This window comes from Malus sylvestris, chromosome 10 (assembly GCF_916048215.2).
Source record: "Malus sylvestris chromosome 10, drMalSylv7.2, whole genome shotgun sequence".
Classification (NCBI taxonomy): Eukaryota; Viridiplantae; Streptophyta; class Magnoliopsida; order Rosales; family Rosaceae; genus Malus; species Malus sylvestris.
In genome coordinates, this window is record NC_062269.1 from 8,745,374 (window position 1) to 8,816,309 (window position 70,936).

The 70,936-nt window shown below is 36.5% G+C and overlaps 6 protein-coding genes, 1 non-coding gene and 1 pseudogene across 9 annotated transcripts; 3 read left to right on the plus strand and 5 right to left on the minus strand.

The window, feature by feature from the left end:
* The first annotated feature begins 734 nt into the window (after positions 1 to 734).
* Positions 735 to 3,559, plus strand: LOC126584156 (purple acid phosphatase 2-like). Its single transcript, XM_050248623.1, has 8 exons — positions 735 to 941; positions 1,262 to 1,459; positions 1,627 to 1,738; positions 1,963 to 2,192; positions 2,377 to 2,515; positions 2,693 to 2,913; positions 3,073 to 3,194; positions 3,361 to 3,559. The coding sequence occupies exons 1-8, from the start codon at positions 735 to 737 to the stop codon at positions 3,557 to 3,559; spliced, it is 1,428 nt and encodes a 475-aa protein (XP_050104580.1).
* Positions 3,560 to 8,415: 4,856 nt separating this feature from the next.
* LOC126584195 (50S ribosomal protein L34, chloroplastic-like) lies at positions 8,416 to 8,871 on the minus strand. Its single transcript, XM_050248656.1, has one exon. It carries the CDS (start codon positions 8,869 to 8,871, stop codon positions 8,416 to 8,418), a length of 456 nt encoding a protein of 151 aa, XP_050104613.1.
* A 9,633-nt stretch (positions 8,872 to 18,504) lies between these two features.
* Positions 18,505 to 18,814, minus strand: LOC126584126 (60S ribosomal protein L12-like; annotated as a pseudogene).
* A 10,341-nt stretch (positions 18,815 to 29,155) lies between these two features.
* On the plus strand, positions 29,156 to 33,163 carry LOC126586671 (uncharacterized). Of its 3 annotated transcripts, none has more exons than XM_050251596.1 (12): positions 29,156 to 29,522; positions 29,631 to 29,740; positions 29,865 to 30,000; positions 30,208 to 30,343; positions 30,464 to 30,601; positions 30,974 to 31,113; positions 31,593 to 31,640; positions 31,919 to 32,029; positions 32,119 to 32,300; positions 32,383 to 32,504; positions 32,593 to 32,669; positions 32,753 to 33,163. In XM_050251596.1, exons 1-12 carry the CDS (start codon positions 29,265 to 29,267, stop codon positions 32,861 to 32,863), a joined length of 1,569 nt encoding a protein of 522 aa, XP_050107553.1. In that variant the 5' UTR covers positions 29,156 to 29,264; the 3' UTR covers positions 32,864 to 33,163. The 3 variants fall into 3 exon arrangements, with proteins under 3 accessions (XP_050107553.1, XP_050107555.1, XP_050107554.1); XM_050251598.1 differs by having other exon boundaries at positions 29,158 to 29,522; positions 29,890 to 29,959; XM_050251597.1 differs by having other exon boundaries at positions 29,159 to 29,522; positions 29,890 to 29,959; positions 30,199 to 30,343.
* Positions 33,164 to 33,277: 114 nt separating this feature from the next.
* Positions 33,278 to 33,350, plus strand: TRNAE-CUC (transfer RNA glutamic acid (anticodon CUC)). Its single transcript has one exon. It is a non-coding gene; the product is annotated as a tRNA-Glu (tRNA).
* A 1,163-nt stretch (positions 33,351 to 34,513) lies between these two features.
* LOC126586673 (chromatin remodeling protein SHL-like) lies at positions 34,514 to 38,370 on the minus strand. The gene is made up of 5 exons (XM_050251599.1): positions 38,163 to 38,370; positions 37,710 to 38,055; positions 36,626 to 36,694; positions 35,474 to 35,609; positions 34,514 to 34,864 (listed from the first exon to the last, which is right to left on the minus strand). Exons 1-5 carry the CDS (start codon positions 38,233 to 38,235, stop codon positions 34,838 to 34,840), a joined length of 651 nt encoding a protein of 216 aa, XP_050107556.1. The 5' UTR covers positions 38,236 to 38,370; the 3' UTR covers positions 34,514 to 34,837.
* Positions 38,371 to 39,148: 778 nt separating this feature from the next.
* LOC126586668 (beta-galactosidase 5-like) lies at positions 39,149 to 45,152 on the minus strand. The gene is made up of 19 exons (XM_050251593.1): positions 44,881 to 45,152; positions 44,639 to 44,734; positions 44,420 to 44,532; positions 44,279 to 44,345; positions 44,075 to 44,167; positions 43,764 to 43,907; positions 43,419 to 43,507; positions 43,235 to 43,340; positions 42,964 to 43,051; positions 42,694 to 42,812; positions 42,171 to 42,335; positions 41,875 to 42,053; positions 41,675 to 41,784; positions 41,458 to 41,567; positions 40,745 to 40,855; positions 40,545 to 40,658; positions 40,171 to 40,373; positions 39,736 to 40,072; positions 39,149 to 39,615 (listed from the first exon to the last, which is right to left on the minus strand). Exons 1-19 carry the CDS (start codon positions 45,058 to 45,060, stop codon positions 39,493 to 39,495), a joined length of 2,547 nt encoding a protein of 848 aa, XP_050107550.1. The 5' UTR covers positions 45,061 to 45,152; the 3' UTR covers positions 39,149 to 39,492.
* Positions 45,153 to 49,791: 4,639 nt separating this feature from the next.
* On the minus strand, positions 49,792 to 60,194 carry LOC126586666 (uncharacterized). Its single transcript, XM_050251591.1, has 18 exons — positions 60,021 to 60,194; positions 59,758 to 59,818; positions 58,313 to 58,349; positions 57,701 to 57,831; positions 57,245 to 57,337; positions 57,043 to 57,145; positions 56,821 to 56,954; positions 54,330 to 54,469; positions 53,783 to 53,833; positions 53,621 to 53,703; positions 53,479 to 53,533; positions 53,269 to 53,380; positions 52,177 to 52,918; positions 51,882 to 52,095; positions 51,685 to 51,755; positions 51,062 to 51,230; positions 50,832 to 50,961; positions 49,792 to 50,667 (listed from the first exon to the last, which is right to left on the minus strand). The coding sequence occupies exons 1-18, from the start codon at positions 60,132 to 60,134 to the stop codon at positions 49,940 to 49,942; spliced, it is 3,168 nt and encodes a 1,055-aa protein (XP_050107548.1). The 5' UTR covers positions 60,135 to 60,194; the 3' UTR covers positions 49,792 to 49,939.
* Between the last annotated feature and the right edge of the window lie 10,742 nt (positions 60,195 to 70,936).

A 70,936-nucleotide genomic window follows, 5' to 3' on the forward strand; every position in this document is an offset into this window, starting at 1 on the left:
GTAATGTCCAACATCGAGAAGAGATCCTCTCCTGATCTTTCCCACCAAATCCCACCAATCAATTAATTCGGACCCTTGAAATTTGATCCAACGGCTAAAATTATTTTAACTTTTTAAAGGACTCCCTATTTGTAATCGTTAGATCAAATTTCAAGAGCCTGAATTAATTGATTGGTGGGCTTTAGTAGGAGAGATCCGGAGAGGATCTCTTCCCCCAACATCCTCTCCTCAATATTACCCATTTATTTTAACCGGTGTTACACGACACGACCTGTTAAAGTATCGGGTATGACACGAAAACGACATGAACACAGGAAACACGACACGAATGCCAGGTCTACCCAGCATCCTCTCCTCAATATTATAATACGACACGTGGGAAAACAAAACTGCACCAACACAAAACAGTATTTATCGCTCATCGGCAAAACAAAGGCAACGGGGAAACCAAAGTTCATAGCATAGACTCATCGAGTTTACGACTAAAGCCTAAACAGACAAAGCTAAAGAAAAATGGAAGACAAACATAAGAATCTGCTCAAGAACTAAAACATCACAACATCACCAACAAAGAACTCACCTAAGACAAAATCCAGGCCAACCCAACTCTCATTTCATTCAAATACCTCACAGTATGACAAATTACAGAATTTTTTTTGTTTAATTTTATTAAACGGTTTCATGTATATTTAAGGAGGATGAGGGTTCAGAGCAAATGGAGTGCTGTGGATAATATGACCGAGATGGGTGTGGGGAGCTTAGATTCTTCTACTTGTTCAAGGGTAGCCATTTTTGTAGTCTTGGGTTTGGTTTTGAACTTGGCAGTGGTTTGTAATGGAGGTCAAACAAGCGCTTTCGTGCGGAAAATTGATTTCAGCGCGGACATGCCGCTTGACAGTGACGTCTTTCGAGTCCCTCTTGGGTACAATGCACCTCAACAAGTATAATCTCTCTATCTCTCTCTCTCTCTCTCTCTCTCTCTCTCTCTCTCTCTCTCTCTCTCTCTCTCTCTTTCTCTCTCTCTAGAATTACGATACATTGTTAATGCAGTTCTGTCTTTTGTTTTGATCGTTTACATTCTTTTGAATTGTATGGAACCATATTTACAAGACCCGTTACTGTTTTTTTATAGTTTTGATTTCAGAAACTTATTGCTTACTACATAGTCTTGCTTCTTTTCTTGATGGGATTGACTAATTTGTGTAGTTTCGAGCGTTTTTTTTTTTATATTTAGTTTACTTGATGTTTGTGCTGGGTAAAGGTTCATATAACACAAGGAGACCATACGGGAAGCGCGGTGATTGTGTCATGGATCACTGCCGACGAACCAGGTTACAGTAAGGTGGTTTACTGGAGTGCAAATAGCGAGAACCAGACGGCTGAGGGCATAATTACAACTTATACTTTTTACAATTACACTTCTGGTTACATTCACCATTGTATCATCGGAAACTTGACGGTACGTTTCCTCTGCTTTATGTTTTGCCTCATTTTTTATTCATTTCAATTGCATAGTTTCTGGAATTGATCCGAGAGTTTTGGAATTTGCTGACTGAAATTACGCATGTAGCCTAAGTACAAGTTTATAGATAATAGTATGTTCCAATCATCTAAATTGTTATGCAGTTCAACACCAGATATTACTATGTGGTTGGAATTGGCGAAACTGAGACGCAGTTCTGGTTTACAACTCCTCCTGAAGTTGGGCCCGACGTACCTTACACATTTGGTCTCATAGGTGAGGATGTCATACCAGAAATGGATGCATCGTAACGTGATGCAACTAATTAGACTTGCTTTAACTTTTGGCTTTCTGATTCAAAGATAAGTTAATCCTGTTCAGTGGGTTGGAAAGTTTTACTAGTTTAAATCTTTTGAAACTCGTTCCTTGGTGCACAAGTTTCTAATTGAAACAGTATGCATTTTTGTTTTTGGCCTTATTCATTGGGGTTTTATTTGCAGGGGATCTGGGTCAGACCTTTGATTCAAACAAGACTCTTACTCATTACGAATCAAACCTGCTGAAAGGACAAACAATATTGTATCTTGGGGACCTCTCCTATGCAGATGACTACCCGAATCATAATAATGTTAGGTGGGATACGTGGGGAAGATTCGTCGAGAGAAGTGCTGCTTATCAACCTTGGATATGGACTGCAGGGAATCATGAAATTGATTTTGCCCCAGAAATTGTAAGCTAAAAATTTAACCACCCTGTATGATATAGTTAATGGACTAGGAATATAGAATCTTCCTCGACTATGATCCCATTGTGTTTACAAAATTATACTGGAATTGCTGCTTATTTCGCAAATGTATATTTTTCCAAATGGGATCAAGTATTTTGCTAAAAGTAGCTTGGTACTTTTGTTGCAGGGTGAACCAATACCTTTTAAGCCTTACACTCACCGGTATTATGTCCCGTATAATGCATCGGGGAGTACTGCCCCATTTTGGTACTCAATCAAAAGAGCTTCGGCATACGTTATAGTCTTGGGTTCTTATTCTGCATACGGTAAGGGAAAAAAATATAGGTGTCTCTGTGTGTGTGTGTGTGTGTGTATTTCGTTTTCTAGACAGAATACATACTATTTCTGAATTGGTGGTCAGGTCATCCTGCACAATGTTTTCGTTTAATTGAATGGTTCTACTGCTTAATGTGACATATTATCATTTCCTTTTTTTTCTTAAGGTACATACACTCCGCAGTACAAATGGCTCCAGGAGGAGCTACCGAAAGTTAACAGGAGTGAGACCCCTTGGTTGATTGTTATAATGCATTGTCCATGGTATAATAGCTACCAGTCGCACTATATGGAAGGGGAAGCCATGAGGGTGATGTTTGAGGCCTGGTTTGTGGAGTACAAAGTCGATGTGGTATTTAGCGGTCATGTCCATGCCTACGAGCGATCTGTAAGTGCCCAGTGTATGTACAACATATATATATATATATATATGTGTGTGTGTGTGTGTGTGTGTGTGTGTGTGTGTGTATTAATAAGATTCTCTCTGCAGGACATCCTTCATCAATTTTTTATGTCTTTATTTGACTAGTGATCGGTTATATCGCAGGAACGCATCTCCAATGTTGCATATGACATTGTGAATGCTAATTGCACTCCTGTAAAAGATCAATCTGCACCCGTCTACATTACTGTTGGTGATGGAGGAAATCTTGAAGGCTTATCGACCGTGTAAGAACATCAACATACACGAATAGATTCAGTATTTTCTTATTAGAATTGCATACTAACGTATGAATATTTTTTACTAATCAATTACTATCAAGGGCTTGACAACTTTTCAAAATACTCAGAAAGACTTAGCATATGTGTTTTCTTGCTTTCTTTCGCGGTGCAGTATGACGGAGCCACAACCAGATTACTCAGTCTTCCGGGAAGCCAGTTTTGGTCACGGCATCTTTGACATCAAGAACAGAACCCATGCTCACTTTAGCTGGCACCGCAACGAAGATGGATATGCCGTAGAAGCTGATTCCCATTGGCTTTTCAACAGATACTATTATCCCGCTGATGATTCAAAATCCACAAGTGCCTAATTAGTAACGTATAATACAAATGTATGAATCATTACGAGGTTCAATATTCCAAGAAAGAATATTGAAGAACATGAAGTAACCTTCACTTCAGGGAATTTCAGGTGTTCGGATTCATCTTCTCATAAGGGAATTTCAGGTGCTATGAAAAGATTAATTAAGGCACGAAAAAAAAATTGGATACAGCAATTGTCTATCTTTTCATCACTTGACTACTTATCTAAATGATCACGATGAGAAAGCTACATAGAATATAAAACCGGTTACACGTAATATTTTCTCAAAATCTTTTTGAGAGATGAATGCAACCATTCCTCAACAAGTGACTTGGCTCATTTCTTACGGTAATATTCTCAATATTATGGGTAAGAAAAATGTTTATACATTTTTGTGTTTGTAACGGGTTATTTCTACTTATGCATGTCTAAAAGAGTGGCATTCAAATATAAGGCCACTTTTGATAAAAATAAAAATAAAAGGTTAAATTACAAAAAACTACCTCAACTATGGATCGAATGACAATCTCATACCTCATGTTTGAAAAATGACAATGTCATACCTCATCTTACGAATTCATTTCAATGTCATACCTCCGTTAGTTTTTCTATTAAGTTTGACCGTTAAATTGTGAGTTGGCAGGCGTGGAACCCACATCCTTATCCAACTAAATTAAAATTTTAATTAAATACTAATAAATATATTACAACAAAAAAAAATATATAGAAAATCATTTAAAAATTATTAAGAAATTGTGGGACCCACCCTTATCACCCACCTTTTTCCTACCCCATATGTCCCCTACCTTTTCCCTACCCCTCTCTTTTTTACCTCTGCAATTCTCCCCCGCAGCCCCCGACAACAAAACCTAACCCTAATTCCCCAATTTCAAACAAAAAATTCCAATTCCCCCCAAACCCTAACCCTAAATTTCAAATCTCCATGCCAATTTCAAACAGAAAACCCCAATTCCCCCAAACCCTAACCCTAAGTTTCAAATTGTTAGCCCCAATCACCCCCACAACAATGTCTACACCACCATTACCGTCGCCCACAGCCTCCGATAAGAAGCTCCAGCCACTGTCATGGACCCAAGAGGAGACGGTGTAACTAAGGAGGGTCCAGCAGAACTCAAGTCAGTGGGAAGATTGGATGGTGACCGTGGCGACCAGATGTAGCTACAACCTCGCTTCCCACATCACATTTGTCACCGTCGACTGGTACATTCTCTGCTAGAGGCTAATAGGCATTCGAGTAGAACTGTTGGGCCCATCTTGTGCTGAAGGCGGGTTTTCATAAAGGGAAGAAAGAGTGGCGACAACGGGAATGGCAATGGGTGAATTGGGAGTTCCGTGGACCAGGAGAGGAAGAGAGTGAGTGAGTGAGTGAGTGAGGAAGAGAGTTTTCCTGAGGACCAGGAAGAGACACTGGCGGTGGGTTTTGTTGTTGGGGGCTGCGAGGGAGAATTACAAAGGAAAAAAATGAGGGGTAGGGAAAAGGTAGGGGACGGATGGAGTAGGGAAAAAGGTTGGGGATGGGGGTAGGTCCCACAATTTCTTAATAAATTTTTTAAATGATTTTCTATATTTTTTTTTTTTTGTTGAAATATATTTATTAGTATTTAATTAATTTTTTAATTTAGTTGGGTAAGGATGTGGGTCTCACGCCTGTTAACTCATAATTTAACGGTCAAACTTAACAGAAAAATTGACGGAGGTATGACATTGAAACGAATTCGTAAGATGAGGTATGACATTGTCATTTTTCAAACATGAGGTATGAGATTGTCATTTGATCCATAGTTTAGGTAGTTTTTTGTAATTTACCCAAAAAAAAAAAAATATATATATATATATACAAGGCCACGTACTAAAGTTAAAAGCTTAAAGTATGGTAGGGTACGTGTTATCGTAGTAGTGGAAAGTAATTTGTCTATGCACTCTGGTGCGGATGTAATTCACATCAATCCTCCTTCTTTTAATAACTAACAATTTAATCCACTACCACTATTTGTCAAAAAATAAAAAATAAATAAATAAAATAAAATAAACTTTATGTATTCAAGCTTCTACATAAAACCCAAAAGTTGGGTACTCATCGGTCAGCATATTTATCTCACTAACCGCCTATGCGGCCCACTAAAATTGCTACACGTGTCAAGTAAAATATTCTCTAACCCTGGCCATCTTCACAACCAAACATTCATCTTCTTCCACCCTTTCTTGCTTATGAACAAATCTCGTCAACCATCAATTTGTAATTATTATCCTCATTCAGTTTTGTTGATGCACAAAACCGGAAGGGTCTTGGAACAACATAAATCCAACCGTGAATCTGCAAGAAAGTAATAAATACAAGATGTATCGTGGTTCACCCTAATGTTTGGGCTATGTCCACACTGATATTGTATTTCTCTGTTTGTGAGAGGATGAGAAGGTGGGAGCTTCTGAGGGTGAGAGAGCTCTTTCCCATGGCCTAAGAATTGGCCTCCCTTAATAAGGAGAGTGAGGGATCCTTTTATAGAATAAGGGCTCCTCACTTATTACATATTTGTCCCTTCATTTATTACATAATTACATTTGAGTCCCCCAGGTATTTATACGAGATCTAAATACGGAGGCCCTAAGTATGGTACAAACAGTAGTCCCCCAAGTCTTCAGTCAAGCGAGTCTTTTGGCTGGAAACTTGAAATTCAGTCCATGTGTGGGCCGAAGTAACTAGATGTCGTCTTGAACTGATACTCGATATGAGGCGGTGCTCAATCTGAAATGATGCTCAACTAGAAGTAGCATATGTTACGAGGCTGATCGATTTGTGGCTTATGTTGCCTTGGTTGGCTCGACTTGTGGCGTTAAAGGTGAGGAAGTCCCTTTTATAGAATAAGGGCTCGTTCCTCAATAGATAAATGATGGGCTAGAGTTGATGCTCTCTAATGATGGTGAGGGCGTCTCTTTTATAGAATAAGGGCTCACTCTTCAGTACATAAAGAATGGGTGCTCTCTAATGAAAATGAGGGAGTCCCTTTTATAGAATAAGGGCTCGCTCCTCAATACATAAGTGATGGGTTAAGAGTGATGTTCGCGGGAAGGCGATTGCTTAGCTGGCGGCGATGCTCTCTAATGATGGTGAGGGAGTCCCTTTTATAAAACAAGGGCTCGATCCTCAGTACATGAAGAATGGGTGTTCTCTAATGAAAGTGAGAGAGTCCCTTTTATAGAATAAGGGCTCACTCCTCAATACATAAGTGATGGGTTAAGAGTGATGCTCACGGCGAGGTGGTTGCTCAACTGACGGCGATGCTCTCTAATGATGGTGAGGGAGTCATTTTTATAAAATAAGGGCTCGCTTCTTAGTACATGAAGAATAGGTGCTCTCTAATGAAAGTGAGGAAGCCCCTTTTATAGAATAAGGGCTCGCTCCTCAATACATAAATAATGAGCTAAGTCCCCCAAGTATTTTTCATGAGGCCCAATATATGGTACATAATGTAGTCCCCCAAGTCTTCAGTCAATAGGGTCTGTTGACTGGAGACTTCAAATTGAATCCATGTATGGGTCGAAGTGGAGGTTATTCGGAGGCGATATTTGTATACCCTGCACTGAAGCTTTGCAAGTAAAGCTTTGAAGCTGGAGCTTTGTAAATGAAGCTTTTGAAGCTGGAGCTCTCGAAGCTGGAGCTCTGTAAATGAAGCTTTTGAAGCTAATTGACATGAGTGATGTTCATGAATGTTTATGTTGATTGACATGAGTGATGCTCATGGATGTTGACATGAGTGATGCTCATGAATGTTGACATGAATGATGGTCATGAATGTTTATGTATGATTGACATGAGTGATGTTCATGAATGTTTATGTATGATTGACATAAGTGATGCTCATGTATAATTTTGGAGTACTAGACGTACTTTTGATCACCTGGTTGGTGATAATAGCGGCAGGCTGCCAAATAATTTTGGAGTACTGGGCGTACTTTTGATCACCTGGTTGGTGATAATAGCGGCAGGGTGCCGAATAAATTTGGAGTACTGGACATACTTTTGATCACCTGGTTGGTGATAATAGCGGCAGGTTGCCGAATAATTTTTTGTAGTACTGAACGTACTTTTGATCACCTGGTTGGTGATAATAGAGGGCCTAGCTCTTTTTTGGCATATGGGTCTTTGCCCTCCACACAACATTCCAGCCCTTTTTTTTTTTGGCATGCTGCATTCTTTCTTTCTTTATGATTACCTTCTGGTGGGTTTATACAGATGTCTGCAAAAGATAAAAAAATAAATAAATAAATAAATCACATCACATCACTAAAAAATCTGCTGCAGAAATGGGTATGGCAGATGGTTGGATAGTGGGATAGCATGTGCTTGCGGGGGGCAGGGCCTGCTCAATGGGTTACGCCCATAATTATGCCATCACATCGTCTGCTTTTTCTTTATCTTCTTCCTTTTTTCTTTTCTCTGCTGCACTTAATGGGCAGCCATGCTTTCTGTTTTTTCTCCTTTTTTCTGCTTTCTGCAATTATCTCAGTGGGTAGCCATGTTTTCTGCTTTTTTCTCTTTTTTTTGTTTTTTTTTTCTTTTTTTCTTTTTCTTTTCACTTTCCACTGCACCTCTCTCTCTCTCTGAGCTATTCGAAAGCAGTCGCAATCTATATCGCCTTGCTCTTAGGTATGATCCCGCCAAAGCTTGGAGACTGCTCCGAGCTGCGTTTCTACACTGTTCGAGGGGGCTAGGCAGAGAGATTTTCGGAGCTTGGAGAGATGATCTAGGTCGGGGTTTTGAAGGGTGTTTGAGATGCAAGATTGGCAGAGGGTCTTTCATTCCGGTGATAATGCGGCCGGATGAGCTGCTGGCATCTGAGGTGGCTATTGGATCGGCGGTGCTGGCTGTTTTCCACTGCTGGGATTGCTCTTCGTGTAGAGGACCTTCAGCCCCTTAGCATATCGGTGCTTCATCATTGCTTTCCCTCCAGTTGTTCTCATGCGCCTATAGAATCCATGAGTTCGAGCCAAGGATTTCCTGGACTTACTTCTCTTGGTTAGACATAGGGCAACCTTCCCGGCCCTCACCACTAAGCCAGAGCCTCTTCTTCTTCCAATCCTAACACTAGAGCTCAAATCTAAACCTAAAGATAAACATGAGAAGGCGGAAGTGGAAGCGATAGAGGAGGAAGAGATGAATGAGCAATGAAGAAACGGGGAACGCGCGGCGGCGCCACCGCTGAGAGACACGAAGCTCTTCCTTGTTGTAGAGCCGATGAGGAATGTGAAAGAAGCACAGGGTGTGGAGGCTCGAGTGGAAAGGTACGGCGACCACGCCATTGCTAAAACTAAAGCCATTATTCCTTTTGCCTTCTTCTGCAGTTGTTGTAGTTCTGCTTTCTTCTTTCTTTCTGTAGTTTCTCTTTCTTCCCCACTGACTTTCTTCGCAGTGTGGTGTCAGACTTGAAAATGGTTTTGTTTAATTGAGATTGACTTGAGGGAGGGAGAGTTGAGCGTCTCTTGGTTTTGCAGATCCACGGTGGACAGTGGTGAGGTTTCACTGTGGTGAGATGAAAAAATGAAAGAAAATTGACATAGCTTTTTGTGTCGTTTCCCACAGACGGCGCCAAATGTTGATGCACAAAACCGGAAGGGTCTTGGAACAACGTAAATCCGACTGTGAATCTGCAAGAAAGTAATAAACACAAGATGTATCGTGGTTCACCCCAATGTTTGGGCTACGTCCACACTGATATTGTATTTCTCTGTTTGTGAGAGGATGAGATGATGAGAGGGTGAGAGCTTCTAAGGGTGAGAGAGCTCTTTCCCATGGCCTAAGAATTGGCCTCCCTTAATGAGGAGAGTAAGGGGTCCTTTTATAGAATAAGAGCTCCTCACTTATTACATATTTGCCCCTTCATTTATTACATAATTACATTTGAGTCCCCCAGGTATTTATACGAGATCTAAATACGGAGGCCCTAAGTATGGTACAAACAAGTTTAAACTTATTGCTCGTCGAATCGTGTATTGTCTCTGCAAATTTTCCCCATGGCCTTATTCTTACATCACTGCATTTTTCACACATCATTCGCCTCTCTATCTTGACTTGCAGACTTGCAGTGTAAACTCTGATGAGTCCATATTATATCATATATTTTACCTTAAACTTAGTATTAATTTATTGGTTATTTTGGTAAAATTTTGATATTTTGTTATATATTTTCAATATAGGACATTCGACTTCCTCTGGAGCAAAAAGTGATCAAACGGATGAATTTTATAGTGATTCCAATTGGAGAATGTTCGTGTGCCTTTCAAGATGATAGTGTCAAAATCCAGATTTTTCTACCAAGCCGTTTGACCGTGGTGAAGAAATAAAGGCCCAGCGCGCAGCTTTCCCAGATTGACATTTTTTGACGTTTTGTGTATTTTTTAGGTCAAGATAGCATATTTTGAGGAAGATTTCTTTTGAGGATTTGTAGGGGATGTCTTCAGCTTTCAAAAGAGGTGTTTGGGACCAAATCGGAGTTGATTTAGTCGGTCAAAAGTCTAATTTTCTGAGAACTCCGAATTCTAGTTCAAATAGGAAACCTTTTATTTTTTATTTTATTATTTTATTATGTTTCCTAGTTTTATTCTAAGACTTCTAGAAAGAATTTTATTTTGTAGTAGTTTAAATAAGGCTTTTTAACCATTAGGTTAAGGAGGGGAGAGGAGAACGCAATATTTTGGCTTTAGAGTGCTTTTGACGATTCAAGTTTATTTTCAAGGTGTTTTCTATCCATGTTTTTAATAATATTTTGTTTTATGATTATTCGTAACTATTTTCGTATGCTAGGGCGAGGCCACAAGTCTTAGCAAGAGTATGTAGTTTCTTTTCAATTTGCTTAATATTATGCATGCAAGTTTTGAATTATTAATCATTGTGCTTTAGACAATCTAATTGTCTTGATGATTGGCCACCATTAAGATATTTAGAAAAGTAATTTGATGCAATTTTGGCAGAGGGTTGTCCCTGGAATTGGTAATGGCTTCTTGTGGTTAATATGTGTAACTTCTTAGGATGGACGACACGTCTTAAGGGTTATATGGTTTTTCAAAAGGGTTTCACAAAACTTAATGAGTCTTGCATGTTCACATTCGATGTGGATGCCACAAACGGGTTGCATGATAGATATACGTTCTATGTTGGAGGTTCCAAGTAGGGCATACTTTAGGAAAACCTAACCTTCAAAATATGCATGTGTAATTCATAAGTAATTGGAAGAACTACGTAGGATTATTAAGGTGACGGCGGAATTCTAGTGCTCAAAATTATTTTCAAAACTATTTTCTTTTGTTTTCTTTACTTTCTCAATTTATTTAATTGTTTTTAATTAAATTCGTTTTTAATATTTTACGTCATTAAATCATCTTTTCCCAAACTTAGTTTTCAAATAATTAATTAAGATTTTGTTTTAACATAAATTATTCATTCAATCCATGTGGAACGACCTTACTTGAGCTGCTATACTACGATAACCTTGTACTTTTGCAAGTATTTTTAAGTGTTTTTATCCCTACTTTTGCAGGTGATAAAATACCTATCAAACTCCATATGCACTTTTTAGTTTGATGAACACACCCAATTTAATAATTAATTAGAAGCATGATTACAAACATAGTATGAGATGAATCCCACACTAGTGAGAGAGAACTCACATGAGCTTATAAGTAAGTTGGTTACTCATAATATTGCTAATTGGTTTATAGTGGACCTCAACTTCTTTTATGGTATCAAAGCAGGTTGTCCCGTGTGTGAAGCCACACGTGCTCCACGTAACCCTGGTTGTGTTGTCCATGTGTTTGGCTTGAAAATTTGTCACACGTGACGGGGGCGTGTTGAGATGAATCACACATTGATAAGCGAAAGGACCTTGCATTAGCATATAAGTAAGTTAGGTTACTTCTAATATTGCCAATTAATTTTACAATAAACCTCAACTTCCTTCGCATAGCAACAAGCTGCTACTATTTAATCCTCACATTCTATTCCAAATTATAAGTACAACAACAACAACAACAACAAAGCCTTTTCCCACTAAGTGGGGTCGGCTATATGAATCCTAGAACGCCATTGCGCTCGGTTTTGTGTCATGTCCTCCGTTAGATCCAAGTACTCAAGTCTTTTCCTAGGGTCTATTCCAAAGTTTTCCTAGGTCTTCCTCTACCCCTTCGGCCCTGAACCTCTGTCCCGTAGTCACATTTTCGAACCGGAGCGTCAGTAGGCCTTCTTTGCACATGTCCAAACCACCGGAACCGATTTTCTCTCATATTTCCTTCAATTTTGGCTACTCCTACTTTACCTCGGATATCCTCATTCTCAATCTTATCCTTTCTCGTGTGCCCATACCTCCCACGAAGCATCCTCATCTCCGCTACACCCATTTTGTGTACGTGTTGATGCTTCACCGCCCAACATTCTGTGCCATACAACATCGCGGCCTTATTGCCGTCCTATAAAATTTTCCCTTGAGCTTCAGTGGCCTACGACGGTCACACAAACACGCCGGATGCACTCTTACACTTCATCCATCCAGCTTGTATTCTATGGTTGAGATCTCCATCTAAGTCTCCGTTCTCTTGCAAGATAGATCCTAGGTAGCGAAAACGGTCACTTTTTGTGATCTTCGCTAGATTGCTCCGGTCATTAGTGTGGATAAGTATATAAATGGATAGAGATAGGAAAGCAAACACAAGATGTACGTGGTTCACCCAGATTGGCTACGTCCACGGAATAGATGAGTTCTCATTAATTGTGAAGAGTTTACACAAGTACATAGGTTCAAGCTCTCCTTTAGTGAGTACAAGTGAATGATTTAGTACAAATGACATTAGGAAATATTGTGGGAGAATGATCTCGTAACCACGAAACTTCTAAGTACCGGAGTGTGGTATCGTCTTGACTTGCCTTATCTGTCTCATAGGTAGATGTGGCATCTTCTCTGGAAGTACTCTTCCTCCATCCAGGGGTGGTATCTGTAACTGGTGGAGATGCACAAGGTAATGTATCAATTTCACTTGAAGCTTACTTGTAGTTTCAGGCTTGGTCAAGCGCGATACAAACCATGTAGTAGGAGTCCTCCAAGTCGCCGAGCTAGGGGATCTGCTGAAAGAGGTGACAGACAATGTAAGCAATCAGAACTCCGGCTGATTGTTCACATTCTCCCTATCTTGCAGGCAGCATGAAGGATAAAGAGAAGAAAAATGAGAAGAGATGATATGGGATACTTTTGCTTTTGAAGAAGTAACTTTCCACAGGCTTATTCTTGAACTGGGCTGGAGGGTTTTCTGGTTTCCTCCAGAGTATAAGGCCGACTGAAGAATTTGAGGGTCAAAACAAGTCCATCAAATCCAAATTATAAGTACACAAGCAAAAATAATTAAACAGCAAAAGAAACAAGGCCGGTCCTGAGGGTGAGCAAGTGGTGCCACCGCACAGGACCCCCAAAATGGAAGGGCCCCCGATTTTTCAATTTTGCATACATATGCGTATATATAGCTGCATGTGTAGATTATTATAAACTTGAGTCTTAGCACAAGTGTTATTATTGGTTCTTTACATTAGCCTAGGGGATGGGTTCGAAACTCATCTTCATCATTTTTTTCAATTTATTTTTATTAAATGCATATGCTTCCACAAAATAATATAAAAATTCCACACAATAATATAAAAATTTGAACCCTAACCCTCTAAATAGTTAAGAAAAAGCAATACGCTACCTTTCCACTTGTTGATTTGTTAAATTTGTTTGTACTATTAGAATTTATAGAAGCTCAATTAAAAACTAAAATTATTTTTTTGAACAAAAAAAATTAAATTCTTAATACTTTTTAGGGTCTCCAATTCACTTTCGCACAGGGCCCTGAAATCTCAAGGCCGGATCTGAAAGGAAACATCCAGTAAAGCTACTCACCCACTCACATATATATAGATATTAGATACAGAATGTATGAAACCGATTACATAAATCTTTATTCATTACTATAAGCTTCTCTCAGCAAACGATTACAGAAAAGATAAAAGTAGCATCTATCCATGGAAGGATACCTAGTAATTATTTAAAATGCAAAACAAAACAAGTTAAGACTCCTAATCTCTGCATTAATCTTTACTACTTTGTTCTCTTAGCAGTTGTTGAAAGTTTTCTCCAAACCAACTATCGGAGGAAAACCAATTCTATTAATATATGCTGCTTTAGAAGGTCGGGACTTTTTTGGGGCAGGCGGGCATCGCACACTCTCTAGTCACATTAGTCTAGCCTCTTTAGCTGTGGGTGTAGTTGAACTTGCTTCTTCCGATTTTTCTTCGCTTTTGGTATTGATCGGCTTCACCGAGGATAAATCCATCTTGATGACTAAAATCGGCTAAAACGTACACTGCTACACAACAAACAAACGCACGGAGGCAATTGAAGACGTCCAACGCAAAGTACGTAGCCAAGGAAATTAAAGGTGGTTTTGTTGAGATCAATATTAAAGCTTATATATATACTAGTGTGTTCATCGGCTAGTTTTTCCTTTCCGACAACCAAAAAAGGAATATAGCTTAACCATATAACGGGTATATAGCCAATTCCGAGAGAAAGGGGGAGAACATAGAAAAAAAGTTAGGTATGGAAAAGGTTAAGTCTATGAAATGTATAAATAATATAATTATAAGTTACCCATAAATCCAATTTAACCTTAAAAAATGGAAAATCGAGTAGGAAAGCAACTTTTTGGATTGGGGGGATTTCCTGGAAAATTAGTACCTAACTCGACATCTATGATATTCGAAATTAAGACTTTTTATTTACAAATTAAGAGTAATATCACTAAACCGTAGTACACTAAGTAAAATACTTTTCATTATATGTATTAGTTGTTAGCTTCTTGTTCTTTTATCTTTACTTTCTCAAACCCGTTTCAACCTAATCCGACTTTTAACCTGACCGGACAATTAGGTATTAAGTACATATCCACATAAACCCTAATCGGACCTCGTCATTGTCATCTTATTCTGTTGGATTGACGTCTTGCCTGCCTAGATCCAACATAAACTCAAGCCTGATTTCGAGCTCGAATTCTAAACATGTCTAGAAATTGATCTTGGGATATTAGTACACAAAATAATTAACTGCAATTGAGTGATAAATATAATATAGATCGTATATAAGAAAATAATTTATTGAAATGTTAAGTAAATTGTCATTCAATATCTCGGTGAGTTGTTGACATAAATATTTCTCTACCATCTTGAGTTTCCTCTGTTCGAATTGGATGAACCAAGCTTTAACTTTGTTGATATATGAGTCAAATCAGGATTCGAATTGATGATCAATTTAACTCTAATGATTCGTAAATACTGTGTTGACCTTAAAAACTAATCGGGTACAAACACACTGAGAAAGACACACCCTATATAAACCATTGTCAAATTTGCAACAATTGTAACTCAAGTGCTTAAAGATGTTTATTTGTGTGCTTGGTTAAAAAATGTAAAGCAAACTTAATGTTATATATTATTTTGTAATTACAAATAAAAAGTATTCAGCTTTTATACAAACAAACGCTTTTAAAGTCTTACCATTTGAATTATAATTTACAGTTTAGTATTGTGTTTCGAGTTTCAAGTTGGACAAAATTTGTAGTGCAACCGAAATTTTATCTTCTTGTGCTTATCTCACTCTCCATGTGACTAAATGTCATATATACAACCGATTGCATTTGAATTTCTTTCCTCAAGCTAAAACACCTCCTCACACAATAGCAGGTGATGTTTGAGCCTTTTTTTTTTTTTTTTTTTTGGCGAACGAGATAATATATTATCTAAGCAAAGATGCCAAATATACAAAGAAGCCTACCCCGAGGCAAAAGCAAATAACAGCAAGTAGAGAGTAGTAGTACAAGGAGGCTTTTATTTCCTTCAATTATCCCAAAACTTTATCATGGTCAATTTCCTTTCACAACTGGCCATTTACTGCAGTGGTGAAAATATGTTAAGTCCTTGCATGATGGCGTAAGTACGAATCCCGTCAATGACTAATCTAATATCTAACCTAACAAAATCTATCGTTTGAAAAAAAAATAAAAAATTACCTCTCCAACATTAGATTACTCAGTATACTTCCAAATTAATAGAGTACTTCACGTGGATCCTATTTTCCCCTCAATTCTCTCTCATGCAAATTTTAATGCATCGACTTTCCGTATAAAGAGGCTCATCTCAACAAAATGACATTTTTATTATTTAAGTGTCTCGAATGTTTTCCATCTTAGAAATATGGACACAATATTTGATAAGAATTTAGAAATTTTGGTGGAGATATAATTTGCTATTAATAAAAGTTGAGTAAGTATTTGTTAAACATAACCAAGATGATTAAACCAAGAACAACCACACAAATATGAACAATGGAAGTTTTCTTTATTAACTAATAAACTTACAAAAGAACTCACAAACTCTCACACATTAGTTCTTCTGCCTTACAAGTCTCTCTCACAATTCACACACCCTAACGTTAAGGCTCACACATATTTATACTAGATAATCTAGCCACAAACCTAATCCTAAACTAAGTTAGAATCCAAAAGCCACCTGGAAACTTGCGTCCAAGTCTCCTACACCTATTACAACTAGATTCCCACTTTAGTTAGGAATACAAACCTGATTTCATACCAATTCCAACAATCTCCACCTCGGTAAGAAATCCACATCAGAGACCTTTATCTGCTTCCATTGCTCCACCATTGTCAAGTTTTCAACTCGTCTAACGTGCACCAAATCCAAACAATGCTTGAACTTTGATACACCAACTATCTTCGTTAACATATTAACAGGATTATCAACCGTAGCAATCTTCTTGACTAGAATTTCACCTTCAGCTATAACCTCTCGAACAATATGATATCTCACATCTATATGCTTGGTCCTTGCATGATGTACCTAATACTTTGCCAAGTAAATGGCTCTTTGACTATCACAATACACATCCAACTTGTGTTGAATTACACCCAAATCTTCTATCAATCCAAGTGTCCAAATGACTTCCTTAATAGCGCCAGCCATCGACATATATTCAACTTCTGTAGTTGATAAAGCAACGGTAGGTTGTAATATTGATCTCCAACATACAGAACCTTTCGCCATAGTAAATACATACCCTGTTGTAGACCTTCTTTTGTCTAAATCACTAGCAAAATCAGAATCCACATAACCAACTGAGAACTTATCAATTTCTCCATCATTCCTTTCAAAACAAATTCATGTATTTCTTGTTCCATAAAGATATCTCAATATCCGTTTAGCAGCATCCCAATGCATTTTTCCAGGATTATGCATAAACCTACTAACTATTCCAACTGCATGAGCAATATCGGGCCGAGTACATACCATAGTGTACATCAACCCTCCAACCAAACTAGAGTAAGGAACATATTTCATCTTAGTTCTTTCTTCATCATGTTTAGGGCATAGTTGAGTGCTTAACTTAAAATGAGAAGCAAGAGGGGTATTCACAGGTTTGGTTTCCTCATTAATGCCAAACTTGTGTAGCACTTTTCCTTTAAACCATATAGTGACTTGTGTTGAGCTTGCAAACTAGACCCTCTTTTCCTTTTTCTTCATACCCTTCAGGTTGCCTTAAGTAAATCTCTTCAGACAAATTTCCATGTAGAAAAACAGTTTTTACGTCCAACTGAACTAACTCGAGATCAAATTGTGCCACTAGTGCAAGTAAAATACAAATGGATGAGTGTTTCACTACAAGAGAAAAGATTTCGTTATAATATATTCCTTCCTTCTGAGCATAACCTTTAGCCACTAGTCTGGCTTTGAACCTCACTGGACTTGCATCATCTATTACATCCTTCTTTGCATATACCCACTTGCATCCAATAGCCTTTCTTCCCTTAGGCAACTCCACCAATTCCCAGTTTTTATTCTTCTTGAGTGACAACATCTTGTCATCCATAGCTTCATGCCAATGCTTTGCTTCTCCACTACTCGTTGCTGCAGTAAAAACAACTTGGATTACTAGTAACGCGTATGCCATACATGCAACACAATCTTTGAATCTGGCAGGAAGCACAACCTCTCTTTTTCCTTTCCTCTTGGCAATGCACTCTTCTTAAGTTTGAACATCATCATTCATAGCTTCACTATTACAAAATTATCTATAATTGGCGGTTCAAAAACCGATAATAAACGTATATTACTGTCGGATTTTAAGCAAAATCCGACAGAAAATGGATGCAGTGACGGATATAATAAGCGACAGAATTGTCTACGTCAGGAAATGAATTTTCCGACAGAAGGTACTCTAAAACCGACAGAAATCATGTCGGTTATTTCCGACAGGATATATATTTATAATAAATAAATAAAAGAATTTATGTTGAATAAAACCAACAGAAAATACTAAAACTGTCAAGAACTCTGTCGGATATAACTGACAGAGAATTTATTATAAAAATAAATAAAATCATTCTTGTCGGCTAAAACCGACAGAAAAATATATTAATAATAAAAAATATATATTTCTGCATTTTCTATATCCCCTGCATTCACCATTCGAAACCTCGCCCGAGCTCGATCTCGAAAACCTGTTGTGGGATTTTGAAGAGAGCGAGAGAGAGAGAGAGAGAGAGAGAGAGAGAAAATATCAGAACATATGAAGCAAGAAGGGGGAACCAAAAGAGGGAAGAAGAAAAAGAAGCAACAGCAAAAACGAAGTAGAGATTAAACCCACTAGCTTCGAACTTAACTACATTTGCCGGAATTCGTCGCTATGATGACATGCATGCACAGATTCAAAACAGAGATTAAACCCCAGAGATTTTCAACACAACTCATCTAAATTAATCCCAAATTATCCGAAATGGCATACACTTCAAAACAAAATTTTAATTCAGCTAAAGGAAAAGTGAGAGCCTCACTGAAGCAGCAGCTTATTTGAGAGGGATCTCGACGTCACCGTCAATGATCTCCTTAGGGTTCCTTCTTGTCGACCGTGCAACCCACGTAGACGCAGGTTCCAAGAATCTCCTTCACCGTGCCGGCCAGCTTCATGGCCATGGATCTGTTCCTCATAACCTTGGCAATCTCAATGACGTCATCAATGGAGATGTTTCCGATGTGCTTGATGTTCTTGGTCTTCTTACGATCACACTCGGGCTCTTTCAAGGCCTTGATGACCAGTGCGGCCGCCGACGGCACCACCGAAACCTTAGCATGCCTGTTCTGGATGGTGAGCTTGATAGTTATGCATCGATGTTACATGCAACACTGCAGGTTGATTCCCCATGTCCCAAGGGTTCGAGGTTCAGATTTTTTTAGGGTTGATTTGGCCATAATTGAGAGGAATGGTGAGGGTTCCTTTTCGGAGCTTAGAGAGAGGGAGAGTGTCGAGAGTTAGGTTTCAAAAAAAATAAGGAGAAGAGTGGAGGCCGGATGTGGGTATAAGAAATTTTTCATTAGTGTCGATTAAAACTGACAAAAACATTTTTTAAAATATAAACCGACAGAAAGAAAATGGCCGAAAAATTCCCCCCAAAATTCCCTCCCAAAATTTTAAATTCCCCCCCAAAATTTTGTTACTATTTTAAAAAATAAAATAATAATTGTTTGGCTTAATAAATAAATAAATAAAATGTATTTAAGTAGAATAAGTTTTTAAAAATTAAATAAATAATTGTTTTTTTTTTTTGTCGAAAATAAATAATTGTTTCGTTTAATAGATAATAACCCATGTAAAATATGCATTAAAGAAACAAAAAGATAATTGTACAATGAAAATGTCATCACACAAACTAAATATTGTCTAATCAATACTTGAAAAACATAAATAAAAATTTAGCACAAATTACTTTTCACACTTCAAAATTTAGGCAAATTTAACGGAGATATACATTCTACGAAACTATAAGAATGCAATGAACGAATTAACGCTGAGAGATTAGATAACAGAACAAAAGTTTTAATCGGTTATAAACAAAAAATCACAATTTAACGGTTATTTTAGCTCCGATTTTGATGATTTTTTTACAGCTACACTCCTCGACTATATAAGAATGCAATGAACGAATTCGATCTTCAATTTAAAATATTTACACTAGTGGATACCACAAAATCTTATTTTATACTTAATGGAAATATAATATTAACTCTAAGTGTTTGTTTAATCTACCGTTTTGACACGATATGCATTCTACGAAACTTTTTTCAACGATCCAACCGTCAAACTTATTTGTACACACTCCGAGATTGCATACGTAAAAAATCGTAAAAAAAAACATTTAGAGACTATATAACGAAACAAAAGTTTTCGACGGTTATAAACGAAAAATCACAATTTAACGGTTATTTTAGCTCTGATTTTAATGATATTTCACAGCTACACTCGTCGACCCTATAAGAATGCAATGAATAAATTTGATCTTCAATTTAAAATATTTACAACAGTGGATACCACGTAATCTTATTTTATAATTAATGGAAGTATAACATTAATTCTAAGTGTTTATTAAATCTACTACTTTGATGCGATACGCATTCTATGATACGTTTTTCAACGATTCAACCATCAAACTTGTTTGCACATAATCCGAGATCGCATACGTAAAAAATCACAAAAAAAAAATATTTAGAGATTACATAACGGAACAAAAGTTTTCAACGGTTATAAACGAAAAATCACAATTTAACGGTTATTTTAACTCTGATTTTAATGATTTTTTACAGCTACACTCCTCGACCCTATAAGAATGCAATGAATAAATTTGATCTTCAATTTAAAATATTTACAATAGTGGATACCACATAATCTTATTCAATACTTAATGAAAGTATAACATTAATTCTAAGTGTTTATTAAATCTACTATTTTGATGCGATACGCATTCTACGAAGCGTTTTTCAACGATCCAACCGTCAAACTTGTTTGTACACATTCCGAGATCGCATAGTAAAAAATAAAAAAATAAAAAATATTTAGAGATTACGTAACGGAACAAAAGTTTTCGACGGTTATAAACGAAAAATTACAATTTAACGGTTATTTTAACTCTGATTTAAATGATTTTTTTACAATTACACTCGTCAACCCTATAAGAATGTAATGAATAAATTTGATCTTCAATTTAAAATATTTACACTGATGTATACCACAAAATCTTATTTTATACTTAATGGAAGTATAACATTAATTCCAAGTGTTTATTAAATCTACTATTTTGATGCGATACACATTCTACGAAGCGTTTTTCAACAATCCAACCGTCAAAATTGTTTGTACACACTTCGAGATCGCATACGTAAAAAATCAGAAAAAACAAACATTCAGAGATTACATCACAGAACAAACGTTTTCGACGGTTATAAACGAAAAATCACAATTTAACGGTTATTTTAACTCCGATTTTAATGATTTTTTACAGCTACACTCCTCGACCCTATAAGAATGCAATTAATAAATTTGATCTTCAATTTAAAATATTTACAATAGTGGATACCACATAATCTTATTTGATACTTAATAGAAGTATAACATTAATTCTAAGTGTTTATTAAATCTACTATTTTGATGCGATACGCATTCTACGAAGCGTTTTTCAACGATCCAACCGTCAAACTTGTTTGTACACATTCCGAGATCGCATAGTAAAAAATTAAAAAAAAAATATTTAGAGATTACGTAACGGAACAAAAGTTTTCGACGGTTATAAACGAAAAATTACAATTTAACAGTTATTTTAACTCTGATTTAAATGATTTTTTTTACAATTACACTCGTCAACCCTATAAGAATGTAATGAATAAATTTAATCTTCAATTTAAAATATTTACACTGATGGATACCACAAAATCTTATTTTATACTTAATGGAAGTATAACATTAATTCCAAGTGTTTATTAAATCTACTATTTTGATGCGATACGCATTCTACGAAGCGTTTTTCAACGATCCAACCATCAAAATTGTTTGTACACACTTCGAGATCGCATACGTAAAAAATCAGAAAAAACAAACATTCAGAGATTACATAACAGAACAAAAGTTTTCGACGGTTATAAACGAAAAATCACAATTTAACGGTTATTTTAGCTCTGATTTTAATGATTTTTTACAGCTACACTCCTCGACCCTATAAGAATGTAATGAATAAATTTGATCTTCAATTTAAAATATTTACACAAGTGGATACCACAAAATCTTATTTTATACTTAATGGCAGTATAACATTAATTCTAAGTGTTTATTAAATCTACTATTTTGATGCGATACGCATTCTACGAAGCGTTTTTCAACGATCCAACCGTCAAACTTGTTTGTACACATTCCGAGATCGCATAGTAAAAAATACAAAAAAAAAATATTTAGAGATTACGTAACGGAACAAAAGTTTTCGACGGTTATAAACGAAAAATTACAATTTAACAGTTATTTTAACTCTGATTTAAATGATTTTTTTTACAATTACACTCGTCAACCCTATAAGAATGTAATGAATAAATTTAATCTTCAATTTAAAATATTTACACTGATGGATACCACAAAATCTTATTTTATACTTAATGGAAGTATAACATTAATTCCAAGTGTTTATTAAATCTACTATTTTGATGCGATACGCATTCTACGAAGCGTTTTTCAACGATCCAACCATCAAAATTGTTTGTACACACTTCGAGATCGCATATGTAAAAAATCAGAAAAAACAAACATTCAGAGATTACATAACAGAACAAAAGTTTTCGACGGTTATAAACGAAAAATCACAATTTAACAGTTATTTTAGCTCTGATTTTAATGATTTTTTACAGCTACACTCCTCGACCCTATAAGAATGTAATGAATAAATTTGATCTTCAATTTAAAATATTTACACAAGTGGATACCACAAAATCTTATTTTATACTTAATGGCAGTATAACATTAATTCTAAGTGTTTATTAAATCTACTATTTTGATGCGATACGCATTCTACGAAGCGTTTTTCAACGATCCAACCGTCAAACTTGTTTTTACACATTCCGAGATCACATATGTAAAAAATCACATAAAACAAACATTAAGAGATTACGTAACGGAACAAAAGTTTTCGACGGTTATAAACAAAAAATCACAATTTAACGGTTATTTTAGTTCTGATTTTAATGATTTTTTTTCAGCTACACTCCTCGACCCTATAAGAATGTAATGAATAAATTTGATCTTCAATTTAAAATATTTACACTAGTGGATACCACAAAATCTTATTTTATAATTAATGGAAGTATAACATTAGCTCTAAGTGTTTGTTAAATCTATCAATTTTATAGGATATGCATTCTACGAAACTAGTTTTAACGATCAAACCGTCAAATATGTTTGTATATACTCCAAGATAGCATGTGGAAAAAATCGCAAAAAATAAAAAAATTAAAACATGTGTTTATTTATTTATTTTTAATCAATATAACATTTTAAACTAATAAAACTAGACATGATAAAATACACCAGATGTTCATGTGTGTTTATGTGCCAAACAATGTGCTTTGTGACGCATTGAAAAAAATTGTTTGAATTTTTTTGTATCTTGTTGCTTGTTTGTGAAGGAGCATAATTCTTATTACAAAAATGATAGAGCTTCAGATTGTAGTCTGTTGTTATTATTCTCTTAGAAAATTTATGGCTCGTGGGAATTGGGTTCATTAGACTTTAGGGTCATGAGTGAAAAAAAAAGTATTTAAAATGTGTGTTTATTTATTTATTTTTAATCAATATAACATTTAAAAATAATAAAATTTTCATTTCTATCGGTTATAATCGCCCGAATACTAAAATAATAATCGCCAGAAAGTAAAATAATAAAATAATCAATTTCTGTCAGTTATAACCACCACCATTAACTCAAAAATCGCCAGGATATATAAAAAATATTTTTTTTTAAAAAGATTAAAAAAATAATGTCGATTATATCCGACAGTATTTTTTTCATATCCACCAGTAAATATCCGACAGGAATTTCTGTCGGATATAATCAACAAGATTGTTCTAATATCCGCCATTAATTAAATGATGTGTCGGATACAATTTATCCGACAAGATTTTTCTAAAACCGCCACCATCATCCACCACTTAAAGCTAATATTATAGTAGTGCTTCTTCATCTTGTCTTTCTTCTTGGTTGACACAATCTTCTTCTTCAATGTGAACATCATCTTCGGTACTTGTTTTTTCAGAATTATTGGATGATAGCTCCACCTCATGGACAACATTCCTTTCTTCGCTAAGTTTCATATAAGTTTCATTGAACGTCACGTCTCTGCTCACTACTTCCTTCTTGAATTCAATGCTCCACAATCTGAATCCCTTGACACCATTATTGAACCCTAAAAAAATAGCTTTTCTTGCTCTCAGATCCACTTTGTTTTCTTTCACGTGGTAGTAAGCATCACACCCAAAAACCCTTAATCTTTCATAGTCTTGAGCTATTTTTCCTGACCATAACTCCATTGGAGTCTTACCATTTAAAGCTGCAGAAGGTAGACAATTCAAAATATGACATGCATAGTTTAATGCCTCTGCCCAAAATCTTTTATGCATTTTCGCTTGTGAAAGCATACATCTCACCTTTTCCAACAATGTCTGATTCAACCGTTCTGCAATACCATTTTGTTGTAGGGTTTCTCTAACACTAAAGTGACGAGTAATTTTGCATATATCAAAGAAGGGATCAGAAGTATATTCCCCACCATTATCACTTCTTAAGACTTTCAACTTCTTGCCAATCTTCTTTTCAACCATATTTTTCCATTCCAAGAAAATATTCAACACCTCATGTTTGTGCTTCATCATATAAACCCATGATCTTCGTGAGTAATCATCAATGAATGACATAAACCATCTTTTCCCTCCTAGAGATTCATTATTTGCAAGTCCCCAGACATATGTGTGTACATAATCCAATATCCCCTTAGTTTGATGTATTGCAATACCAAATTTTACCTTTGTTTGCTTGCCAAGAATGCAGTGCTCACAGAACTCTATTTTTCCACTTTTAGCTCCCTTTAGAACCCTTGTTTAATCAACCCTTGCAGCGCTTCGTTTCCCACATGCCCCAACCTCATATTTCATAGAGAATATGTATCAGCTTGATCACCTTCTGCCACCATAGCCACCTGTTTTTCCACGGTTTTGCCCTCCAACAAGTAAAGCAAACCTCTTCTGGGAGCTTTCATCGTCACTAATGCCCCTCTAACTACCTTAAGTATATTATTCTCAGAATAAAATTTGCAACCTTGAGATTCAAGGGTGCCTAAAGAAATTAAATTCTTCTTGAGATTTGGAACATATCTTACTCCTTGTAGCTCTCAAACTACACCATCATGATGCTTGGTCATAACGCTGCCAATTCCTTTCGTTGAACATGGATTATCGTCACCTATATACACAGTTCCAATGAGATTTTTAAAAGATGAGAACTAATGATGTTGGGAAGTCATATGATGAGTGCATCCAATGTCAAGCACCAATTGATTCACGTAGTCTATGCTTTTTGCTGCTATTAGGGCACAAACAAAATCTTCATCATCAGCTTCAACAATGTTTGCCTCTGAATCTTCATGTTTCTTTTCCTTGTTTTTAGCCTTGATTTTAGGACAATCCTTCTTCTAGTGTCCTTTCTCATGGCAAAAGGCTCACTCATCCTTATCCAATAATTTTCTGCTGCTTAAGTTACCTCTTGTGCGAGACTTGCTTTTCTTCCTATTTGCAGACTTTCTTTCTTTTGATCTTCCTCTCACCATTAATGCTTCAGAATTGTTCCTCTCTTATCTATCAAGATTTCGAACTTCATGATTCATCACAGCACTTGAGATCTCATCAAATTTAATAGTTTCTCTACCATAAATCCATGTCATAACGAATGATTCATACGATTCAGGCAAAGAATTCATCAAGATCAAAGCTTTGTCTTCATCCTTGATCGTCTCTTCTAAGTTCAAGAATTCAGCAATCATCTTGTTAAACTCTTCGAGATGATCAATCATCTTTGTTCCTTCCTTATACTGGAAACGATAAAGCTTACTCTTAAGATAAAGCCTATTTTCTGCACTATTTTTCAAATACTTGGACTCCAACGTATCCCATAATTCCTTGGCCGATGAAATATTCATTACACCATACTTTTGTGCCTTGCCAAGACACAACCGAATTGTGGAACATGAATGCGGATTCAGCTGCTCTTCATCGACATAGGCATATCTCCAAGCACAACAAGTAGTCCTTGTTGTATCAGCACATCTTTAACTTCGCACTGCCACATAGCGAAGTTATTGGTCTCGACGAACTTCTCGATCTCGAACCTAGCACTTTGCACCGAGGTTTTGGTTACCTCGGTGCCCCCATCATCTCCACTCTTGTTGGAGTCTTCAGGTTTTGTCATTGTTTTGGCTTAATCACCGAACCTTGCTCTTGATACCACTTGTCAAACACAACCAAGATGATTAAACCAAGAACAACCACACAAATATGAATAATGGAAGCTTGCTTTATTAACTAATAAAATTACAAAAGAACTCACAAACTCTCACACATTAGTTCTTCCGCCTTACAAGTCTCTCACAATTCACACACCCTAATGTTAAGGCTCACACATATTTATACTAAATAATCTAGCCACAAACCTAATCCTAAACTAAGTTAGAATCCAAAAGCCACCTGGAAACTTGCAGCCAAGTCTCCAACACCTATTACAACTAGGTTCCCACTTTAGTTAGGAATACAAACCTGATTTCATACCAATTCCAACAGTATTAACAAAAATAAATGTTTATGATAAAAATTGACAATAACTTACAAGTTCATGCCTAAATCCTCAAAGATTTTTAAGAGCAAGTCCACCGAAGTCCAATTCACCCAGCACCCTGTCTAAAAACAAGGCCAGCACCCTGTCAATTTAGTCCACCCTATCAACTTGACTAGTACCCAGCCCGAGCTGGTCTCTGGGCAGCCCAAAAGAGATTGACCAAAAAGCCGGGCTGTTTACCTGGCGCGTGCGATTCACGGGGCCGTGGCGCGAGTGCCCGACAGCCTTTCAGAGGCAGGGGCCCGCATCTCAGGCGTACTCAGAACTCACGCCGAGCAAGCGACGTGGCTCCCTTTCTGCCGTTGGATTTCCAACGGTAAAAAACAATTAAATTTTACTTTTAAAATAGATCATCCGATCACAGATCAACGGTCCACGTTTTTTCACAAAAAAGTAAAATAAAAATAAAAAAAAGGCCCAAAGGTCATAAATATGACCGTTGGCCACGTGGCAACTCCCGGGCTCTTGGATTTGAATATTTTTCAAATCCAACGGTCTAGATTAATTAACTCTATTAAAATTTATTAAAAATTATAAAAAAATACAGAAAAATTATTAAAAAATACATAAAATTTTAAAAAAAAATACATAAAATTTTAAAAAAATGTTATTTTTTTTTTGGGTTTTTATCACAAATGGTCCCTGAAATTGATCCACCCCATCAAGATGGTCCCTAAAATTGAAAATCAATCAATGTAGTCCCTGAGATTGGGTGTCGCAAATCAATGTAGTCCTTCCGTCATAACTCCGTTAAAAATTCTGTTATGTGCTGATGTGGCAAGTGACGTGGCACACTTTATATTAAAAAACTAATAAAATATTATTAAAAACTAAAAAAAAATCATTTAATATATATTTTTTTTCTTCTTGTTCTTTTTTCTCTTCTTCTTCTTCTTCGGGTTGTAGGGGGTGGGGGAAAAGGGTTTTTTTTTTTTTTTTTTTTTCTCTTCTTCTTCTTCTTCTTCGGGTTGTAGTGGGTGGGGGAGAAGGGGGAGAAGGTTTTTTTTTTCTTCTTCTTCGGGTTGCAGGGGGTGGGGGAGAAGGGGATGAAGGCTTTTTTTTTTCTCTCTCTCTTCTTCTTCGGGTTGCAGGGGGTGGGGGAGAATGGGGAGAAGAGTTTTTTTTTCTTCTTCTTCAGGTTGCAGGGGGTGGGGGAGAAGGGTTTAATTTTTTTTTTCTTTTTTCTCTTCTTCTTCGTCGGGTTACAGGGGCTGGGGGAGAAGGGAACCGGGTGGGTGAGGTGGGGTTTGACAAACATGGGTTTTTTTATTTTTTTTTATTTTTTATTTTATATTTTAAATAATTATTATTATTTTAACATTTAAAAAATATTAAATGATTTTTTTTAGTTTTTAATAATATTTTATTAGTTTTTTAATATAAAGTGTGCCACGTCACTTGCCACATCAGCACATAACAGAATTTTTAACGGAGTTATGACGAAATGACTACATTGATTTGCGACACCCAATTTCAAGGACTACATTGATTGATTTTCAATTTCAGGGACCATCTTGATGGGGTGGGTCAATTTTAGGGACCATTTGTGATAAAAACCCTTTTTTTTTCTATAAATACCTAACCCTCATCTTCAACCTTTACACCACATTTCAATATTTTCTACATTTTCTATACTATCTACATTTCAATATTTTCTACACTTTGAGAGAGAGCCTCATCCTCCTCTTGGTTTCCCATTTTCTATCGAGGTTCGCAGCACGTCTTGGTTTGGCTATGTGACCCACGGCTTCCATGACACGGTGGGAATGTGAGGCCTTCTGCCTTCTATGGTGATCATCCTCATCCTCCTTCATGAAGAAAGCCTCATCTCCACCTCCACCTTCCTCGAGATTGGCCAATTCTGCCTGTTGTGCCAACAACCTTTTCTGTTGCTCCTGCAACTGTTTATACACTCTTCTTGAAGAAGACATTGTAATAAGAACTCAAGATTTGAAAACGATGAACAAAGATTCTGAGCTAAAAAGAAGGATTGAGCTTGGTGTGAGGATGGATGTAGGGATTTAGGGTTTATATGGACAAAAAAAGAAAGGATGAGGTTCTAGACAATGCCACGTTGCACTACGTGATTGGTTGAAAATCTTATCAAAATCTTGGCTAAATTATCGTAACCCGGAAGTGACACGTGTCGTGTCGGGATTGGTCGAAAATCCTATCAGAAATCTATCCACAAAATAGTACGTTCGGATAATGACACGTGGCATGACGTGATTGGTTGAAAATCTTATCGAAATCTTGGCTAAATTATTGTAAAACGGAAGTGACATGTGGCGTGTCGGGATTGGTTGAAAATCTTAGCGGAAATCTATTCACAAAATAGTACGTTCAGATAATGACACGTGGCGTTACGAGATTGGTTAAAAATCCTATCCGAAATTAAAACTATTTTATTTTTTTATTCCTTTAGAAAATATTTAAAAATATTTTAAATGGGCTGGGTGCCAACGCATTTTGTAGGGGTGGAGATCGTTTGTGCCAGTGCATTTTTTCGCTGGGTGCCAGCACATTTTTTTAGGGGTGGAGATGCATTAGCCTATTTCTGTTCATTGGAGTCTGTTACTGTTCACTGGAGTGGATAAATGGGCTGGGTGCTGACACAATGTCCTTAGAGGTGGACTTGCTCTAACACACAATAAAATAGAATTCAATTTTCAAACTTCACGAATTAAATGTTAATTATGATTAATAGTTTAATTAGACATAGCCAAGTAAGCTAATTTTAACCAAAAGTTGAGGTTTGATCTCTGCTTCTCCCGTTTCTTTTATTTTGTGATCCAGCAGCATATAGACGAGACAGAGAGTAATATTTCTCAAAAGTCAAACGATTTCACCTTCCTCAGATGACGGAGAAAAGCGGCGACGGCGACGGCAGCGGTGGGGGTGATGGTGGTCCAGCAGAGGGGGAGAAGAATAATAATAATGCTGATGGTGGTGTTCCACCAGAGGAAGAGAAGGAGAAGGAGAAAGAGAAGAATGGAGATCCAGAACTGCTGATCTGCTTGCTTCAACCTGCTCCCGCCGACTCCGATCCCGACTACATTGGCATCCGTCGCCTTCTACTCTCTCGCAAGCCCCAGTCCCCATTTCATCGCCGCCGAGTATTCTCCTCCTCCTCCTCCTCCTCCTTCTCTACTCAACAATTTGCATAATTCAATCGTTCATTTCGTTCATTCCAGTCACATTGTTATTGCTTCTGATTGTTGAAGGATTGGAGATGCAATGGAAAAGGGTACGTCGCGTTTCGAAATTACATCCGGCGGCCGAGGAATTGGGAGAGGATGCAGACTCCGAGCCTCCAGACCACTCCCGGAAACAGGTCGGCGATCAATTCATATCAAAGCTTTGCTCATCTCTCGAAACGTGATGAAATCGAAAGTTAATTTTCTGATTAGTGAGTGTTTAGTTTGTTTTCTTAAATTCGTAATGTATGCTGACATCAGGGTAATTTACTGCTTCATGCATCAGTGGGAGATGGATTCTACCTACAAGTCCGCTGTCCCTTTTGTACGACGTCGAAAGCTGGAGTCCTGGCAGGGTATGCAGCGCATTTTGAGTTCAATTTCCATTACGTTATGGGTATTTGTTAATCCTATATAGTGTGCATTTGTTGCACATTCTAATCGTTTTCGGTTTTTTGAATGAGGACATGTAATTCTTTAGCTTTTCGAACTGTAAAATCAATGATCCTTGAACACAATGCAAAAGTTCGTCATTTGTAAGTGCTTTCCTGGATTTTTCCTTTTTTGGTTTTGTTATAGTTTCGTTTTATTTTAGGACGTCCAGAGTGGCAGTCAACCTTCACCTCGCAGAAGTTTTGGCTCCAGTATAAGTGATAGTGACCGCCCACGTCCTCGGCGGGCAGAACCTGCGTACTCGTTTGTAGGAATGCATTGCATCTTTGATCAGTGCACAGCCTCTGGTAACTTTTTTCCATCGAGTACTAGACTAGATGGACCCCCTTGTTGGGTTATTAAGCTGAGAGTGAATGTGACTTTTAATAAGGTTGAAAGTTGAAACCTCATTGGTTTTTCATGTACAGTTACGGTTTTGAAGTTTGGGCACATGAGTTCTGATCTGCTTGCATATGGAGCATCAGATGGAACCTTGACAGTATGCACTGTTTCTGATCCACCTTCAATCCTCAAGCATCTGCATGGTCACTCCAAAGATGTTACAGGTTCGATCGACTGGTATTGCTACTGTTGTCTTTTGTTTTGTTTTTGCAATGATATATTTGTAGCCATGTTTTAGTAGACTCTCGCAGTCAAAAGGCTTAAATTTTATTATTCCTTGAGATGTAGAAAACAGAAGTGCTAGGTTGCAATTTGCTCCAAGTACACACTTTGGTACCACCAAAATTCCTTTTTGGTTTAGGCAATCAATTTTGTAGTAGATTAATAGGTTGTATTCTTAGTGGTTCTAATGTTTAAAAACGTAAAGGAAACATGACATGCAACAGAGTTGAACATCAAGTCCGTAATCTATACAAGATGAGAATCTCTTTAGCTTCTCTTTCTATCCGTTTTTGAAATTCTTGTTCATTTTTCAGACTTTGATTTTTCGTCGAACAATCAATACATTGCATCCTCATCAATGGATAAAACTGTACGAGTGTGGGAGATTTCAAAAGGCCTTTGTATTCGAGTAATATATGGAGTGTCTCCGCAACTGTGTATCCGTTTTCACCCTGTAAGTGTGCACAAAAATTAAGAAAGTTCAGCCCTCGAAATTGCCACAATATTTTTGTTATATTGGTTATCTTACTATAAATGCATGTTTAAAGTGTTTTTTTGTTTCATCAATGCAAGTCATTTTATTCAAACCAAGTACTGGTTTCAGCATAGAATACCTGTCAGGCTTTTTGGTTGCCTTTCTACCAGATTCTCAAAGAATATTATGTTCACTAGCCTGAAATGACCCTCATTTGCAATAACGTTCCCTTTTAAACCTTAACAGATCAATTTAATATTGGCTTTCCCTTTGACAATCCGTGGATGACAAACTGTTACTGCATTTTGAGCTCTTAATAAAGTATTATTCCTCATAAAAAAATCTATGGATGACTTCAGTGCAAAGTGAAAATCATTTACCCCATTTTATATTTATATTGTACATGAAAATACTACCATTTAATGGTTTTTTTTTTTTCTGTTATCTTCTTGATGCAGGTAAATAACAACTTTCTTTCAGCTGGCAATGCAGACAAAGAAGTTACGGTAATGACTGCATACCTTATGGTTTTTTTTTCTGTTATCTTCTTGATAAAATGAACACTATGCCCATTTATCGTAGGCATTGCATTACAATCATAATGGAACATCTCATTAGACATCCCCACACAAAAAGTTTTATTGCTACTTTGATTTTTGTTTATCTTTTTCCAAAACATGAGGGAACCAGTTTTTTTAACTCCAATAATGTCATAGGGTTGCAAGGATATTATCAATTTAATTGATTGCATTTGATTGGTGTAACTTATACATCTACATTTCAGGTTTTCAATTTCAGCACTGGTAGGGTCATTCATAAAATATTCTTTGACAGTGAGGTTACCTCCATGGATTATGCTCACACTGGACAGCTCATTTTCTGTGGTGATGCGACGGTGTGTAATTGCATATATTCATTTACAATTCTCTTCCAATGAGCTGCCTATCCTTTTACTCATACACTCTCTTGGATAATTTGTTACAGGGCTGTATATATTCTATAAGCATGAATTCTCACACAGGAATGTTGTCTCGCTCTCATCGTCACCGAAGTAGCACAAGGCGGAAATCTGCAGTCATAACTGTGCAGTACCGAAGTTTTTCTCTGTTGGCTCGGGGCCCTGTCTTGCTTACGTGTACTCAAGATGGAAGTTTATCTTTCTTCAGGTTTGGCCACTGAACCTGCCCTGTTACTTTTGTTGTATATTCAAAATGTCAAACCACTGATAGTGAGGTTGGTATGCTGTAGTGTTGCTCTGGAAATACAGGGTTATTTGACTCTCCGTTGCTCACTGAAACTAAATCCACGAATATACAGCATCCGGGCTTCCTTCTGTCCACTGCTTTCCCTTGAAAAAGGAGAATATATAGGTTTGTATGCCAATATCAATGTTACCACATACTTCGTTACTTCTTTTCTTTAAGTGTTTGCTGACAGTCATACTGTTACAATGCCTAGTTTCCGGAAGTGAGGATTCAAATGTCTACTTCTACGATTTAACCCGGCCAAAGCATACTTGTGTAAACAAGCTACAGGTTCGTCTTATTTTTACACAAGGTTTTACTCTTTCCTATGGTATGAAATTGGACCATAAAGACCAAATTATATCCAACTGCAGGGTCATCGATTTCCGGTTATTGGTGTTGCTTGGAACCATGGAGAGAACTTGTTAGCATCATCTGATTTCTACGGAACGGTTATTGTATGGAAGAGATCAAAAACAGGTTAAAACAAACATATACAAAGAGATACAAGTTTCAACTCACACTCTCGCGATAGCGGGCTATAATTCTTCCATTTTTCCCCAAAAATGAGGTATTAAACGTTATAACGTCTCGTATAATGTACTATTAACTGTATCAATCACGTAAGGAATAGAGTGGCATTACTTGTACAAGTGTTTGTATCTTTTTTGCCAATGTAATATGAAGCCACCAACTTGTTTTGAATAAAGAGAGCTATGCAAATGAGATGTATGCTTTTTGTAGTTGATATAATAAAGCTTGGTTTTCTTCTTATGAGCACAAAACAGTTAATATGGCTGGTGATTAGATAGTCTTTTTATTTTTTGTTCTGCTGTGAGTGTTTTTGTCTAGTCATTAGGACTTTTTTATATATGATATAGTTACACTGAATCGCAGCATCCGTTGTAGTCTAGTTGGTCAGGATACTCGGCTCTCACCCGAGAGACCCGGGTTCAAGTCCCGGCAACGGAATTTCTTTTTTGATTTTTAATATAATTATATATTATAATTGTTTCGCGTTACTGTTACCGTTACCACGGAGCACTTGCGCAGTGTAGATTTCCGCTTGTTGCGGAACTAATGTCTTTCTTATTCTATAGATAAGTAAATTGTAATTGATTTATTGTAATTTCGGTTTATTAAATCTGTGATCTTAATGTCTTATTGTTATTCTTATGATTTCAGAATATATCTTACAAGTATAAAATAGGTATAGCTTTTTTTTTTTTAATGAAAAGATGGGTGCCATTCGAACTGGAGAATCCATTGTTACATCGGACAACATGATCATTGTCATTAACCCACTAAAATTACATGATAAATATTCGCACTCGCACTCACCCTCAAAAGCAGTGGAAAGGCCATGGACCATGCATTGTACAGGAGTTGCATTATGTGTATCGTATATTTTAAATCTTAATTCGCGTGGCATCTTACTCTTAGTATAATAAAATATAAAAAGTAAAAAATACTAACCACTAGAGAGAAAAAATCACAAATCCTCGGCCATCGACTCTGGTCTTTAGCCAAGGGGGTTGGTGGCAATCTCTTTTGGTCTCTTACTGATTTTCTGATGTAGGGCACAGAGGAAAGAAACGAAATCAAATGAAATGAAAACTAAAATATAAGGTCCATTATTTCCTAATGCGAGGAGAGATTTGAAAACTCCAAAGCTCTGTCTCTAGTACCAGCCTATAACATAGACAACTAGAAGAACAAAGCATGAATAATCTCACAAGAGAAAGGCAAGCAACTAAAACAGATAAGCACTCTAAATATTTCATTCAACAAAAAACATCCAATACCTTAGAAGTGACTAATATAAATTTGAGATGGTGGTATTTTGAGCTTCTTGTGGTCTGTGTCCTTGATAAAAGGCTATGAGAAGAAAGCTCGACTTGTGTTGTAGCCTTGTAGGTAATTTAAAATATTGCTTTGCCAGTGATTGCAAGATCGTGATAAGTAATACACATTTTCCTGGTGGTACCTTTACAGTTGTGATCCAGTTGACAAAATTTCGTTTTCTTTATGAGCACTATCTTCTTTCATGTTGGTTGGACACTGATCATCCGTGGCTGATGATTGTATTTTAGTATCTTGAGATGATTTCTGCAACGCAGGAACACTGAAACATATAGTGTCCAAACTTCTCGATGCTAGACCTAAGCAGGAAGATCCAATAGGGGAATAAATGCGTTCGGAATATTCACAACTCTACATTCCATAACAACATACATACATACATACATACATCCATACACGTCCTCGACCTTAAATATATAGACGATCTACTTAATCACATAAAAAGGTTTTCAAGCTAGTTTTCGTCTTCCAATTGACTCATAGATACACAACTTGTGATGCAAGACATGTCCCCCGGCTCCGTGCTTGCTTAAGCCCTACCAATGATCACAAGGCCACAACCTCTAGTTTATCAGATTGACTTTGTATATACAATATCACCTCCGACGCCGTTTTGTATCCACCTGAAAGACAACATGAATCAAATTCAAGAATACTTTGTGGCCATTGGCTTCAAAGAGATGCTAGAGACCAACAACCATCAATCATAAACACTGCCTTGGTTGTTTTTTCTTGAGTCTTGACAAAATCATGCTTCAAACAAACCTACATTTCCAAATACTAGTCGTTCTCTTAACAAATTATACGCTTTAAAATTCATATAAAGTCAGACAATTTAATGAACACATAAGTATATTTGCTTTTTTATGCCATTGCCTCGTCGCCTACTGTATGACATTCATGAAGCCTGACCAATGATGCCTACAACCAATAGTCCTGGAAATTTGTATTAAGTTTATTTCTACTCAATGTATGGTTTCTTTTAACACCCTTTTCTGTTCTCTCTATTCAACTTAATCTGGTCTCAAAACTGAGAGTATATATGCATCAGTAGTCCCTATGTGTCTTCGGGTCATTTAATAATGGATAAAGAAATCCGAAACATGTCCAATAACGTGTCAATTTCCAGAGGACATGCAATTCAAATTGAGGCCACAACTCCACATGCAACCAAGAATGATAATGGTAAACCTAACTTCAAATTTTATCCAACACTTACAAAAGAAATGTACCTTTGTATCAGGGTGTCTGGAAGCAGTATGGGAATTCTGCAATTTCTTTTGACCCTCGGAAGAGCAGCCTTCACAGAAGAAGTGATCTAGTCTTTTGGCTTCCTGTATATTCATGTCTATACAAGCAGGATGAAACCTGAATCAAGTGCAGTAAATTGAATATTGCATCTGTATTATAAAAGGATTGGCAAGGGGAAGACAGTACAAGTGAAAATAGACAAAAAGCGTATCACTTAAGAAAAGACTAGGCATCTGTGCTTCGATGCCTTTGTTTTCACTATTCTCAAGCAATAGCCCCTCAAGTGTCAACCTCAGAAGCTGTGGAAAGCAGTGGCTCGGCAACACACCACATGCTCAAGGCAGACCAGCATAAGGTTGTACACTTGTCAGTATGCTTCATGCTTATTCCATGTTAGCATTTGAGAATTTGGGACAAATATCAGAGATATATGCATACCGAAAAAGGGTAAAGCGATACATTCCATCTAAAAATAGTTCCTCTAAATGGTATACTTCTTTAGAAGGAGTAACACTTTGAGACTTCGTCTGGTGCACAAATAAACAAAATGTCTAGCTGATTCACATTCAAGTAGTTCCTCGTAATTACTAACATGATGGTATGACACATTAACTATGTATATTTGAATGCTAACCTGTAGTAGCGTATGAACACAGTTCCATGAACTAACCAATTACTTCCCCTAATTTCCCCTCAAGGTATGAATAACAGTTACTTTAAAATTAAATTTATAATCCATCCATCTACTTCAATTTCACAACAATTTCCACTCCAGCATTTAGAGGCAATTTATACCCCAGAAAAACGATGGTGCAAAATAATTAAATCAACCGGGTGAAGATTTTCAAAAATCGGTTCACTCCAGATAGGTCTGTCTGAAACATATAAGAAGTACAAAGTCATAGTCTTCGAGATCTAGTAAAAGGGAACAGTCAAGTTTCAGTGTGCACCTGGTTAGCAACTGAATGCATGTGTAAATTAAAACATGATAAATAAAATCTACCAAGAGATAAAAGAAATATTCAGACGAAGGACCAACTTTTCAACTTTATGATAAGAATCCAATCCACCCTCTGTGAGGCAAAAGCGTGGGGAGTTCACAAACAACTGAATAACTTAAACATTTAACTTACCAATCACTACAACCTTCACACTGAACCATGAGGTCATCAGGGTTGTAAGGCATCTCACATTTGCAATACCTGCCACGTAACATCAGAAACCCAAAAAGAGGCATTTCAATATCAGTCATTCCAAAACCCAATGTGGCAACAACTTGAGCTTGTTCACAAAAGATCAAATAGAAAGGCTGACAACTTAACAGCCATGAGCAAAAACAAAAATTGTGGGAAACTTATATAACTAATAAAATATTGGACACTTAAGCTCAAGGCTCAAATATGTTTCGGTTATGATTTCATCAAACTCAAATATTAGTATAACCTATATAAGATAAAAAGTGAAAACGAAATCTTGAACGTCAAGCTACATTGATAACCAGAAGGATAGGAAACTGAGAATTAAAGGTGAAGGACCAAATGAAGATGCATAAAACTAAAATCAATGAAGAAAAGTTTTGAGCTTTTAGTTTTAGAGGCCGTTTGGCAACCATTTCGTTTTCAGTTTTCGATTTTGTTTTTCCTGCTGAAAACTTGCATGGTAACTGTTTTTTCAGTTTTCAAAAACATAACTGAAAGCTACTTTTTTGAGTATTCAAAATTTGGACGACCATCCATCTTGGTTATCATGAATTATGAACAAGATTTAGGCCACTTTAAAGTTTATGCTTACTACTAGGGCTTCCAGTACTAATTCCTACGCTTAATCGGGTCTCATAGCCCCTGTAACCGTCGCTTCAGAGCCTGATTCTTGCGCTTCAAAAGCGCACTTCTATGGCACTTCCTTGAGCAGTTTTAAGTTTTCAAGATCAAACAAGTTTTCAGTTAAAATTGTTATCAAACGGGCCCTTAGTTTTACGAATTCTCTTAAAGTTTCCAGAGACTAGTACAATGTATGATGGAAGAAACAATGAAGAGTGAGCAAAAGTTCGTTGCTGTTATATTCAATGCACTCTAAAAACAATAGAAACCAACCAAATCATATCAACTGAAGCACGAAATCAATACGAAACACCAAATAACAAGAAAAGTTGAACAACTGACAACTCAATCTCCATTCCAATTCAACCAATTTGAAGCAAAAGAAGAACAAACATACACGGCAACGCGGTCGGGATTGAAAGCCCCAGTGGAGGAATTATACTCAAAACGACAGAAGAAATCGTCGTTTCCAACAGCGTCAAGCTTGGTGTAGCTCTTGAAGGTGTGGACCGTACACTTGGCCTCGATGGTGTCGGCGCTCTGAACATCGTGGTGATCGGAGAGAAAGACCTCTTTGGAGCCGTGAAACTGCCTCCGGCCGCCGAGCGACTCCTCCGGCCGATAGTACCACTGGACGTGGACCTTGACGTTGGAGCCGCGGCTGTCGGCCTCGATGCGCTCGATCTTAGCCACGTATGACGGCTTCCCCGGCTCCGACGGCCGCATCAGGACGCAGTCCCCGGCTGCCCCACAAACACAGAAATCAAATTTACAGAGAATCCGAATCAAATTTTGAATATTTGGAATTGGGGAATTGAATTCTGAGTAGTGAGTAGTGGAAGTGTTGTACCTCTGATGGTTTTGTTGATGGGTTTGACGGTGTAGGAGTCGAGCGTTCGTCTCGGAGCTTTGGGTTTGGCCATGGCGGAGATTCTAGAAGCTCATCGCCCGAACCAGACACGCAGAATTTGGAATTTGGAACTTGGAATTCGGAAGAAGAAACGTGGGGGGGATAGTTCCTTCGTACGAGGGGTTGGATTGTAGGGGCATACCATGGACGCATGCAGAGAGGATAATAGCTCCTTTAGTAGAGAGGACTTTTGCGTCTACGTATTGACTCTCGGGTTTCTTTGTTGACTTTTTTTTACATGAAATTGTTTTGACTTCCCCTGTCGGAATTGTGAGGTTGGACTTGAAGTTATCGGGAATTTTTTATAGTGTTTCGGAGTATCGAATACTGCGCAATTTCTAACTCTTAAATTTTAATTAAAAGTTATGATTTAAAAGTTAAAAAGATTGAAGCATCCTTTACTCCATAACACCGTAAAATTTTTGTGAAATGTAGACCATATATTTGTACTAGATGAGTTGATGATACTTACTTGATACCCATATTGTGGAGTAGCATTTCAGCAACTTGTTCATTTGGACCTCCTTGTATAATCTTTTCGGCTTACATCCTATTTTGTAAGAAAATAATTAATCAAATTTGAAATCATTCGATCATCCAACAGTTGTTCAATAAATAGACAAGTCTCACTTAAACACTAAAATTTTGACAACTTCAACCAAATGGTTAAACGATTGTATTTGGTTGATTTTTGTAGAGTTAATCTTTAAAGGTTGATCAATAAAGTAGACGGTTGTAATCATCAAACAACATTGTAAGATGTGAAGTAGAACTGAAAAAGTAAAACAAAAAAGTTCGGGTGAGAAAGTTGTTAACACCTCATAAGCGCACTAACCATATGTGAAAGTTAATACACATGACGTTGATTAAATTAGAATCTCTAAAATGTCGTAAGACTATTTGTCAAAATATGATGGTGCTTATCCTGACAATAAACCAGTGTGCGTGTTTATCATTTTCCTTAAAGTCAAAGTTGAATACGAATTTCTCCTGTCATCCTCAACCTGAATCGAAACTTCAACTGGGAAGCTTTGTGATTGAGAAGCTTCCCTTCAGTTGTATGAAAAACATCAGCATTCCATGCATACTTCTGTAGAAAATACTTTTACATTTCCATACACCAATGTCACATTCTATATTTTGCTGCTAAAACACTGCTCTGCCGCTGCCTAATCTAATTTTCGTACGGCATTAAATTTTTCCCGAGTTCGGTCATGTACCCTTGAATTTGGTTCTGGCAGTTTTTCTTTCGTTCAGCGGTCATGGCAGTTCAAGTGCTTATAGGGGAACAAACAGCTTCCACAGATAACTTTTTTAGTTTGCTTGGACAAGGGTCTGCGCCGAAGTTGGTGTTTGATATGGTCACTGAACACTTCTGCTTACCTAGGCACTCCTGTCAAGATAAAACATCAGCAAAATCTCGATTACGTTGAAACTTTGACATCTCAATGAGTTGATTGGAAAACTTCTGACTCTTTACTGCAGTAAATTAGGAGCAATATCTGAGAAGTACCTTCTGCAGGACAGCATTTGAGTTTGGAGCATGACAGGTGCCGTGTTGAAATTTCCCACAGCTTCCGGATGGAGTTCCAAAGCTTGAAAATTTAATAGCAGAAATGGAGTGTCCATCTGTACAGTGTAGGCCAATTTCGGGCTTCTGTTGCACTTCCGTTTGGCCATGGCTCTCAGTGTGCCAATTTGTAATGTGTGGGTGATTTTCAGAAACCTCGGCACAAACACTCGTCACTGATTTTTTCACAAGAGCGACCTTTGATACATCACCACCAATCTCCTCAAATACTACCAAGAGGTTCTTAGATGGCTTCAGCCAAGAGCGAGGAACGTGGTACCTGAGACATAACAGAATTAAAGATCAGTTCTTGAAGTGGTTCTTAATGTGTTTTCTGCATGGATTTACTGAACCCTAAACCGTGAAAGAAGTTTGTACCATTGTTGAGTTGGATGCTGACAACCAAATTGGCATTTCTTAGGCCTGAATGTACCAGAATACGTGCATGCACTGCAATCGCCATCAGCGTAAATAGTCCAGTATCTTCCGATGCTCTGCCCGTTGATCCATGCTTGACCCTTCCCCATACTACCCATGTCCAAAGCCAGGGGCTCATCTCCATTTGGTTCATCAAAGTATGCCTACGCATTCAACTACAACTGTTAAACCACATTGCAGTAGGAGGCCCAATGAACTCCAATTCACCCTCCAACCAACATTCAGTTCTTAGATAGAACCATATGAAATAAGAGTAAAACATTTGGTCAAGCACATTTGGTCAAGCTTCAACGTTGGAAGTTACATTTCCCTACCTTATACCATGTCAGTGGCTGTTGTTTTTGTGCCACTAAGGACCCTGTCATCCAATCCACAGCCGAAATGGAATTTGGAGAATCCAGATTCGCGGCTTCACCTTTTAGCCCAACCTGTATAAAGAAACAAAAGAATAAGTTGGGATTCTTCGAGAACACGAGTCACTGGAATTAAGTGGAAGTAGAGATTAAAGACCGACCTGATATGACCATTGCTGCCAAGATAAATCTCTTGTTCCATGGTCTAGTCCATGTAGAGCAACTGGTCCCAGCACTCCTGTGTTCCGCGTCTCAAAGTGAGGACCATTATTCTTCAACGACAACAAGCGGAAAATAGTTCAGTTAAAAGTTCAACTTTGGATTTGGTTTAAAAACACAGAGAGAGAGAGAGAGAGATCAATGTAAGTAAAACCTAAACGACAACGCAAGCTTTACACAGGCCAATCAAAAAATATATTGCACAATATAGATAATGCAGTATGTAAACCATACACGTATTACAGAGATGAAAGACTAGAAATACGAACTCAAAAACTAATACAAGTTTGAACGATCCAAATTTCATTGTGCTTCCGATGTTCCCTTTGACTCTTAATTACTAAAGAAGTTGAGGTTCCACCATCAACCAATTGGACGTATGGGGAGTAGCACAACTATTTATAAGCACATGCCTTGTCCCTTCTTTCGCCAATGTGGGATTCATATTCTGAACAATTACATCGCAATGATGAAACCCTCATAGTCATACGTCTCTCACATTCCATGGCTAATTCCTTATTGTAACAAAGTATACAATAATCATCACAATTTTTTAAAGAAAATATAGAAATTCGAAACATTATAGCCAACGATAAATTTTCTTTTGTACATCAAAGCATTGGCAGTTGGCGAAAATGGAAATTAAGGAACTAACCGCCAATCCAACAGCTATACTGAGAAGTGAAATTTTATTCAGTCCAGCATGCAGGTTGACATTTCCTGTAAAAGTGAATCTTCTGTGTTCCCTAGTCCCAGAAGCCGATCCTATCGTTATAGAACATATACTTCTTTTAATCAGACTCCAATAGGTATTCCATTAGATCATATCTAGCTGGTGTACTTCTCTAAGCACAAGCTTATCAACAATTTACCTGAGAGCTGGTCATTGATGAAGACATGCATAGCATCTCCAGCTGACTGCACGGTTAGACTGGGATGTTGACCTCCACGTAGAAATGATTCTGATGGATCTATGTCAACACTATAAGCATCAAGTTATTGATAGTTAGTTTTGACAAAGGGATATACATGTTGGAAGATATGTTGGGTATAAATGTTAGTGTAAACTCACCTGGTTGTGTACCACAAATAATCACTGGAGTCTCTTGTAATGTTCAGTTGATCTAAGAGGCCAACGACCGTGATTGTAGTATCACCAGCCACTGAAGAAACATCTTCATTGAAGATTCCCCACGAGTGCAACTCAGAGTTAGTGGGCAAAAGTTGTGTTTGGGATGTCTGAACTCCCACCTGCAACAGAATGCATGGCTACCTGATTATCATTTCTGCGTATACAATACACTATACCAAAAGTGGAACAAAACCCAGTAAAGAAGCAATTCAAAGTTAGTGTCGTTTGTCACTCACTCGGGCAGTGTTGAATGCAACATTTTTGCAATCTGGAAGGATGCTGATGGACCAAGGGGGGAGGTGAAAGTTCATGTTATTGAAAGTCACTTTTGCAGCTGACTTTGTATTGAAATTTGAGAGAAAAGCTGCACAGCCTCCTGACTTGGAAGAGAATACATGTGCCTGGAATTTGAGTCTATCTGGTTAGAAACAAGCATCAACTTCCATATGTTCAAAGTTGCCAAAACATCAATCTGATTGAAATTGATTTTGTACGAATCTTCAAGGAAGACTTCCTTTTGAAAACTACCAGAGACATTCTTAAGCTTAGTTCATAGTTTCTCAAAGGAGGTGGTAGCCAATATGGCATGGCCTCATTTAACACAGAATCCCTTTGACCATTAGATAGCTTACTTATTTTTTCATGTGTGAATACTTGTTTAACTAACGTATAAGATGTTTTGAAACTCTACTGATTTCTACTGCAGAAATTCAGAGTAATGACATTCTTACTTACACGCTCTCAGAGAAGCAGACAAACCTGTCCATAGCTCCCTAAGGTTGTGACAGTAGGATCAGCATTCAGCAGAGCTAGCTCACATAGCTTAACAGCCTTATGGAGTTCCTTTAAGTGGCCATACTTAGGTTGCCTGATCAAGCCTATAAATCAGTTATGAGTTAGAAGACTGCAAACTAGTAGTCTAGTACTATTTACACATCACGATGTACATCTGAAGAAAGATCACATTACGGAAGAAATATAACATTATGAATTTGGAAAGTCACTGCAGAATGGGTTCAATTTTCTCACCGTATTCGTCGATGGGAGCATCATAGTCATAGCTGGTAGTTATAAAGGGGCCTCCAGCAGTTCTTCCAAAGTTGGTCCCTCCATGGTACTGCATGCAATGATTAGTTACCTCTGGCAGTGATGTACTATATGATAAAGCACGATATATATCGGATTTACATTGACACAAATAAGGTATCATTGGATTGCAGAATGTTTTGTATAAAAGTTTTCATACTTTAATGTTTGTCTTCTATCTCAAAGCATACAGACGGCAAAGGGATTGACTGACCATGTAATAATTTATGAAGGAGCCTCCTTTTTGGATGAATCTGGCAACTGCAAATGCCAAATCTTCAACAGGCCGCTGGTAAATTGGGCCACCAAATTCTGTGAACCTTTAAGAAGACAGGACAACGTAAATCTACTACTTCTCAAGCTGCAGTTCTGAGAGCAAAGGCCGATATAGAACTTACCAGCCACTCCAAGCTTCAGTCCACATTGTGGGTTTGTTTGGTTTGTTGGGAGAAAAATAATCGCAATAAAAACCATTGCAAGTGTTTATCTGTCAGCAGCATTCAAACAATCCAAAATAAATTAGACTTGTTAGCAGCTCTAACTTAAGCATAGATTCACTTCGTTGCCAGTGGTTAATTAGCCATAATTGGCTAATATAAATGCAACTCGTGGGATGCTTAAATTTCCTAGTAGAAAATAGAGTTTTATGGGTTAATAAAGGAGATGGGAAAGATAACTGAATGTGACTTATTGACTTGTTCAGAGAAGTATGCATAGAGTGGGTGCAAGGACATTTCGCTTACCACTGGGTCAGGGGCATCATCTTCCTTGCACATGACCCATGGGACCCCAGTACCCATTCCAACAGCCATCTTTGCAGCCCAGGTCATGTATGCATAACCAGAAGCCCCAAACGCCTTGCTTTCTGGCTCGTATTCGTTCTCAATCTGAACAAAAAGTAAATTAATCCAAATACAATTAGTGTTACGCATCATCAGTGTGCTCATCTATCCAAACCGAAAACAGTGTCAAGTGGTAACCTAGTACATAGATGTGCTCAAAATTAAGCTGATTGAAATGTTATACAGCAGTAAAAAATAGTAGCAGAAGTTACCTGAGAAAGGATAATGGGGCCACCTTGTGACTCAAACAACTTTTCGTTCTTCATCAACTGGACAACTTTCTGTGTAAATTTTTGCATTGCTGACTGCAACACCAAAAATAAGCAAAACATTAATCATGGATTAATTCACACAATTGACCGAAAACTTCAAGTTTTCAAATTACATATCCTTCCTTCTTAAAAAAAAACACAGACCTTAAAAGGCTCATTATCTGTTCTGAAGCTAATGCCTGGAACAAACTTCAGCCAAACTGGAAACCCCCTAAAGAAAATAGAAACATTCAAAAAGAAATTCATCGACGAAACGAAAAACTGCTGAGAAAAAATGATCATTACCCAAAATTCCATTCTGAACAAATATAAGGACCAATCCGAAGATGAACATAGAGCCCTGCCTTGTGAACCGTCTTTATGAACCGAACCAAATCGTTCCTCCCCTCAAAATTATACTAGAACCCAAAATTTGTAAGAACAAGGTATCAAACAGAGAAAGGGATAATGTGCACAAAATTCAGAGTAATGTAAGAAATTGAGTGAAATAAAAACAATGAATACATTGCCAGGAGAAGGTTCATGAAGATTCCAGAAGACATAGGTGTCAATGGCATCCAAGCCACCATCTTTGGCCTTCTGTATAAGACCTTCCCACATCTGCATTTCACTTATCATGTCCAATTAGCAATACGATCATCAAAAGTATGCAAAAGAAATCACATTTGGTCAGAAAAATAGTTTAACATTTATAAAAAAAAAAATTAAAAAAGTGGGCTTTAATTTAGATGGGGACAAAATGGTACCTCAGGAGTACTTCTGGGATAGTGAATGGAGCCAGAGAAGAGAAGTCTCCTCTGCCCATCAATGACAAGAGCCTTCCTATCAAACACAACATTGCACTCTGTCTGCTCAACATACACAGAAGACCACACTATGCAGCAGCAGAGCAGAACCCAGCTCAAAGCTGAGCTATTAGCCCCCATTCTTCTTCTTCCCACTTCCTAGAGAGAGAGAGAGAGAGAGAGAGAGAGAGAGAGAGATCTAAAATATGGGAAATAATGGGAGAGTGGAAGATTGAAATTTGGTCACTTCAGTTTGTCTGGAATGACATTTACTACTGTAGAGATTCACAGTGACATTTGGCTCAAAAGTTGAAATTTAACATGAAAAAACAAGTAAAAAAATGGAGGCAGGCAGGCTGGTTTGGTACTGTGGTGATTCTGAAAAAAGCTGGTATCAAAAAAAGCTTGAAACTTTTCTGTGTTTGGTAAACATTCAGCTTCAGCTTTTTTTCACATTTTTTTGTGAAAAAAAGCCAAAAACAAGAAGTTGCAAAACTCAGCTTTGAAAAACCGGTTTTTTCACATCTATTTTACATAAAATTTTATCAAATACTATAATACTGCTTTTTTTTTTCAAAAGAATTTTTACAAAAAAGTTTATCAAACACTCTACAACTTTATTTCACAGCCGCTTATTATCACAGCACAACAAAAACAGTTTTTTTTCAAAGCACATCAATACTAAACCAGCCCGAAATCTGTTGGAAGAAAGCAGCAAAAGGTGAAGGTCTTAACTTGGAGGAAAAATACAACAAAATGCGTTTGGGCAAAAAATGCATGGAGCGCAATGTGTGTGATATGGACTGGACTGGAGGACACAACCCATCTGCGTTCTGCTAATGGCTGCATGCTGGAAATTGGAACGAAACAATAATTTTGGGATATTTTAGAAGTACCACATAATATCACTTCCTCTTCATTCGTAGGTCAAAGGCTCGAATCTCGTGGATAACGAATTCAATATCAAATTAGATTACTCATTGTGTAACTTCTCCTTAGTTAAAATATATCGTTGTACTAAAAAAAAAAAGTATCTATGATATGTCCGTCATTACAGGGGCAATCATGAAGACGTTTCTTTCGCGAAAAAAAAAATATACAAGGTACTATAATGGTCTAGTAATATTCTTCTTTAATTGTAAGTGAACGATTTTAGGTTCAAATCTTGTAGATGACGAATTTGATACTATATTAGGTTGTCCATTATATAGTTTAGCCGAACTCTCCATCTTAATGTAAAATATATCATTGTACTAAAAAAGAAAAGTACCCCATGAAACATGTCCTTAATTGCTGGGAAAATATTGAAAATGTTTCTTTCGCACAAATAGAGACATTTTGTCATGTACCTGAAATATGAGTCGAGTACATTAAGTAGATGCAATACAATTTTTAATGTTTTTCTACTTTTATTATGATACGTAATGTCCCGACTCGTTCTCTAGTTCCACAAAGAGGAAGGAAAACCTCATCTCAAAAAATAAATTCTCCCTCCAAAAGCCAAATTTAATTCAAGATTAGTATCCAATGGTTCTGTTTCCCTCCAAAAGCCAATCTTACGTTTTAGTGCTTGTGGTTCTCAAGGAAACACATGGGACAGGGTAGAGGTGGCATCTCGACTCTAGTACCAAAACTGCAAAAAGCCATGGCTGCGTCTGCCATAAGAAAGAACAAAAAGATATTAATAATAAAACTTCTTAACGTTTCTCTGATCAATAATTTCGAATTTTCAAGAGAAAAACTTACTTACAACAAGATAATTTCATCAATAATAAGCTTCTAACCAAGGAAGAAAATATCGGTGATATCGGAAATATCGGTAGTCCGAAAACACGGAAATATCGATGGAAATATCGGTAAAATATCGATATCGATAAAAATTACATGGAAACCACGGAAATTGTAAGAAAAACTTGGAAATTTTTATTGAAACTTTGCAGGATGTTTATTTAGTCAATTATCTATTAGTTTATCATAAAAAATTGGAAGGAAATGCATTGCATGATGAATTTAACTGATTTAAGTTGATTATATAGCAAGCTGGCAAACATTGTAAGTGTAGAAAATATGTAGTAATTAATAAAATAAGTTTAAACACACCATAATCATTTATATATAATGAATTAGTACAATATTTTACACTTTATACATTGTATGGTAAGATACATGAGTGACTTAGCATCACATAGAATGAACGTGGTGAGTAGTTCAAAAGTAGATACTTGAAAAGAAATTAATCAAATTTTAGTATGATGTAATTATTTGGACTTGATTTAAAATAGAAATTAATCATATATAATATATGTAACTGAAAAAAAAAATAATCAAATTTTAATATGATGTAATTATTTGGATTTGATTTAAAATAGAAATTTATCATATATAATATATGTAACTGAAAAAAAAATAATCAAATTTTAATATGATGTAATTATTTGGACTTGATTTAAAATAGAAATTTATCATATAGAATATATGTAACTGAAAAAAAAATTAATCAAATTTTAATATGATGTAATTATTTGGACTTGATTTCTCTTTATACATATATTCTTCTTCCTATTTTCTAGTATTTCAGTTTAGTAAGTAATTTTAAATTTCGGAGACGAAATTCTTTTAAGAGGGGTAGATTGTTACACCCACCCCCAATTTAAATTGTATTTTCATTTATCTTACTTTTAAAATTATTTTTTGATCTTAATAGGTGTGCCCAGGGCCCACCTTGCTTTTGTGTCACCGTCTCTCTTTTCTCTCAGATATCTCTTTTCCCTCACTCTCTCATCTCTACCGTGCTCTCTCTCTGCACTCTCTCTGCACTCTCTGCACTCTCTCCTTCTCCCCGTGAACCAACCCACACGCCACACCCTCACTTTCACACCACTTAAACGGCGACACCCCCTCATCGCTCTCTGCACTCTCTCCTTCTCCCCGTGAACAACCCTCATTCTCCCTCTTCGCCCTCTCTGCACTCTCTGCACTCTCTGCACTCTCTCCTTCTCCCCGTGAACAACCCACACCCTCACTTCCACACCACATCAACGGCGACACCACCTCATCGCCATCTCCGTCTCTACGTCTCTGTCTCTGCCTCGGTCTCTCCGTCTCCGTCTCTCCCTCGGTCTCTCCGTCTCCATCTCTGCCTCGGTCTCTCCGTCTCCGTCTCTGCCTCGGTCTCTCCGTCTCCGTCTCTCCCTCGGTCTCTCCGTCTTCGTCTCTCCCGCGATCTGGATCCTTCTTCTTCGATCTGGTTTCTGGATCCTTCTTCTTCGATCGGGTTTCTGGATCCATCTTCTTCGATCTCTCTTCTCCCAAACACACACACACACAGAGATCGCCGTTGATCGTGGCTCAGGCGAAGTCAGAGGTGCGCCGCGGAGCAAGGATCGTTCGTATTCCGCTTCGTCAGGTGAGATTCCATGAAACCCTAAACCCTAATCTCTCCGACTTCACCTTGCCTTGAATCGTTTGTATATTTGTGAAATCTGATGTATATTTGTGAAATTAATGTTAAGATTTGTGTTTTTGCAAGGTTTTTGGGACGAAACCGGCCCGGGAATCGCCCCACGGTCTCCGGCGTTCTTCTCCGACGTCGCCTCGGATTCCGATTCCACCGTCCATGGATATTTCGCCGATAATTTCCAAATATCGCGATATTATCGATATTATCGATAATATCGCGATATTTGGCCGAAAACCCCACGGAAACCAGTTAAAATATCGCCGACCGGAAAAATCGATATTATCGGCGAAATATCGCCGATAATATCGATATTTAAATCTGTGCTTCTAACTCATTTTTTTCTGGATAGAAGCTTAATAATGACAGTATTATGCTTTTTAAAACAAACTTGTGACTTGTACGTTATTGATACGATTGATGTGATTTTTACCACATAAATCCTAAAAAAAAAATTATATAATTATGTTTAGGGGTATGCTATCCACATATCCCTTTTTACTTCTCACATACCCTTTGTTAATTTATATCCGTTAATATTCTTTAATTCATCTAATCCGACGGCCGAAAATTAAAAAGATGTGTGAGAAGTAAAAATAGGTGTGTGGATATCACACCCCTATGTTTATAACAACTCATCTAATAAGGTCGAGAAATAGAAAACAAATTGAAATAGTTAGCAAGTCATGTCATTGATATCTAATGTCAATTAGGAGTGGTTATTCCTAACTTGGTTAATTAACTTTGTTGGAGTCAAAAAGTAGGGGAACATAGGATCCTTGGTTTGGTCCCTTTTTTGCCTATGAAAGTGTGCCTCTTTGGACAAAACAAAAAGGGGAATTTGGCTCTTTGCATGCATTAGTGCCCCTATTTTCCTTACAAGCAATACTCATATGCTTATGTATGATTGAGCGTAAAACTTTAATTGCATGGTCAAACACTCTTAATTATTTGAAGTTGTTCGTGTTTCATGTCTTTTCTCTCCGTAATTGTACACATGAGGACTGCATTTGTTAAACTATGATTTTTTTTTAATTCTAAAATGTAATATTATCGAGGGCATACATGTACAAACGATTAACCGAAACCATTAGGATTTAACGGAGAGAACAACCGCGGTATCCATCCCTACATGCAGCCTTATGCCCTGTTTTCTTGGTTTCCCACTAGGAGTTGTTTGTTGCACTAGGTAGTGGTAGACAGCAAGTTGTCAAACCCTAGCAGCTGAACAGTTGGCATGATAAACTGATAAGGTAAACTGATAAGGGTCTGTTTGGTAGCACCGTAGTGTTTTGTTTACTAAAATGTCGGTAAAAGAATCATTTCATTCCTTAACTTTTTCTGGCGCTTACTTACACATAAAAAATCGGAAAGAACGCAATTTCCGTTAAAATCTGTAATCAAATACCTAAAAATAGAAAAATGTAAATTTCATGCTAACCAGTATTGTCAAAATTTAAACACTGAGCAAAATTTATAGCAACTGCATATCCAGCAATTGGTTTTACGGTTTACTCTCTTGAGAGATTTATCATCATGGAATTCTACAACATCAACGAAAAATTATGATTGGAACCATTTTCTAAGCTTCTTGGAACCTTGCTTTTCGCCATCCGTTTGGGCGGAGCTCCGTTGTGAGTACTTGGATCTATATTGTTCGATCAGCAGGTCGAGTTTATCCACAACGTCCCGCCCTAATGGGTCTTTATTTTTCTTTGGCCTTTTTCTCCTCGTTTCATTCTCTCCGCCCTCTACTTCTTTCTGCGCTTGCAGCTTCCTCTTTTGAGGTTGTACATTTGCCTTTCCCACGGATTTTGATTTTTGTGCATCAATGGCCATGGATTCACGTCCGAATGATCTCCCACGACCACCAGGCTTTGCGCCATCTTGATGATTGTTTGGTTCATGTTTTGAGCTTTCCGAATTCTCTGTTGAGCCTCCTGATACTTTTGTTGATGAGATATTCTTTTCCTTTCCAAACGGACCCTGTTTCTGCCTCTTAGGAGCTCTCAGTTGGTCAGTGGCAGTTCCATCACCAACCCTGTTTTCCTCTTCATCTTCTTTATTTGGTACTGGTTCATCCAGACTTTGCTCGTCAACACTTTGTTTCCGTTTGTTGAACTTCTTGCTTGGATCAGCATCTGGTCTATTTGAGCCATCCTTTTGCTGTACACCTGGATTACGACGAGCTGCATTCTGCTGCCCTTGAATCTTAGCATTTCGTAATTTCAATTTCTGGACATTATCCAGTGCAAACTCCACAATTGGGCGATGATCAGGACCAAAAGTTCCTACAAGTTGCATCACATTAAATTACAACACAATGGATTCAATGCATTCAATATCTATTCCCCAACATAAAAGGACTGGAACTGAGACTCCAGTATAAAGATTTACTATCACCGGTGTCTTATGTCAACATGAATTATGCAATTCCGCTGAAGAAATAACTTACCAGGATTGTTGTTCAGAACTCTGAGGGCCACTAGTGCATGCTGATGCTCCGTAAACTCAACAAAAGCAGCTCCACGAGAGTGATTCTTTGTGTTTAGCTTTCCTTTCTTCACATCCTCCAAGAACTTTATCTGCATGCTCAATGCCAAATATAAATAAGGGAAAGTTTCTTAAAATGTAATAAACGAAAAAACCGTAACAAATAGAGACAGAAGTTAACTACTAATTAACCTGGCGAATAACAGGTTTTTGTTTTGTAGCTCGTGAGGTAACTGCATCAATACAAAGTCTTTTTAGTTCCTTTTCATTCATGGACTTTGGCAAATTTTTTATAACTATTCTCGTCTTGGAAACGTGAAAATTTGGAGATTGAAGCTTCGACATCTTGCTTCTCTCCGCCCTGCATGGTTTCAGAAAATCATTAAAACCTGACCCAAAGGAATGTGAAACATCATGAAGTAGCAGCAGAATAATCAGCATTCGCTGTTAAAAGCTATGGAGTCTGATGTTACTTCTTGACAAATTACCAGATTTTTTAAAGCTTGTGGAAGTTTTACCAGGTTTATAATTCATGTAAAAAAGTTAAATACAGGCTGAGAACTATAAAACAGGAGAAAACCCATACAAATGGTTTTTAAGAAAAAAAAAATCTATAAAGTCAGTAACTAAAACGTAAATACATTACTACAAGGACCAAGAATGGATAATGATATTACAAAAGATTGTATTAATTTAATCAGAGATTTTGTCCGGAGACAATCAGGTGAGAACCAATTGAACTGTGCTCCAAGCATCCAATGGACAAAGTATGCATAAGCAATATGCAAGCGAACAAAAATATAAGCAAAACTTACATTTGGCGTTTCAACATATCACTAGCTGAAACCCCTTTTGCAGCTGGAGTTCCCTCAAGAACAAGACCTTCCTGTTAATTTTGAGGAAAGAAAATGCCAGCCGTTCAGGACAATCCGTTCAAATAATCACCACACACAAAACACTGTAGAATCAAAATAAAGAAGGAAGGGGGGAGGAGGCTTGTAGAAGAAATAACCTTTGCTAGATAGAGATTGCGGTGGTCTAGGTCCTCTTTCTTGGCCACATTTAATTCCTTATCATGAGCTGACTTTTTATCCAAAGCCTGCAACACTGTTAATTGTCTACCTTTCAGAGTAATTCCCGAGCCAGATTCCGCATTCCCAGCTGAAACGGCAGAACTGGCTCCATCTTTTGTTTTGAACCTGAGAAAGCCAGATCCTTTGGGTCGCCTGCCACAACATGATATCAGAAGTAGTTTCAAACATAAAAGGATGCAGGAGGAATCATATCAAACTACAAATAAAACATACTTGGTGACTGGATGAAGGACTGGGACAAAAGAGTCAACTTTCCCAAAGGTAGAAAACCTTTGTTTGACATCTTCATTAGTGATCTCAAAAGGAAGATTGCTTATGAAAATTGTTCTATGCAAATCTTCTACTTCGTCTGCCTGTTCAAGATTTGGTACCGTGCTTGTACTTAACTTTCCAGGCTCAGTAACGTCTGATGCTTTTGCAGTCTCAAGAGATGAGTTATTAGGCTCATCAACAGATTCATCAATAAGATTTGATGCCGTGGTTTTGCTTTTATTTCCAGGCTTATCAAACTCTGATGCTTTTGTAATCTCAGAAGACAATTTCTTCGGCCTATTAGGCTCATCAACAGATTCATCGATAAGATTTGATGCCGTGGTTTTGCTTTTCTTTCCAGGCTTATCAATCTCTGATGCTTTTGTAGTCTCAGAAGACAATTTCTTAGGCTTGTCAACAGACATATCAATAGATGACTCCTTATTCCTTTTGGGCAGTGTGGAATCATCATCAGGAGTTGCTATACCAGAGGGTGTGATGAAGTTTTTTAGAACTTTCCTTGCAATGTCTGCTTCCTCTTCAAAATTAATTTCAGTAGGGACGTCCTTTTTCTCTATGGTGTTGTCATCTAGAGCATTGTCTGCTCCATCATGGTGGTGGGATTTTTTACCGACATCCCCAGCATCATCCTCAAAATCATCACTGCTACTGTCACTTTCCCCATTTCTTTCATCCTCTTGTCCTGTAAAATGAGAGCTTTAACATCATAAAAATGTAGAAGCAAATACTAAAAATAAAGTACATATTTATCAATAAAATCGTTCAACATAAAAAAGATTTCGAATATCACAAAGTAACTCAAAATCAGGAGTGTAAAGGCATCTTTTAGAACATTATGAACAATTAAATGCATTTTATTAATCAGACACTCTGTGAATCATCTTATCATCATCATTCTGTTTCACAAAGAACAAAAACACAAAATGTCAGTTGATTACTCAGATACTATTGATTATTACTCCAAGATTCTACACGAAACAGTAGGACAAAAGTTGCTAAATGAGAAAGAAGTTACAGCAATATAACAAGTACCATCTGCTGAAGCAAGGGCATTATTGCCACTACCATATATCTTCTTTGAAACAGCCCAGTCAACAGCTATGGATCTTTTATGAAGCATTTGTCCATTTAGCTTTTTTATTGCCTGAGAAAGCAAAGGAAAAATGTTAGCTCACGTAACTCAGCACAAGAACCCACAGTTTAATTATGTACTCCAAAAGTAAAGCATGAATCTCAATGTACATTTTCCGCATCCTGTTTGCCTGTGAATTTGACAAATGCAAAACCTTTAGATAACCTGCAAACAAGGAATATAAACAGGGATGAAGAAATAGAGAACATGATATTTCATTGAGAAAAACAATACTGGATGATGGTAATATACCCTGTGTTAGGATTATGGGGAATAAAAACATCCCATACAAACCCTGCTGATGAAAACATGTCTTTTATTTCATTCTCTTTGGCCTGCGTTTGGGTAAGAAAACAATCAGTTTAAGTTCTCCTACGAACAAAATGTCATATGAAGATACAGTGAGCAAAAAACCTTGAAAGGAAGATTTCTAACAATGAGCTTCCACTTCTGAGTCTTGGAACCCTGAACAAACAAAAAGAATCCAGCTGTTTAGAAGCAATAAAATAGCACCACCACCAATAACATGAATAACAAAAATAACATCACTAACGTAACAACCCATAATGCTACGTAAATGACTAATTTGAATAACAAAAAAAAAATCCGGATTTTATCTTTTATAAATCTAAATGCTGGTTTGGTCCTTCCATGGCCTGCAAAGTTAAGAGCCTATCAACGTTAGTATAATGTATACTTGTTTTTATTTCTGATCCCTGCAGTTCCCTAACAGATAATGCTAAAAAACATATTACATTCTTGCGTCATCTTTTTTATTTTTCACTGAACCATAGCCAAGCTCAAATAGAACTAAATTTGAACTGGGAAGAATCCAAAGCCAAAATTGCATTGAAACAATGAAGCAATGAAACTCCATGAATTGGTTCAAATTCAATTAAGGAATGTCTAAGCTAGATCAATTCAGCTTGAAATTGTAGTAAGCAGTACACGTATAATTTACCTCCCCACCCAACTGACGTGCCCAAACAATGCCGCCTTTTATTTCTTTTTGGTGTAACATAGAAACAGAAGCATGAGCTGATCTGACACTGTTATAAAGTACAGATGAAGCATCCATTTTGCATCCATCTTGCACAAGACCTGAAAAACCACCACATATGGTGAAGACAAATTTACTTTTAAATGAGTGCACACGACAACTTTTGTCTGTCTAGTAACATTGAAGTTTCAAATTCCAATTAGGAAAGCATGTAATCAACTACAACAGCCAAACTAAAAGTATCAAGTGTTTCCCTAGAGTAGTTTGTTGCAACTATCATGTGAGTATTGATTATGTAAATTTAAATCGAGTCATCCGAATTGCAAATTATACTTAATGATGGATACTTAAAACGTTAGTTTATCAAGAGAGCCAATCCATTTTGTAATTTAAATGTCATATACAAAGGAGAGTGTGAGACAGAAAAGTCAGACATAGACTGAAAACAAAGGAGGACAATTGTGGTACTCTTTAAAACTTATATTATGTTGAGGCTTTTATAAAAGATGAAGAAATAAAAAGGATTCAAAGGCAAAGACAAATGAAAAGGGAATCTAGGACATTGATGAATAGCATGTTTAAGAGAAGCATGACAGAGGGAGTGAGAGAAGCATGACAGAGGGAGCGGGGACAAGATCAACGCCTCAAATGCATCATTTTCCATATGAATATAAGCATGTCTTCATATTCCCAATAATCCCTTTATTTTAAGGTTTTTATCGCATATGGTCCCTTATGTTTTGGCAACTCATCACTTTGGTCCTTTATGTTTCAAACTCATCAGTCTAGTCCTTCATCTATTGCTTTGATCATCAAAATTGTCCCTGCCAAGTACTTCCATTAAAAGGTCTGTTAGCGTGCTGATGTGGCATTGGCATGGGACCCACAAAATCAATCATGTGATGCCACATGTATTCAATATAAAAAATAAAATAAAAATCAATTTTCAAAAATAGTATAGAATTTAAAAAATACCTTAAAATTTTGAAAACTGAAAAAGATTTAAATGAAGAGGAAGGAGTGGGTTGGGGACGGGGAAATCTGACTGGGTGGGAGGGGGCGACGGCAAGAGAGCCAGAGAGGGATAGGGAGAGCGGGTCAATCTGGGCGATTCTAATGTCCTAATAAATGAAGGCTTTCTCAATACATGGGGTATATTGGTTGGGGAAGGGGCGAAATCTGGGTTAGGAATGGTGTGGTTGGTGGTTTGCAGAGAGGGAGAGTGAGGTGGCTTCCTTTTTCTATTTTTCCTTAATTCAGAAAAAGCCAAACAAAGCATTATAATTTCTGCTTACGGACAAGCGTTTCTCCAGCAAAAGCAAAATCATGGACACCTAACCAATTAACAGAAAACTATAGATGGTCTCTTTCTCGCATGCTAGATTGCTAGTATGACCCAGTGTTAATATACAAAAGGTCAAAAAAACATGCAGTCTTTTATCAACAGAAGAATGAATCAATAGACCATGGAATTGTGATGAATGAGGGATGGATGTCTCCATCAGGTTCTTCCCCTCAGAAGCACAACGTTTTAATTTTTTTTTAATTTTTACCATAGTTTTTATTAAAAAAAAATATTATTTTGGTTTTATCTGTCTTAATTTGTTTTGTGGGCCCCAGACAAATGCCATATCAGCACCCAGCAGACTTTTTAATGGTAGTAGACGGAAGGGTCAATTTTGATGACTAAAGCAATAGATGAAGGACCAAACTGATGAGTCTGAAACATAAAGGACCAAACTGATGAGTTGCCAAAACATAAAGGACCATTTGTGATAAAAACCCTTTATTTTATCATCCTAGAATTCCGTTATGCTTGTTGACCATCTTTCCTTTTGGTTCAAAACAATCATATTTTATTCTTCAGTCTGCATGAGTTTTCCTATGTTTCTCGTGTTCTACATTAACTGGGAAATCCTAGTGTTTAGCCTCCATATGGATATGAAGAAATTCATTGAGTATGTCACACAAATTACACATGCAGCATATATATATTGCAACTTTCCATGTGCTTGTCCATGCTTCATGCATTCCAATGAATTAAAAGAGAGACAGTAAAAAGAATCTTGTCTCAGAGGTTTGTGTGTGACGTACATACGGTTGTAGAACTACCAACAATTGTTTACATGAATGCAATGCCAATAAATTGGGAACAGCATAATATACGAAGTCAAAAATTTACAGGAATGGCTAGTAATATTCTCCATAACAACAACTTCCAGCAACAATAGCCAAAGAAAACACTGACAAAATCAAACAGTTTGCACCTCATAATATTAAACCAACTAACCCACCAGCGACAATGGCTAATAAAAAAAATGACAAAGGAAAAGAATTTTCATGTTTCAACTCAAAATATTAAACCAACTAACCCCATTTAATTTGAAAATTAAAAGAAACTTGCAGGTGGTAGTGGCAGGGGAAGAAACAAAACGAAAGAAAATTCCCTTACCATGTTGTTCAAGCTCTTCTTTGGGAAGAGGATAAGTGATGGAACATACGTCCCCAATCTCCCTAGCTCTGCGATGAACATCTTCTGCCATACCAGCATTAAGAAGACCACCAAATATGACAGTTCTAGCAACCCTACACAACAACAAGAGATTAAGTACATCAGAACACATTTCTGGAAACTGATGCTATCAATTGACTTTCTTATCTCAAAATTACCTACCTCTGCTTTTCTGAACCACCCACTTTTGCCACTTGATCATTACTCAGTGCTGCTGTTTTTCTAGTCTTCACGGGTTTCTTTGTATTTTTTTCCAAAGTAACAACTACAAATAGCTAAGCAAAATGAGTGAAATCTACAATAGCTAATTTTTTTTTTTTTTTGGTGATTACAATAGCAGGATTCAAATGTTAAGATTATTTACCTCTTTCCTGAGATTTTGAAGCATCCTTTTCCCCTTGGGGATTTTCACTATCCTTGTCATTTTCTGTTTTCACGGTCTCATCCACGTCAATTCCTAAGACCAAAAGGTAGTAAGAAAACAAACCAAATTTGCAGAAGAAGTAGCTAAGACTATTAAGAACCTGTTGGAAACAGAGGAAAGATGCAAAAGAAATGAGAAATGAAGGGGAGATGTGAGCAGTGAAGAAGAGAGGAAGGAGAACACACAAGGAAATTAATTTAAAGGTGTTTTCAGTTTTTGTTTACTAAAGAAGTCTCTGTATTTTAGTCCCCTCTTCGTCAACTCTATCATCTTTCTTTCTTATCACTTTCTTCTACCTTTTCCTTCTGTATTTTTAATTACAAACAAAAACATTACCAAGCAGACCATAAGATATTTTCAATTCATGTGCCCTTCAGTTTAATTGTACATACGAACCTTGATTAGTCTTTGGCCTTCGTTGTTCAAGCGGAGCACGATGCATGGCATGTTTAGCTGCAATTTTTCGACCTCCAATGGACAAACCATTCTTTAGCTCAACAGCACGATTAGCATCTTCTATGACAGCACTACAAATCGATGCAAAATACAAACAAAAATGTTCAAAAGTTGCAACCACAAACCCAATTTTATAGGCTCATATTGCTGCAATATCTCCTGCAATATCTCCTAAGTAAAACTCCTGAATAAACCCTTTAGTCCCCAAAAACATGTCAAGAAATTTCAAAACAAAAAATTTTATCTTGTTCTTCATGATTTTTTTCAAACAACAACATTTTATACTAAGGGGTAGGGGGATTTGTGCTAGGCCACACAATGCGCACGTCATCATATCATGGTATTGTTGACAACAGAAAAAAATAATAATGTGGTATTGAACTCACCATCTACGGTAATCAGACCTAAGACCTACCACTTATAGGTGAATAGGAATAATACCAGTGGCCATCATGATTTTCTAATTCAAAGTAAAAAAACTAGCCTAACTTGGGAAACATAACAATAAAAAAAATGATCCATAATATGGGAAAAACAATGAACTTGACTTACAATTGAACAAAACCAAAACCACGGTGCTCAGTTGACCCTGTAAACAATGTAATGAGATGAATTAGAAACATTTTGACTTAACTGTTAAAAACCAGGTTAAATCCACGAAATAAATAATAAAAAATCTGTTGATAACCAATATAAGGAAATGAAAATCATATGACACATGAAATCTCATTTTGAAACAAGTTATTGATCAACCTTCTTCTTGTTGTGTTCAATCATTTCCACAATCCCTCATAGCAAATAATTTATAAGACACACACTTTACTAATAATTTTTCGATCACTTCTTTCACTTGTTTCATGTTGTTTTTGTTTAAAGCATGCTTGTACCTCATACCCAAAGTGATTTTACTTTACCTGATAATTGCGGTTGAAGAGAGGTTTCCATTTTTTTTTTTGTCGAGGTAATTTACTGTTATGTTGTTTAGTTCAATATGAGGGAGGAATTGCTCTTTGTGCTCATGGAGGTTCCTATATTATTGTTGGCCACTCACTGTGATCCTTACGTATAGGCAAGGGTCAAAGCTGCTTAGGAGGAAGCTCCCCATACAACTGATCGGCTAAGACTCTTCTTTCCTAAAGAGCATTTGAATATAATGCCCTTCTTAAAGTAAGTAAAGTTCCAGTGCTAGGGCATACCTATAAAGTTAACACTCAAATATCACCTCAAGCTAAGGAAAATTTCTAGCTGCAATTAATTCTAGGACAAAAACCTCCCGGCATAACATCTACACGAAGGGTGTATGTGAAGAGATGTTAATAGGTGGCAGACCCTCTAATCTCCCTCTCCAACTTGAATAAGGCTCAATTTACACTGTTCTGAGCACGGAGATGGGGTCCGCTATGAATATAGTGAGAGTGATCTCCAATGAGTACGAGAATCTCCTTTCCATTTTTGGGTAACTTTTCCTTTGAAGTGCTAACAAACACTACACGTGGTTATATAGGGTGGACATGTTGTCAGTTCTAAAACCTTGTTTTAGCAAGGGAGGATTGCTTTCTGAAAATGGTGTTGTGGTGATTCAACACGGCAAAATCTAATCATACTTTGGGGTGTGCTACTACATTGGGGGTTTGTCAAGTAATCAAACTTAAGCTCTGAGCCCTATTCATTGCCTTGAAGTATATTCTGCAGATGGTGTGGCTTTGATACAACACGGGCAGATAATTACCATTCCAACAAGGCCACACAAATCTAATCATGGGATGCAGAAAACTTATCCAAAAGCATTAGAAGCACACCACCCCGCCCCCCCCCCCCCCCGGGGGGTACATATGCTGTTAGTTAATTTGGTTTCTTTTAGGGCTCTGGCTCGCCCTTTACAAAAATTAGATATTAACAAGACAACAGGAAACAAGCAAAAGTTCTCCGAAAAACACCAGTGTCAGAACTAAAAATCAAATAGTAAAGTTCCATTTTTTGCAACATTTTCGGCTTACCCTTCTTCATAACCAAAAAGCACCGCCTAATCGGTCCAATGTCGCTGAACGTCTCTTCCAGCTGAAATTCAAAAGAAAAACAAACAAATTAAAGAAATTTGCATTACGAAACAAAGCAGAAAATTAAAATTTAACACCAGTTAGAACAGAAATCGTATGAACAGATTGTAATTCAACAATTTAGCTAATTCGAGTGATTCGATTTCAGTAAAGGAAGAAAGAAAAATGCAAAACTGGGGGTGTGGGGGTACAAGAAAGAGCACCTGAGATTTGGTGAAAGAAAAGGGGAGATTGGAGACGAAGATGGTGGAGGGGGAGTGCTCGCTTTCGGTTCTCGGTCGGCCGCCATCGCCATCTTTGCTTTTCTTCTTCCCCATCTCTGTTTTGTTTTGCAGCTATGAACTTTTGGACCTAAAACCTCAGGAGGGAAACAAAGGAGGGTTTCTTCGTTGTTTGTTTTTTTTTTTGGTCAATGAGAGAGAGGGTTGAGGTTGAATTTTGGGCCTGGCCCATGAACAATATGGTGTTGGACGGGTGGATATTAAAGTGGGCCTAAAACAAGTGCACGACTTGTACTTTTGGTTATGGTATGTGAAAGGATACTACCACGCTTCTTCTCTTAGGAACTTGGAAGTAAGAAGTTTTACATCCTAAAAATTTGTGTGAAGTAATTTGTCTTTTGTGTGTTTTTGATGAGTTATTTCTGCATACATGTCAGATTGTAGTTTGCAAGAAGTAGAACATAAGAGTTCTTGCTTCCAAGAAAGGAGCCGTAATGTCTTTTCTAAAACGAGTGGTGTTATACACGTCTTAACACAATTACTCCACTCATATTCCATTATGAAAATCATTAGTCTTTTGTAATACTCTTTAGATGACATATTTAAAGTCCGTTTGGAAATGACTCTGGCACTTCTAAAATCACTTGTGGGAGTGATGTTTAAGTGATTTTATGAATCATATGGAAAGTTGCTTCTTCTCATAAGTGATCATATCACTCTCATACTAACCACTCTAAACGATTCTTAAACAAGAGAGACCACATTAACAAATATAAAACCGATTAACTATTTTTCATCCGTAAATAATATTGTACATTGAATTCATCTATATTTGGAGATGGAGATTTGAACTTACATGCAGAGAAAATAACACACCGTTCTAACCAATTTGGCTCGGTCCAAATATGTTAAAACCAATTAACTATTGAATTCTAGAAAAGTGGTTGATGACCATGATTTTTGTAGTCAAATGATGATAAGGATTTGGGAAGGGTAGTGTGCTATCCACACACCAATTTTCACTTCTCACACACCTATCTCAATTTTTTACTATCAGATCGATTAAATTGAAGAATATCAATGATAAAACATTAACAAGGACATGTGGGAGGTAACAATGAGGGTATATAGCACTATCCTCTGTGGAAAACGATCACATGATCTTTGAAGTACTTCTGATTGATGGACACCATTTTATCCGAGAGAAAGAGTTACAAAAATGGAGTTCTTCCCCTTTAAGTATGAGGTTTAAATTAGGTGGTGTCACGTGCTCTACCTTATATAGACACTTTGAAACATGTGGTATAAATAAGTAAATAACACAACATTGTCGTGTACAAAAATTTCAGCTTACAAGCTAATAACCAAAACATTGTGACGGTCAAGTCCTTTGTCTACCTATTTTCACGTACATGGTGAGTCGTGATTAAATAACCATGAGACCATGGTCCATGGCTCCAAATATTTTCATGTAATTCTATTATCTGAGGATCATATGCAGTTATTATTTTTTACCTTAAATACATAAAATTACGAGATTGAAAATACACTTAAAATTAGTACACATTGACTTTTTTAATGTGCCAATAACAATGCCCTCGGCGTTAGTATTGAAAGAGCTTGTGTATTGCATAATGCTAAGTTTACATCCGACTAACTTAATGTTTTCCAAAAAATTTATTCTCTTACAAGTAAAGCATAGAAGAATACAAAATGAGTGTTAAAATCACTAGTTAAAATCAATAATTAATTAGGCCAATATGCTTGATAAACAAACTTTTGATCGAAAACAACATCATATTGCAACTTATTTATTTATTCTTTTTTTTAACAAACGATATCTTCTACACTAAAGGGGAATGGGTAGGCTGAGCCTCATAATGGGCTAGCAATAATATGGTTTAAATTCGCCTTTGACGAGTATCGAACCTAAGACCTCCCACTAACAGGTGAAGAAGAATACCACTAAATGGTAGTACTAAGTAACTTTTAATAGACCCTATTTACTTGATCAGATATATTATCGACTATCGAGTTAATAGATGAATGCTCTTATTCACTTGATCTCCAAGGCATTTACGCTTTACTATTTTATTAATGTGTGACAGTTTAATCGTCCTAAAAGAAGGAATTGTTACTTGTAGAGTGAAAAGGTGAATCCTAGGGAATTAGAAAATTAATAAATAAAAGGATGGCCCAAGCTGAAGATTAGGTAGGAAATTTGCAAATGTCCAAATGGGCCGAATGCATCGAACGAAAAAAGTGGAGACACGAAACCTGAGACAAAGAAAGCCTAATGGACTTTTGCGTCCAATATGGGACCCACAAAACTTTGTATGGTGGGGACTCTTATTCACGTCATAGATCACGTCATAAGCATCCAGTGTGCACTATGAAGCCGTTCTCCCCTTTACATACGCAACACTTTTTCCTATTATTTTCTTGGGTTTTTTTCGTGAGCCACACAACACAGACACCATTTTTTTTAATAAGGTGTCGTTGTTTTAAACCGTATTATTTTAGTTTATTATGAGGTTTACTTTATTTATTTATTTTTAATTTAGATAATATTGTTTGTTTTTTTTTTTTAAATAAAAAAAGTATCAGTTGTTGACTTTCTAAAAATAATTTATTTCTATAAAATTGGTATTTTTCACATTTTTATATATTTAAAAATAAATTTTTTAGAGTTTTTTTTTCTTATCAATAGAGATGCTATAATTTGAACATAAGAATTCTTTTAATAGTTAGTTTTTCTTGTAGGGTAAGCTGATATTAAAAGCTAAGATGCATCCCCCATTTAATACCATTCAAGTTAAGTGAGAGCGATAGGTTGAACTCGAGAGCTCTATCTAATAGTTCAATCCACTATTTGCATGTTGTTTTTATTAGGCCTGACAATTTATTGCACAACTTGTTAATCTAACAAGAAAATAATATGTTCTAGGTCAACCTTTTAACTAGTCAGGTCATTATTTAGTCACCCATTAAAACCCCAATAAGATACCGTTTGTCAGTTCTATACATTAGACATAACAATTTCTTGCATGACCCGTTAACCCAACATGAAACGGCAAGACCCATTAAAAAATTGGGTCGTTATCGTGCCATATGTTGAAAACCCATTAGCTTAACGGGTTGACACAACACAGCCTGTTAAACGACACTAATACGACAAACACAACTCGTTTTCCATGTCTAATTTTGATTATAAAAACAAATCTATCTTGATAACAACTTGTAATAAAATTAAAATTCCCCTCAAATAAATTATTTTAAAACTCTGTTTCATACGCTAAACACATAAATATACGACAATAATTTTTTTTTTTAAATTTAAGTCACGAATTAAACTCCAAACCTATCATATTCATCCAACATTTCTGATGACCCTAAAACCTAAAAGAGTAACAAACCAAAATATTTAAATGCCCTACTTTATTACTTCTAAATCCATACCAATCCATACAGCTACTACTTTATTACCACAAATCTTATTTGTGGTATTCCATCATAATTACACGTGTCACCTAGTTTAGAAATATCCAAACGGTTGTTGTCAACTGACTAAGGGCTGGTTTGGTATTGCTGTGCTTTGAAAAAAAGCTGCTGTGAGAATAAGCGGCTGTGCTGTGAGAATAAACGGCTGTGAAATAAAGCCAGTAGAGTGTTTGGTAAATTTTTTTGTGAAAGTGCTTTTGGAAAAAAAAGCAGGATGATAGTGTGTCTTTTCATTAAAGGAGCACTGTAGCTCCGTGTGCTTTGAAAAAACTGGCTTTTTTTCAAAGCAGCAAATAGCAGCTTCAGCTTTTCCTTTGATTTTCAGCTTATTCTCACAGCAGCTTCCAAAATAAGCCATTTTTTTTCAGTTTACCAAACACAAAAATGACCCTCAGCTTTTTTTCACAGTAGCTTTTTTTAAAATCACCTCAATCCCAAACGGGGCCTAAGCCAAATTCCACTGGCTTTTGATTATTATATTCTTTTTCTAGACTAAGTTATTCTACAATTAGCAACTGAGCTCCACAAACAAGGGATTTGGGTTCTGTTCGGATTCTCATATTCTATTCGTTTATCGTGATAAAAAATTATTTTAAATTATTTTATTTAAAATTAAATACAAATAATACCTAATAAAAATTGATCGCACAATACACAATGAACAAATAAAATGTAAAGATCTTTAGGATCCTCGTAAAGATGATTGGGAGAAGATCATCATCCACAAACTGGATAACAGTTGGCACCTTTTTATTCTTAAATCTCCTAATTTTTAATTAATATGTTGTATAATAAAGGATAAGGTGGCTAATCACAAGTTAAACAATCAATAATTACATATAAAACCAGCTTAGTTTTGTGGATTTCATTTGGTTTATTTATGCTGGAGACCTGCGTGCCGGCTAGAGTGTTGTCAATTGGGGTGGGGTCCCATGGGGTTTAATAATTAGAGTTTGGTGTAATGACTCAACCAACATACATACAAAATTGCATGAATAACATCCACACGAAATGTTATTAAAACTTTATAAATAGAAATATAATAAATTAATAACATTATTGATTGATATATGCACACCATCACCATGCCTTAAAAACAAAATTTCATGTCAAGATACCGATGGAAATTAAGTAGGCACTCAAAACAAGTACACATGTTCGAGTATCATTGACCACCTCTTTATCAATTTCAATTCATTTCAAACGCTTCTCTCACCCAAAGGCGAGCGAGTGCATTACGTTAATTAGGAATTTGGAGAATATAATGAATACCACCGCTTTTGACTCCTTCAGACAACCCTCGCTGCTTCGCCATAGAGTTAGGTTGCTTAGCTCACTCCCTACCCCTTAGTATAAATACTATTGTTTGTTAAAAATAAATAAAAAATCATGTTTACTTTGGGCATCATGATATTTTTCTGTAGTAGATTAAGGAGAAAAATGATGTAGGAGGACACTTGTACCACTTTTTTTTTAGTTTTTTTTTTAATTATTAAAAATGATGACAACTTGTGACAAACCACTGTTATTCATCCATTTTTGTCTAAAGAAGGCTAGTTGGGAATTACACCTTACCCAATCACGATCAAACATATTCACAGTTTACAAAATAATGATCAAGCTTGAAAAATATTACCCACGATTACTCCCTAATTTATTTTGTAAGGATTTAGAATTAAGCATCTTGTTTTACTTTTAATTTCATAATGAGTATTTATTAGGATATTATTTCTGATATGATTATTATTTTTTAAAATTTTTAATTTCATTAATCTACACTAAATGGTAAGGATAGAATTGGAACCTGGACGTAATGGGTTGACTAGGAAGGCCCTTTCCACTTGTGCAATTCACCATCCTATTAGGTTTATAATTTTGTTGTTTAGGTTTAGTTAAATTCAATGGTGTCTTCTCCTTTCTTATTAAAAAAAATAAAAAATCAATGGTGCCCTACAAATTAGGGTTTATTATTTCTATTCAAATAACTTTAAGATTTGTAGTCATAATCTCATCTTATTCATATTATCAAATAAAATTTTAGGTTTCTTCATATTCTTGTTGATTTCGGCATTAGTTGGTATCCGAGTTGGGATCACCTTGTTTGATGGCGTACAACAAAGGGAGAGTTAACCATCGCTACCCTCAGCTAACATAGATCGCAAGATCATAAAGCAAATATGCGTGCTTCCATGTATGAACTACTTGTGAGCGATAAGATCTCTAATTCTGATCGAATCATATAATTCTACAAATGTCATGATTGTCGAAGGCAAAGTAAATTTTGATACGTCGCAATCAACCAAAGTGGGAATAAAGTATATGAATTATACCGAAGCAAAGTGAGGGTATCATGATGGTAGGCTAAACTCATCTATGACATTGGATTTCATGATCATTCAGTCTAAGTACGGTGAAGCGTTGGCCAATAACCCACAAGATAAGGTTTATGACTTTTCAGCCTCTGTTCAAGATCAACTTCAATTCAAGATGAACTCGAGGTCGAATTCTTTACAAACATGAGAGATCGACCATGGACGAGTTATTTTGGTTGTGGTGAATTTAAAAGAAGAAATGATGTTTAATTATGAAAAGTAATTAGAGATAACCAAAATTTGTCCTGTGTTGGGAAGTAGTCATTATTCTTAAAATAGTCTTTCTAAACTACAGGCAAGGAAAATATGATCATACTATTAAGGTGTTGTTATTAACAGTAAAAAAATGCTATCTTGCATATTCGTCTCGATCTATACAGGTGTCTCTTTGTGTTCTTGTAAATTTGGAATGCATAAAGACATTTTTTAGTGTGAACAACAACTCTCTCTTTTTTCCTCAGGCGAGAGCATCATAAGTGAACACTGAAAGTTTATGAATTAAAATGTGTAATGAATCTCTATAACTCATGCGCATGTATTGAATTATTTTGCATGCAATATATCAAAATTAAATAGAAATATGTAAGAGAACAAAAAAATTACTTTTTTTTTTTTTTAATTTCTTTAAAACATGCAGTATCATAACTTAACTTGAGAAAACACAAAAGCATGTAACTAATTGAACTTTTTGAGCATATGTAACTAATTGAACTTAACTAAAAGCTTTTTCTAGGTGAAAAATATCTGATCTAATAATTCATCACGAAGGAGAGAACCCAATGCACAAAGGAGAGAAGCCAAAGCACTACAAACTATAAAACACGGGGAGCTGTTTTCACACACAACTTTTAGTCTTTTAACACAATTATCTTTAAGAAAAATTAATAAAAAATGTTTCAAATCTTTACATTTTAATGAAAAAATATACATTAACTTTATTTAATGATTAAGACAAAAAAAGAAAAAAACATAAAAAAAAATCCAAATCGCGCTCAGCGCACGTCCCTCACCCCCAACCAAAATCCCCCAAAACTCCCATCACACAACACGTCCCCCAAACAACCCCCCCCCCTCCCCCCAAACCTCAACTCTCTCTCTCTCTCTTTAGGAAAAAATAAAATAAAATAAAATCTGAGAAACAAAGATGTCGAGTCGCTGTGAGATCTGTTTTGAGATTTTGATTGCAATTTGCTCCCTCCGCTGGGCGTTTGTCTCCGGCACGGCTGCTGCACCATAAGTCCCCCTTCTTTCTCCTCCGTCTTCTTCATCTTCTGGTGGCAGATTTGATATTATTAATGGTGAAAATTTGATATTTTGGATTGGTGGTGGGCCCAACTATTCCTAACCAACTACCAGCAAATTGCCTCTGTTTTTTCTTATATGGCAGACAAATTTTTGTTTGTTTTTCATTTCGGTGCTTCGATTCTTGGCTATGATTTTTTATGCATTGGACATGGACATGTGAAGAGGAGAAATTTGTGTACACAGCACGAATACATCATCACGCTTATGTTTGTGACAAAACGATAAATATATGTGTATAATTTTATAAACAATGTCGTTAAATTTCATAAACAGGTTTCATAAACAGTGTCGTAATTTTTCATAAACAATGTAGTAAGTTCATAAACAGTGTCTTAAGTTTCATAAATAGTGGAGAAAGTTTCATAAACAGTTTGTGTGAGGATTTGCATGGGTCTGCTCATCAGCTTTTTTTTTTAATTTTTTTTAGTATTATAATTATGTCATTTTCATTAAAATTTAAGTTCTTTTGTCATTTTATTAAAATTTAAGGATTTTTTTATTAAAATTTAAGTCTTTTAATTAAATAAAATTATAGCATGGTTTTTTTTATTAAAATGAACTTAGTTCACGCCATTTTCATGAAAGTTCCCTTATCTTTATTCATCGCAATTAGATTAAATAAATTTACCGAAAACAACAAAAATGATTAAACAATAGTATGTAAGAGAACAAAATGATACATTTTTATCATTTAACAATAAGACATGTCAAAGTGATTTTCGTACACATAATTTTTAGTCTTGTACGTACACATCCCTCTATATCTTAGACAATAATAATTAAAAAATAATAATTAAACAAAGGGTGTGTAGGAGAACAAAAAGATTACATTTTTATTATTTCCTTAAAACATGCAGTCACATAACTTAACTTGAGAAACACAAAATCGTGTAACTAATTCAACTTAACTAAAAGCTTTTTTCTAGGTGAAGTCCATATGATCTAATAATTGACACATTTGATTGAGACTGTGAAGGAAGACACGAAGGATGCCGGACTTGGTTGATGATTATGCCACTTTTAGAATATTAATGCATATCATACATTTCATGACTTATGTAAAAAAGATGGACAAATATGAATAATAAGATGATCGTGACACATTTATTTAGGACTTTTTCCAAAATATTATTTATGCTTCTCACATTTTTTTTTTCAAACAATAAATTTTGTTAGATTAAATGTTAGATTAGTCAATGACAAGGTTCAAACCCACGCCATCATGCCTGATTCACACATTTCCACCACTGTGGTAAATGACCATTTGCTTTTTTTTTTTGTCACATTTCAGATTTTGGAGATTGCTATTAGTATTACACATATGCGTTCATAGGTTGATAATTATATCATTTTCATTTTTTAACTTCTTCTAAAAATAAAGATAAAATGCACACGAGAAAGGAGAAGCGTAGAAAAGTAGAGAAAAGATGCTGAAGCAAATTTCAGTTGTTCTACTTTCAAGTTTTTGTTTCATACTTTTCTTCGACTTTTTCCCTCGTAAACTCGCCTTAATGTCGAGCAAAAAAAACGCACATTAAAACCTAAAATTGCAATAGTTAAGACGGGACTTAAAATCTAGAATTTAGTTAATATTATCTTAATTTCTAGAAATTAATATTAAACTAGTTAGATTTGAGGGTTACATTTTTTTATGAATTTTCTTTGTCATAGTATGGGCAAGAACTAGAACGATAGAATATCATGAAACTGTTGCAGTCCTATTTAGAATAGGAATGTGATTGTGTAAATCCTAGGAAATATGAGAATGTATCTTATATTCCTATTAGGATTAGATTACCTATTAAATGTTGTAATCCTAAAGGGAAAGGTTTTACCCTTCCTACTACTATAAATAAAGGCACAATGGAGTGAGATAACACACACCCACAATTACACATCTCTCTATTCTTCTCTCTATTGCCGTACCCCCTCTCTCTCTCAGGCCTCCATAATTGTTCAGTAAATTATGCCTACAACACGTTATCAGCACGTTCTTAACGCTATACTAACAAGAGAGTTTGATCTTCAATTTGGGGAGTATTACGTTTTAATCATTCTTTTCACGATTAATTTAATTATTTTATTGAATTGATCTACATGCTATTGATTCAATTTAATTTTTCTATGTTGAACGTGATACAACGAATTGGAGATGCAATTTCGGCTTTCGGAGAAGGATCTTCTACAAATTCAAAGGCTTATTCGTTTTCTGCTACTCAGGTACGCTTAAAATAAAGGAAGATATTTGACACGACCCATGAAGCATGAAAACATTCCCATGATGCATGAACCCCCTACATTTATATTTACCTTCCGATATATATATATATATATATATATATATATATATATATTGTATATGTTTCATATATTTGTTTCATACATTACGCAATAATTGCTATGTGGAATTTGTGAGTCAAAGAATCGAAAGAAATTAGAAGCATATTAGGGTTTTCCTAAACCCTAAAAGATTTGAAAAAAAAAATGGGGGAATCAGGACATGGTGCAGCACACCACCGCACCATCATTGTGCAAATAATCACCAATCCTAGGCCTGAATTTTACCTCGGTAGGGCATGTAGCCCTGAGCCTATGCACACTGGCCTTGGCCCGCAGCCATCCAACCTGCCCAATTATCTGGGCTACCCTCCCATACACACACTGCAACCTTTTTGGTTGCTGGGTTTTGTTGCTCTGGCCCGCATACATATAACCAGCATATGTTGGGCTTGTCCCTGCGCCACCCATACCCAAGCACGTGATCTGCAGTCACTATGGGGCTGCTTTCACGCAACTAGCCTTCGTTGGGATCCCAGTGACAACCCACAGGCCAACTTGCGCTAGACCTGTCTGTGCACTCCCTTATGGCCCAAAACACGACCCAGCTGCGGCTATGGTCTCCCATTCCTCACCCGTGCCCTGCAGCCACCACCAAAGGAACATTTGGGCCTCGCCTTATGCTTAAGGCACCCAACCCGTGCCTCTTAACCCCCGGCATTAAGCCCAATTATTTTTGGGGCTCTATTTTCGATCCAATAATATTATTTTAATATTATTTTGCTTCTACGATCGACCCCGAATGGTCCCGATCTATTGAATTAATTAAAAGTGACTTGCAGTCCATTAATCTGATAATGAATCCAAAATTATTGACCTGAAGATCACTTTTGGACATTAACGATTCAATAATTTATTTCTCTTCTTTGAATCGTCATATACTTTCGTAGTAACGAAGCTCTCACACTTGAGTTCCCGAAGATAACTAAAATCCACTACACTAAGTTAGTATATTGCATTCTGAGTTTCTTGCAGGAAGGAACCTCTCCTTTATGAACTAAACGTTCATAAACTAAATTGAACCTGTAGTTTCAAATTTAGTGTCTTTGAAACCCGAAGAATTCATAAAACAATACACCCATGAAAACCTGACGTTTTTCATGAAAACCATGTCTTAGAACTCGAATGTTCTAACTTTGATGCTTATGGATGATTCATTCCCATAGCACCAATCACAATCTTGTTCCCTCAAATTCAGTGAATTGTCGAACCGTCACAAGTTTGATTTTCCTGATTTGGACGTTTATAATAGAAACCACTTTATGTGGGGTACAAGATGTGAATTTCCACTTGACTATCAAGAAGCTGAGAAACCATTGATGCCAACAATGGCAAGGAATAGCTAAATAAGCCTCCGCCATGATCTTCATTCGAAGACTTATG

Excerpts from the sequence above, each read along its gene's own strand:
- LOC126586673 (XM_050251599.1), bottom strand. The coding sequence starts at position 38,235 with ATGGCCAAACCCAAAGCTCCGAGACGAACGCTCGACTCCTACACCGTC. Across the intron at positions 35,610-36,625 it reads TGTGAAGGTTGTAGTGATTG|GTTTCATCCTGCTTGTATAG; the intron begins GTAAGTTAAATG and ends CACTTGATTCAG. Across the intron at positions 34,865-35,473 it reads CCAGACACCCTGATACAAAG|GTGGATACAAAACGGCGTCG; the intron begins GTACATTTCTTT and ends GTTGTCTTTCAG.
- LOC126584195 (XM_050248656.1), bottom strand. The coding sequence starts at position 8,871 with ATGGCGTGGTCGCCGTACCTTTCCACTCGAGCCTCCACACCCTGTGCT.
- LOC126586671 (XM_050251596.1), top strand. The coding sequence starts at position 29,265 with ATGACGGAGAAAAGCGGCGACGGCGACGGCAGCGGTGGGGGTGATGGT. Across the intron at positions 30,001-30,207 it reads CAATTTCCATTACGTTATGG|AGTGGCAGTCAACCTTCACC; the intron begins GTATTTGTTAAT and ends TAGGACGTCCAG. Across the intron at positions 31,641-31,918 it reads ATGCAGACAAAGAAGTTACG|GTTTTCAATTTCAGCACTGG; the intron begins GTAATGACTGCA and ends TCTACATTTCAG.
- LOC126586668 (XM_050251593.1), bottom strand. The coding sequence starts at position 45,060 with ATGGGGGCTAATAGCTCAGCTTTGAGCTGGGTTCTGCTCTGCTGCTGC. Across the intron at positions 44,533-44,638 it reads ATGAACCTTCTCCTGGCAAT|TATAATTTTGAGGGGAGGAA; the intron begins GTATTCATTGTT and ends TTTGGGTTCTAG. Across the intron at positions 42,054-42,170 it reads TTGCATTCAACACTGCCCGA|GTGGGAGTTCAGACATCCCA; the intron begins GTGAGTGACAAA and ends ATTCTGTTGCAG.
- LOC126584156 (XM_050248623.1), top strand. The coding sequence starts at position 735 with ATGACCGAGATGGGTGTGGGGAGCTTAGATTCTTCTACTTGTTCAAGG. Across the intron at positions 1,460-1,626 it reads GTATCATCGGAAACTTGACG|TTCAACACCAGATATTACTA; the intron begins GTACGTTTCCTC and ends ATTGTTATGCAG. Across the intron at positions 2,193-2,376 it reads TTGATTTTGCCCCAGAAATT|GGTGAACCAATACCTTTTAA; the intron begins GTAAGCTAAAAA and ends CTTTTGTTGCAG.
- LOC126586666 (XM_050251591.1), bottom strand. The coding sequence starts at position 60,134 with ATGGGGAAGAAGAAAAGCAAAGATGGCGATGGCGGCCGACCGAGAACC. Across the intron at positions 54,470-56,820 it reads AGAAGAGCTTGAACAACATG|GTCTTGTGCAAGATGGATGC; the intron begins GTAAGGGAATTT and ends GTGGTTTTTCAG. Across the intron at positions 52,096-52,176 it reads GTCCTTCATCCAGTCACCAA|GCGACCCAAAGGATCTGGCT; the intron begins GTATGTTTTATT and ends ATGTTGTGGCAG.